The sequence below is a fragment of the Coregonus clupeaformis genome, unplaced genomic scaffold (genome assembly GCF_020615455.1).
Source record: "Coregonus clupeaformis isolate EN_2021a unplaced genomic scaffold, ASM2061545v1 scaf0297, whole genome shotgun sequence".
Lineage (NCBI taxonomy): Eukaryota > Metazoa > Chordata > Actinopteri > Salmoniformes > Salmonidae > Coregonus > Coregonus clupeaformis.
In genome coordinates this window covers 33,583-105,671 of record NW_025533752.1, presented here as the reverse complement: position 1 = coordinate 105,671, position 72,089 = coordinate 33,583, and the positions used below count along the sequence as shown (strand labels likewise).

At 41.3% G+C, this 72,089-nt stretch overlaps 1 long non-coding RNA gene and 1 pseudogene across 1 annotated transcript; both read left to right on the top strand.

Moving 5' to 3' along the window:
• The first annotated feature begins 4,514 nt into the window (after positions 1–4,514).
• LOC123484384 lies at positions 4,515–27,710 on the top strand. Its single transcript, XR_006658513.1, has 3 exons — positions 4,515–4,557; positions 4,717–4,804; positions 27,678–27,710. It is a non-coding gene; the product is annotated as an uncharacterized LOC123484384 (long non-coding RNA).
• A 7,790-nt stretch (positions 27,711–35,500) lies between these two features.
• Positions 35,501–57,500, top strand: LOC123484387 (annotated as a pseudogene).
• Positions 57,501–72,089: the final 14,589 nt, after the last annotated feature.

Below are 72,089 nucleotides of genomic sequence, written 5' to 3'. Positions count from 1 at the left end.
GGGTATAATACATGACCCTGGGTTAGATGGGGTATAATACATGACCCTGGGTTAGAGGGGTATAATACATGACCCTGGGTTAGATGGGGGTATAATACATGACCCTGGGTTAGAGGGGGTATAATACATGACCCTGGGTTAGAGGGGGTATAATACATGACCCTGGGTTAGAGGGGGTATAATACATGACCCTGGGTTAGAGGGGGTACAATACTGACCCTGGGTTAGAGGGGGTATAATACCTGACCCTGGGTTAGAAGGGGTATAATACATGACCCTGGGTTAGAGGGGGTATAATACATGACCCTGGGTTAGAGGGGGTATAATACATGACCCTGGGTTAGAGGGGGTATAATACATGACCCTGGGTTAGAGTGGGTATAATACATGACCCTGGGTTAGAGGGGGGTACAATACTGACCCTGGGTTAGAGGGGGTATAATACATGGCCCTGGGTTAGAGGGGGTATAATACATGACCCTGGGTTAGATGGGGTATAATACATGACCCTGGGTTAGAGGGGGTATAATACATGACCCTGGGTTATAGGGGGTATAATACATGACCCTGGGTTGAGGGGGTATAATACATGACCCTGGGTTAGAGGGGGTATAATACATGACCCTGGGTTAGAGGGGTATAATACATGTTTTTAATCAGCTGCTCAGCCATCCTTCTGGCCTCTTTGATGACCATAACAATAATTCACCCATTTCAAATAACGACAACATTTCATTGCATTTTTGCATTTTATTTTTGCGTACATTTTTATGTATTACGTATCCATACAATTTAGGTTGTAAAGACATATCTAGGATGATCAATGGAAACAGGATGCACATGAGCTCAATTTCGAGTCTCAAAGCAAAGGGTCTGAATACATCTGTAAATATGGCATTTCAGTTGTTATTTTTTTATACATTTGCAAACATTTCTAAAAACCTGTTTTCGCTTCATCATTATGGGGTATTGTGTGTAGATTGATGAGGATTTTTTTTTTTTTTTTAATAAGGCTGTAACGTAAAAAAATTTGGAAAAAGGGAAGGGGTCTGAATACTTTCCGAAGGCACTGTATATGGGGAAATGCCATTTGGAAGATATATTCTTGTTTTACTGAACCCTCACAATAATAAATATAATGTTAGATCACACATTTTGGACATACTTGGACATTGTCCCAGGTCATTGAGAACGTTCCGTACATCACAGTTTCCTCCTGTGAATAGGCCAGTCTCCTCTTAAATATCTTAATCTGGAATTAACATTGAGATTACTGACATACACATAATAACCACTCATTGTACTCATAAATAAGGTAGCCTGTGTAATCACCTTGAAATAACAGAATTATGAAATAGGCTGAATCAGATTGTGTTTACATATGTTTAAGACTCACACTTACCTCAGCCTGTTTCTTCCACTTCATGATCTGTGTATCATTGCCGACCCTCAACCTGTTAACATGTCCTCTAGTGGCATCAGAACATAGGCAGATGGCCATGGAGTTCAGAGTGAATAATATCTTCTCCCAGCATCCTCCCCTCCACAGCTCCATCTCCAGGCATGTTGGTACAAACGTCATTTTATTTTGCCTGCTGGTGAACAAGGCCATTGACAGCACCATCCATGTCCCTCTGTCAAGGAGGTCCTGCTTCTTACATTGAAAGTCGTCTCTGAAAAGAGGAGACATTAGAAGGTTTCTTCTCTTAGTTTTCTCTTTGTCTCGGACAAGGCTTACATGTCAGAGGCGTACTTACTTTACTAATTTACTTGTAGAAACGGGTACAACTATATACAACATGTCAATTGTGAACTGATTGATATTGGACATCTAGTGTGAACATGATATTGGGTTAATCCTCACATTGTGGTGATTTCTCTACCTTTGATGACGTCTACTTTGAGGTTTCTGGCCTGGGGAAGGGTTGCCCTCTAACAGGTGGTCATCAAAGGTGCCTTCTCCTCTGCCCACGCCAGTCTCACTCCAGGAAAAGGTCTGAAAGACCTCTGTCTCCACCAGTTGGGACAAGGGACCATCTTTTTCCTGCACTAACTCCTTTCTCTGAAAGTACATAGAAATCACACAAACCTATGATCCTACATTGTAGAGATATGCTATGGCATATCAACTGAATTATAATCTCAAATCTAAAAAACAATCACTCTTATCACATACTTCTACTACCTTACCTCTTGATGATGACGTCTTTGTACTTCTTCACGTGTGACCTCATAAACAAAGCATGGAGGTATTGATGGCAATCCAGGTAATATCTGGCCCTGGCAAGGGGACCAGACCCATAGACTGGAGGTGTCCTCTTCACCTCGGGGACAGGGGACTTTGTTGGTCTTCCAGACAAGCTCACCTTCTTCACCTTAGCTGGTGTAACAGCCAATCTCACCTTCTTCACCTTAGCTGGTGTAACAGCCAATCTCACCTTCTTCTCCTTAGCTGGTGTAACAGACAATCTCACCTTCTCCTCCTTAGCTGGTGTAACAGCCAATCTCACCTTCTTCACCTTAGCTGGTGTAACAGCCAATCTCACCTTCTTCTCCTTAGCTGGTGTAACAGACAATCTCACATTCTCCTCCTTAGCTGGTGTGACAGCCAATCTCACCTTCTTCACCTTAGCTGGTGTTCAAGCCAATGTCACCTTCTTCTCCTTAGCTGGTGTAACAGACAATCTCACCTTCTTCTCCTTAGCTGGTGTAACAGCCAATCTCACCTTCTTCTCCTTAGCTGGTGTAACAGCCAATCTCACCTTCTTCTCCTTAGCTGGTGTTCAAGCCAAGCTCACCTTCTTCACCTTAGCTGGTGTAACAGACAATCTCACCTTCTTCTCCTTAGCTGGTGTTCAAGCCAAGCTCACCTTCTTCACCTTAGCTGGTGTTCCAGCCAATCTCACCTTCTCCTCCTTAGCTGGTGTAACAGCCAAGCTCACCTTCTTCACCGTAGCTGGTGTACCAGCCAATCTCACCTTCTTCACCTTAGCTGGTGTAACAGCCAATCTCACCTTCTTCACCTTAGCTGTGTGTGTGTGTGTGTGTGTGTGTGTGTGTGTGTGTCTATATAGTAAAGGCTATATATATATATATATATATATATATATATTATATATGGTTATATATTGATCATTATATATTATATTTATATAAATGAAGGTAGTGTGTATATATATATAAAAATATAATGTAAAACTAGCAGTGTGAATGTTAAAACAATAAATGTTATAGAATAAGAGTTTACTGAAAATGATATAAGTAATTAAGTGAATAATTTAACAAATGTAGTGAATATGTCTGTTTGTAAATGAAACCTAGGCTATACAATTATTGTAATATGTAAATAAACATATATTTTTATGATGTATCTTTCCTGGTTGTTATTTCTCAGTATCTCTAAACAGAAAATGTGCCAATCAATAAAGTTTTCTTTGGTTGATGCACCATCTGTAGATTGCGTGATTTGATTGGACAACGAGCATTTTAAGAAAGACACGCAACTACAGAGGACAAACATTTTATGATTCATTATTTTTTGAAGTATTGACCTTGGGAGAATACCTTTTTAGTGTTTCTCAAAATTGTTATTACACGACAAGTTCAAGCCAATTTTGTCTACATTTTCAAATGATATATACTTATGTCTTATGCCTTAATTGTAGTAGCTTAACTGTGTTGTGAGATCTTAACTAGAACAATAAGAAACTATTACTGGATATAGTCAATGGGATAGTTGTTGTCATGGTAGACTTTTAAAACTAATTATGTGGCTGGCCACCCCTTTACAACTCGGAAGGCATGGTTTTGCAGATAAATGAGTAAAAGTGAACTACACTCTTAAAAGAAAAGCTTCCTGTAGGATCCTTTAGGATAATATAAGGTAAAAAATATACCTTAAGATTAATTTCCAAGCCTATACTCTGCCATCAGCTCGTTGTTGAACCGTTGTAGACTTCAGGGGTTCTTTGAAGAAGCCTTTTCAAAAGAGGGGTTCGTTTTGGAACCAGCAGCGCCCTCGTGAGTAAAGGGCGCTCGAGCGTAGAATTGAAATTGAGACCGTTGGTCAAAAGACAACTGAAGCGGGAAGCGCGGATGGTTGGAGAGACGCGACCAATAAGAGATGACTTGCAACTGATTGACGTGAAAGGTGAGTGAACCTTAGCTATTCGCTAGCTAAGATAATAATTCATCAAACTACTATCAAATAACTAAAAAACAATACATCATGTAATGTACTCTTGGTTTTTCATTAGCTAGCCAAGCTACATAGCCTGTAATGTTAGCTGGTAATTGTTGTATAATTGTTGGTACGTTTTAGCTAACGTTAGCTACAGTAGCTAGCTAGTTAAAGTTACTGTAACGTTAGCTAACTTTAGCTAGCTAGACTCAATATTGAGAAATTGTAGTCATTTAAACCCATGATATACTTTCTCACCATCTCCTTCCATCCTCCTCCCTTTAGTACCTGGCTTATCCTGCCCCTGTCCAGTTAAGTGGTGGAGAGTTTGGGAGCTGTGAGCTCTGATAGAGAAATGTATCAACCACCACGAACAGGTAACACACACACACACACACACACAGATGACCCAATGTAGATTATGTTCGACTTGACAAAAAGAAGAATACATAAAGCAGATCAGATTAGTTAGATGCATTTGATATTGAATACTCATGTTGTTTATGTTGTGTTTGTGTCTAATTGATGTCTTTCAGGTTGGTGTATTGGGGCGGATTGTTCTGTCCTCTGTATTTCAGACCAAAGCAAGACAATGTTTAAAGCTCACTATGGATCTACTAACAGGTTAGCCTCTAGAAAGTCTTTGGATGTATTTGAAGTGTGATTATAGTGTGTTCTGTGTTACTACTTTGTCAATCCAATACTAACTGAATGGTGAATGAATGTATTTACAGTGAATCAATCAATCAATACAGTTTGATTATAGTGTGTTCTGTGTAATTCCTTTGTCTTTTCCAACACTAACTGAATGGTGAATGAATATATTTGCAGTCAATCAATCAATCAATACAGTGTTTGAACAAAATTCAACTCCAGTTGAAGAACTGGGACAAGCTACAAATCTCATTGTGGGGTAGGCCACATGTTATGAAGATGGTTAAAGCTCCTAAACTGAATTACATCATCAGCATGTTTCCATTGTCCATACCTGCCTACACCTTTAACACCATAGACAAAATGATTCATTTGGACTATTAAAAGGGCCAGGATGAACCAAGCTAGATTACAGGTAAAGATTTAGAAGGGAGGATTAAAGCTCCCTAACATGTAATTATAGCAAGACGCCTTTATAACTGCCCAAATAGACTCTTTATTGAGAACTCTAATAGGCCAATTTGGGTTGACATGGAAGAAGAACTTAATGCCCCATTTGGAGCATCATATTATCTGAGTCAACACTTAAATGTGGGACTGCAGAATCCCATAATGTCCCATAATAAGAAATATGGCGTCAGATAAATAAGAGACAGACATCTTCACCTTTCCTGACAAGCTCTGCTTCTTTATGGAACAACCATAAATACAAATTAGGAGGAAAGGTGGTTGTCTGGAAAGAGTGGGATAGGTTTTGTTTTAGCCTCAACACTAATACATTTCACTTTTGCGCTATGTGTCAACTTTAATTTGAGTGTGGCTGTGGAAGACTGGTCCCTTGATGATGTCTGCAAGTGGCTGAGGACCAATGATCTCCATGATTCCATCCCATCATTCCAAGGTTCACAATCGACGATCTCATGGACTTGCTTAACAACTCTGCAGTATTTGAGGAATGCATTAGATGCATAAGCTCTGAGTGGATGCTGGAGCATTACCGTGTGAAATAATTGGGCATGGTCCGGCCAATTGAAGTACCACTGAGCAACAAAGAAGGTTATAAAACAAGGTGATTTCAATACAGCTACATGGTCCCCAGGGTATTTGAATATAAAGAGACATGAGACAAAACAATGGACCTGTAGAATGGAATAAGTTATAAGACTTCTATGTTTCATTTCATTTGTCAGTTCTTCCAGCTAATGTGAGATGTTTAGATGACATAACATTTGAGGACACATACTGTAATTTAGCTGGCCATCTTTTCCCCTCCCTTCCCTTCTAAGTTCAAGTTGGTTTATTTGTCATATACATGGAGTTAACAGTGCAATGAAATGCTGACTAGCAGGTTAACCTCTTGACAACAACAATAGAACAAGTCAGTAGCTAAGTTAATATAAAGAGTAATACAATAGTAATAAACCCTGCATTCATAACTATCCTTAACATACCTTGGGTGTTTCTGGGATAGAGGGTTGATATAAAAGTCAATATAATCAGCAATACAGGAAGATTCTGAGACACAATCACTTACTATTGGTCAGCCGTAGGGAACCGCCAACGTCTCAGGAGATATGTATTTTAGGCAGTAAGTAAAACTGCCTAGGCCTTGGAGAATCTGCCCCAAAAAGATAGACCATCTGTTTATCTGTAATGTACATATCCTCATATAGTGTACTCACTATCTCCTGGATTAATCTTTGTGTTTTCCGGTTGTGTTGAGTGGGACAATGGAACATAGTGTTTACCATTATCCTATTGTCTATTGGCTTCAAGAAGATATGCACTTTATCCATTGCAACAATCTGAGCCCCCTTATCTGCTGGTTTAATCACTATATTCTGATTGCTGTTCAATGTTTCTAGAGCTTGATTTTTTGAAAAATGTGTACGGTTAAGCTGATATACAGGTCTGGTTCTGAATTGTGAAAAGGAAGCCACATCCCTACGTATAACAGTCTGTATAGTTTCTGACACTGACTCCAACTGAGGTTCCCAATGTGAGGGGTTTGGAAATAGAATATGAGGAAAATCTGTTTCATAATCAAAATGATCTTATAACTACAATCTTCTATGATGGAAGTGTAGATCCCTCCGGAGCTCCCCGCAGTCCACCTGTTTAGGAGTTGGTATGAAAGTCAGTCCTCTTTCTAGAACCTCACTCTCGGCTTGGTTGAGCCCAATGGGACATTGCTGGTCAACACCTCAAATCGGTTGTGAAGTAGTATGGACATATTGATGGAACAAGGTCACTAAACTGGTGGTTAGACAGGGTAGATCCAAGAACAGGCCTCTGCTGTCATCTAGAGGGCGTTTCTCTGTACTGCTTGACGCATGGAGACTCAATGGAGGCACAGTGCAAAGTGCTCAAAGTAAGGCCCAAACAATTGTTTGTCAGGCTGGGATCTATAAAGCAGTATGTTTTTCAATTAGATGCCAATGGACCTGTAGAATGGAATAAGTTATAAGACTTCTATGTTTCATTTCATTTGTCAGTTCTTCCAGCTAATGTTATGGTAGTATTGTATGTATCATTATGGCACATGTAGGGAGATGCCAAAGGTAAAATGTAATAAACATGGTTGATATTGTATAATTAAGAAACATGCTTAAATAAGAAATATAGACATTAAGTGTATGCTATGTTTTAAATGAATGCATGTGTTCTTTCACAGAGGCTCTCAACAGTGTGCATTACATTAGTTCTTTTTTAAGAAGGGGCCTAAGCCACGCAGCCAATAGAATGATAGAATGAGAGGCTTCATATAGAAAAAAGCATTCATGACCTTTTGGAGTGGACATTGTGTGACAGTTGGATGTTGAAAAAGAAGGGTGGTGCAGAACTAAAATAAGTTAGGAATTTGCCATAAGGGGGTAACTGAATATGCCATGGAGGTATGTTTGTGCATTTGTGTATGTGTATAAAAGGGAGCTCTAAGCCAAAGAGAGACCGCCGTTTCATGGAACTGCTCGGCTTTTGTTATTAGATAATAAAAGTCTAAATTCTTAAATTCACAGGCTCTGATGTCTTGAGAGATATTTTTGAGTTGATTATCTAGTCAAATGTTTCTACAACATAATTGGCACCCCAGATGGGACTTGATAGGGATCAGTGACGGTATACATTTGCAGTTGTGAAACGGCTTGGACGGACCATACAAACAAAAGCGGCCGCTTTTAAAAGGTAAGCCAAGTTCTTACTAATATAGTATAAACGTTTGTGTGGTCCGATCCGGGGCTCGGCAACATCTAAAGAAATACCAAGTAGGTCTCTACAAATTTAAGAACCAGAAAGTTAGACACTAGGAGCTTTTGAATTTAAGAATACATGTTGCTGTTGTTTGTCTGAACCGTCTGTTCAAGTGATTTGATTCATTTGATTCATTTGATTCATTTGATTCATTTGATTCATTTGATTCATTTGATTCATTTGATTCAGTTGATTCATCTTGCTGATCGCTTTGTCTGGGTCATTTCGACACGGGTGGTTGTACGGCTGGTTGAGCGATCAGACAATAACATGTTAAGTCCTGCAGATACCGCTTTTAGACGTGTTGGGGGAGTGAATCGTCTTGAGGACTGCTTAGGTAGGCAGAAATCCTGGGTAATGCCGCTTCTTTTTCTGTGTTGAGGAAGTGTAACAGAAAAAATAGGGCAGAATTGACAGGTCGCTTAGGAAAGCGTAGTAGAAGTCCAGGTATGTTGAGGAAGTGTAATACCTAGGGGGCTAAATAAATAGAGATCTTGTGGATACCGCTTTGGAGAGCTAAATTTAGCATTCCACTGGACTGAACGGACAAGTGGCTACTTACGGATACCGCTCTGATGAGAAATTATTTGTTGGAGGTCTGCACAGGTAGGTAGGGAATCATCCTGGGTTGTGATGATGCCAAAAAATTAGGTAGGGTCTATCAGGTAAAAAAGTTAGGTCATCCTGAGTAGGTGAACGGGTTAAATAGCTACAAGGGCTTCAAAATATAGAGAAAGTGTTAAATAAGAGTAGGTCTGCTCATCTTGTATGGTGAATGGTTTGCTTGTGCGGCTGTGAGTCATTCAACTGTCTGATTCATTTGGGCACAAGTGGCTGCTCATCTGTGTGAGTGAGAATAATAAGAAACCCTCTAAGTAAATAGCCTTTCTGTAAGGAAAGGAAATCTATTTGAGGTTGTTTGAAGCTTCTGTCTGATGGAGAAAGGGTGTGCCCAATCTCACATTAGGAAAGAGAAGAATAAATGGTGCGTGGATATTCATTGACCAACTGAGTGTAGAAAATTCACGTTACCAGGAGGGGTAGAATAAATCCTGTTGGAGGAACAGGTCACGTGTATCAGTGTGGTCATATGACGTCTATGCATTGTATTTTGATAAATCTGTTAGGGTATGTTTCTGACGATATATTTAGAAACTTTAGAGGTAATGCAGTATTATGATAAATTGACTACGTAAAATAATAACTAGGATAGGGTTAACATTCCAAATTTGGGCCCTTTGATAGAATAAAATATTCCTGTAGGTTATACAGAGTAATTAAGGGCGTTTAAGAACAACATAAATATGGAATAAGAGTGGTATAATGATGTAAATTAGTCACACTCTGAAGTTTGAATGATGAGATATAGAGGTGTGTTTGATAATTATATATACATTGAAATAATAAGCTTTTCTTGTAAATTATATCTTGGAGTTTCGTACAACAATGCCTGTCATAGAATTTTGTAAGATCAGGGAATAGTGACCAGCATATATGATTCTAGGAGGATTCTATGACTGAGGGAAAGGATTTGGGTAATTTGTTGTTTGTTCCGCTGAGACTAGATGGTGATTAACTGATTTGTGGCAATAAAGAATAATTAGAAACATGAATGGTTTGGTAGATATGAATAAATTGGAATATAATGAATTTTATGTGAGTGTGGTAAATACGAGGGATTGGATAAAATTATAGGTGTTGACTTGCTCAAACAGGTAGACAGATGTGGAAATGGGAGAGAGTACATAGGACATGTGGTAGAATTAAGCATTGTAATAAACTATCTATTATTTCAGAAGCAGATATATAATTCATTTGGTTAGGTTGTTAGATCTGTTTCCAAATCAATGAATGTGGGGTTTGACTTGTTGACTGCTAAGTTGATTACGTTGCGCGTGTGAGATCTGTGTCCTTCAAAGCTATTTTCTGATAAAGTGAGGTATGTGCCAGATACTAAAACTACTGACCATTATCATTGGAATAAAGGAGGATTAACTTGTCATTTCGATAAAGCATAGATTCTGCATCGCTGAACAGAGTCTAGGTTTTCTAAGTATATTTTAGCTATAGTTGTGGGTTGTTTAGATTGAAGGAATAGTCAGGATAAGATTGGAAGAAGATCTAGTAGCCTGCGTCTTTTCGGACTGAAGGACTCACTTATTCAACGGGAAAGGAGGAGTGTCTATAGTCTAAATCAGAAAGGACAGTTACATTTGAATAGCGGACTGGCAATTTGGATAAGAGATTTGGCCATAATTTGAATTGTTTAGGTAGACTGGAATGAAAGTAAGGTATTTTAATATTATGAATATACATATATTATTAGTTATTGTTGGGATGTGAATAGACTTTACTAATGCCATGAACTAGTTTCCGGTTAAAAGAGAGTCATACTTGTTTGACTGTATCAAGCTGAAATAGTTATTTAAAGAAAGTTTGAATAGTTGAATGGAAAACATTTATTTGACAAAATTCTAATTGTTATTACTTTATTCTATGGTTTGCGTGACATCAGTAATGTATGCGAATAGTTGAATTCTAGAATGATAATGTATTCTCGTTACGTGAATTAGGGGATGCAAGAAGCTTCTAGATTTGTTGAATAAACAAACTTATATTTTAAACTAAAGTAATGCAATAGGCTACAATTATAACATTATCAGAAAAAGGCACTATACGCTCATCTGTGGTCCGCTGTAGCTCAGTTGGTAGAGCACGGTGCTTGCAACGCCAGGGTTGGGTGTTCGATTCCCAAGGGGGCTAGTATAAGTATAGAAATGTATGAGCTCACGAATTGAGTGTCGCTTTGGAAAAAGAGCATCTGCTAAAATGTTAACGGGTATGGAGAGGAGAGTACGTGGTAGTCATTGAATAAGGTTTTGCTAGATTAAACAAATGACAATAGTGGAATATGTCTATAGATAAATTGGATTGTGATAAATTGATTATTTAAATATATGATGGTGAACTACAGCAAGTGTTTGGTGTTACTTGTAGCTTACTTAGCAAGGATAGTAATTCATTCTGTAATGGCAGGGTGATGGTTTAATTGTGTGGCTATGATTTTAGTTGATTACTAGAAATAGGATATAGTTTACGACGCATGGAGAAGTGAATGTCTTATATGGTAATAGATCAATTGAACCGAACATGACGTTACTACGGCAATTTAGGATTGTTAATGTTGTTAAGTTCGGGTTTTAAACCCTATGATAGAGGTAAATGCAGAACGCTGTTTAAAGGTGGTTTATTAGGTCTTCTAGGAAAAATTGAATAATTTCCATTTTTGTCTGTGGATGTTGGACATTGGAGCTTGCTGAAACGTGAGAGCGCTATAAGGGACATTATGGGTTACGTTAGGTGTACAAGGATCGCGTATTTTGTAGGAAGTCAGAGGAGGTTGAATATTATGACTGTAAGTCGCTTTGGATAAAAGCGTCTGCTAAATGGCTTATTATTATTATTATTATTATTATTATTATTATTATTATTATTATCGGCAGGAGATTGCTAGCTAGTTAGTGGTGAGAGCTAGTGTGGTTTTCGTTGGGTGACGTCACTTGCTCTATGAACTGGAAGTAGATGCTTTGTGTGGCACTGGTGGAGCGACGGGTAACAGTGCTTCGATGGTGAATGTTGTCAATGTGTGTAGAGGGTCCCTGGTTCGAATCCAGTGAGGGACAGAAAGCAAATCTTTTACATTGATGTTATTGATGTGAATTACTGGTTTCATTGATAACATTATAGGGAAGATGTCCTACCAATCTATGTCGAATAGGATAACATAGTAATTCTAAATGGGAGTTTTCTTTTAAGGATTGATGGGAGTCTCCTATAACATTAGGTTAGGGGTAAAGTGGGACGACGTATCAAACAATTTAAAAATCGATGCTGGGGTTAATGATTGTTGATGAGATAGGACTGGGGATATATGTATGATGTTTTTTGTGTAATTACTGTTTTTTGTGTAATTACTATCTTTGGATTGTTGATTATATGTTAACGACATGTATACTTTCTCTTCCAGGAACATGGGGATTTCTTTATTGGGAGGTTGAAAAAGTCTGTCAGCTAGGGTGGAACTAGTTAGTAAGTTTTGTTTTTAGGTTGTCATAGGGAGCTACCAAAATAAATAAGGTCTGGCCATTTTTGTTTGTTTATTGTTTTACTATATGGTGTTCAAATAACCACAGACAAACTACTTAGTATGAAATGTTAGTTGTATAGGATTTTTATTTCTATTTGAGGTTTTTTGACAGGATGGAAGTGAAATATCTTAAAGGGGCATACACATGTAATTTGGGTTTTATTTACTGAGGGATAAGTAAATATGTGTGATTTATTTTGAAAAGAGCTGTACTAAGGAATTACAACATTTATGAAAGGTTTTGATGGTTGTTAGAAGTAGTATACTATAGGATGAAACAATTCATTGAATGATTTCAATGACCTCTGAAATCTGTCCTGGCTTTATAGTGTGACCTGATCACCCGCACTATGAATTCTAGAGGCATGCTGAATTAAGGGGTTAGATAAAATAAGGATAATTGTGAAGAAGTTTACAAATTGGAAAAATCCTATATATAAATTAGTCTAAACAGGACAAGGATGTAGTAAGAGAGTTAGTCCTGAAGGAGAAGTATTCCTTGAATAGTGTTATGGAATACAGTTAAGTAAAGATATGCTCAAGGGTTGTCATTTTAAGGTTAGTTATTATGTTAGGTTTGATAGGCAATATTGTTTTTTTTTTGTTTTTTTTTGTACACATGAATCACGAGGTGATGTATGTGTCCAAGGGGGAAGTTGGGATTACAGAGGTTTTAATGGTTTATTATGGTTTTGTGGGGAAATATGCAAGGTGTATTAAGGATGTGAGCAGTAGTAATAATGTGTTATGGGTTAGGTTAAATCATTTTTGTTTTTGTGATAGGAGGCATGGTGTAGAGGTGGTCTGTCTATGAGATAAGTGGACTACAACAAGCTGGAAGTGGGTGTGCTTCATAATCTCAAGGCTTCTTTTGACGGATGAGAGGACATGAGTAGCATACTGTGTCTCACCTAACATAACAATGTTCTTAAGATTTTCTTTTCATGGGTGAAGATAACTATGCCCAACTGAGTAGGATAATCTGAGTATTTTCTGTGCCCTGGAGACTATGTGATGGCAAAAGACTACAGAAGAAAGAGCTGGAAAGACCCTATGTGGAGGGGCCTGTACCAGGGGTTGTTGGCTACCTTAATGATGGTAAAACTGGTGGAGACAGATACTAAGATTCATGTTTCCCACTATAGGAGTGTTCCAACCTCAGCCATGGGGTAGCATTGTTGTTTTTTTGTGTGTGTCTGTGCTTGTGTCTTTGCAGCAGTAACTCTGAGCTTCCCTATGGGAAGGCTGATAGAAGGACACTTTTCACAGACCGATGTCGATAGATTGAGAGGGATTTTGGTTGATCCGGAGACCCTAGTGACGGGGGAAGGTTAACAACAGAAGTGACCTACATATCGTTGTCCAGGTTATACCAACGATGGTACTGATAGAGGGGAGTATCGGGTATCATCTTAACCATTGTACCAGAGTGAGAGAACTGATGATTGAGAGATTCCAGACCTCCAAGATGCACCAGATATCCTTATCATTGATTTCTATGTACTTGACTAGTTACCTGAGAATAAGGGGAATGGAGTACTGATAATAATAATAATAAAGAGCAGAAGAACAAGACATAGAAGGGATATAGGCAGGAGTAGAATGTAGATTCTTGCACAGGCAGGAACCATAACTAAAAATACAGGAAGGGATCACTATTAAAATACAAGGGTTAAAATAGTATTGGTGTGTGAGAAACCAGCACAAAGAGTATGGGGAAGTCACATGGGGTAGTGTGACCTTAAGGTAATGAAAGAAAGAGACAGGTGAATCATAGACATAAGGAAAACAGTCCAAGACTTAGATAAACAATTTGATGTAGTATTTGGTGTTAGATTTCCAGGGGAAAGTGTTATTAGAAGAGAGAAGTGTAAGCAATTGTTAGAATAGGAACAAGGAAAGGGAAACACCAGAGTAATGTCAAATAGAGTATGAGCAAAAAATATAGGAACGTTACAATAAAACAATTGGGTTATATAATTTGGAAGAATTCAAGGGAGAATGTGAAACATAATGATTTGTCATGTAGACAATGTTAATAGGGATGTTTTGGATTGGAAATTAACTCAACTGAACTGTTATGATCTGTCCTTTCCTGAGGTTACAACGGATGGTGTCGTAATGCATTGCAGAGATCAATTGGCCCAGAACGGTGTAAACCTCAATAAAAAACAAAAATCCTTTACTCGGCTGAAGAGGAACAACAAAGGCGTTGAAGAGGTTCCTGTCTGACCCACCTCTGCCCTGAATCCAGCATCAAATCAAAGCAATCAAATGCCTTCTCTTTTGTGCTTTTTCATTCAAGAATGTGAGGAAAGAGGTCTATGCAAATGCAACGTTCTTCCTAGTTTGGGTATACTGGTTTGCACATGGACAAAACAGGATGATGGTGGAGGTGTGGTGGTTCAGGTGTGACATTGAAATTGGGACATTGCTATGGGTAATCCAAGATGAACTATGAAGAACATAATGAAGAACATAATGAAGACGCCAGAAGATTGAGTGCCGGTAGAGGAAGGGAGTGTTAGTTGAGGTAGTATGTTGATTAAGGAGGTATTATACACTACTAAATTTATAGTAATTTGGACAATGCATTAGGGTACTGATCTGATGTAATTCTTGTTATGAGGAAGTTAATGCTAGAATTATTATAACATACATGTACAATCGGCCAGTATCGATATGTGCCAAGGTGAGAGTTTTAACTTTGAATGATGGAACAAAGGTGACTAATTAAGAATTGTCATTCTAAAGTTGTTTTGGGTAACTAATTTGATTATGATTATAAATTATAAGTGGACTGACTGATCTGAATAACTTATTAATATTAATGCTTAGTGATGTTGACATGGCAATTACTTGATTAGATATGGATATTGATTATTTTGATTGTTATAATACTTGGGATATGAGTGATTAATCTTTGTATTGATGGGACATTGATGGAATGTCCCATAGGGGGGATTTATGGTAGTATTGTATGTATCATTATGGCACATGTAGGGAGATGCCAAAGGTAAAATGTAATAAACATGGTTGATATTGTATAATTAAGAAACATGCTTAAATAAGAAATATAGACATTAAGTGTATGCTATGTTTTAAATGAATGCATGTGTTCTTTCACAGAGGCTCTCAACAGTGTGCATTACATTAGTTCTTTTTTAAGAAGGGGCCTAAGCCACGCAGCCAATAGAATGATAGAATGAGAAGCTTCATATAGAAAAAAGCATTCATGACCTTTTGGAGTGGGCATTGTGTGACAGCTGGATGTTGAAAAAGAAGGGTGGTGCAGAACTAAAATAAGTTAGGAATTTGCCATAAGGGGGTAACTGAATATGCCATGGAGGTATGTTTGTGCATTTGTGTATGTGTATAAAAGGGAGCTCTAAGCCAAAGAGAGACAGCCGTTTCATGGAACTGCTCGGCTTTTGTTATTAGATAATAAAAGTCTAAATTCTTAAATTCACAGGCTCTGATGTCTTGAGAGATATTTTTGAGTTGATTATCTAGTCAAATGTTTCTACAACAATGTGAGATGTTTATATGACATAACATTTGAGGACACATACTGTAATTTAGCTGGCCATCTTTTCCCCTCCCTTCCCTTCTAAGTTCAAGTTGGTTTATTTGTCATATACATGGAGTTAACAGTGCAATGAAATGCTGACTAGCAGGTTAACCTCTTGACAACAACAATAGAACAAGTCAGTAGCTAAGTTAATATAAAGAGTAATACAATAGTAATAAACCCTGCATTCATAACTATCCTTAACATACCTGGGGTGTTTCTGGGATAGAGGGTTAATATAAAAGTCAATATAATCAGCAATACAGGAAGATTCTGAGACACAATCACTTACTATTGGTCAGCCGTAGGAACCGCCAACGTCTCAGGAGATATGTATTTTAGGCAGTAAGTAAAACTGCCTAGGCCTTGGAGAATCTGCCCCAAAAAGATAGACCATCTGTTCATCTGTAATGTACATATCCTCATATAGTGTACTCACTATCTCCTGGATTAATCTTTGTGTTTTCCGGTTGTGTTGAGTGGGACAATGGAACATAGTGTTTACCATTATCCTATTGTCTATTGGCTTCAAGAAGATATTCACTTTATCCATTGCAACAATCTGAGCCCCCTTATCTGCTGGTTTAATCACTATATTCTGATGTTCAATGTTTCTAGAGCTTGATTTTTAAAAAAAATGTGTAAGGTTAAGCTGATATACAGGTCTGGTTCTGAATTGTGAAAAGGAAGCCACATCCCTACGTATAACAGTCTGTATAGTTTCTGACATTGACTCCAACTGAGGTTCCCAATGTGAGGGGTTTGGAAATAGTATATGAGGAAAATCTGTTTCATAATCAAAATGATCTAATAACTTAAATCTTCTATGATAGAAGTTTAGATCCCTCCGGAGCTCCCTGCAGTCCACCTGTTTAGGAGTTGGTATGAAAGTCAGTCCTCTTTCTAGAACCTCACTCTCGGCTTGGTTGAGCCCAATGGGACATTGCAGGTCAACACCTCAAATCGGTCGTGAAGTAGTATGGACATATTGATGGAACAAGGTCACTAAACTGGTGGTTAGACAGGGTAGATCCAAGAGCAGGCCTCTGCTCTCATCTAGAGGGCGTTTCTCTGTACTGCTTGACACATGGAGACCCAATGGAGGCACAGTGCAAAGTGCTCAAAGTAAGGCCCAAACAATTGTTTGTCAGGCTGGGATCTATAAAGCAGTTTGTTCTTCAATTAGATGCCAACTAATATTCATACAGGGACAATAGGTGGGGCAGGAGGAAGAATGGTGTTCCTGATTTTCAGAAGAATTCCCCTTATTTCTTTAAAGCTTCAGATTGAGATTGTTGTTATTCTCCAATATGTTTTTCTTCAGTGAGCCACTCTGGATTCTCCAAGGGGAATACTTCCTCTATTCTCCACTAGAGAGTTGTAGCTCCATGCTTTTTCTGGGAATTGTCCACTGTTGGTATACATTTATTTGGTCCCCAAAATACCAAAATAAAAAGGTGTATTTGTCTAGTTTTACCTGAGTCCCCAGTTAGCATCCATGTGGCTCATTTAAAATTTTCAAAAAAAATAACGAATACTCCTGACGTTTCACCACAATAGGCTTCTTCAGACAGTGGACAGAAAGTAGCCAAACAAAGCCAAAGGAGAGTGATGAGCAGCAGCAGCATCATCAAACCAGCGAGGCCGCCGGCAAGCCCAACAGTGATGATGCTGCCGAGCTCCAGTTAGCTCCGTGTGCAGAGCCTACCCACCCTTCCACAAGCACCGCCAGGATAATGGCTCCACAGCCCCCTCCACCTCCGACTGTTCCTGACTATCTTGGAACAGAGGTGCCAGCCCAGATTAGCCTAGAATCCTACCGTAGCCGCAGGTTTTCTGTCCAAAAAACCTTAATTTAATAGCAACTGGTTCATAAGAAGAGAGTGTCTGGAATACTCGCTTACTGAAGATGCTGCATTGCTGAAAGTTCTGCGTGGGGTCCATCTATTGGGAGATGGCTAACTAGTCTGTATTTTCCACTGATTCATATGGATGCCAGTGCTCACATTGGCTGTAAAAGTGGGTAAAAACAGAAAAGCATATAACTGTAGATTTGTGGTCTTTACTCGGGTGTGTTTCAACAGGGTGAGGTCAGAGAGATGCTTCCAAGTCAGTATTTTTCTGAACTCATAAAATCCTTTACACAATCTGATGGGATGAATGTTCAACCCCATTAAAATGACCATAAAGTATATATAGTACCTTTAAGTTAAGACCTCACATATCTGTTCATGGCAAAGCAGTTCAATTAATGATATTAATTGATTCTTAAAGAATATAACTTATAAATCATGAGCCTCATCTTGAGGAGTCACCTGTGACAGTATTCATAAAGAGTAGGAGTACTGATCTGGGACCAGTTTTTTCTTTTAGATCATGATGAATAAGATTAAATGGACAGGGGGGACCTGATCCTAGATAAGCAATCCTCCTCTGGGACACTGCATGTATGAAACCGAACACATAGTCGTAGTCTAGTTACAGCAGGTGTTTACTGCCATCTAGTGGAAGATACCAATAAAACACTTTATTATCAGGATGGGGAGACGGCTGAGCTGAAACTGAAAGTACAGGATCCATTTGGAGATGATGGAGCAGAAAACACTATATGGAGAGAACTGAAAAATAAAGTAAGTATTTCTGAACAATAATCTGAACAATAGTCTATTCTAATGGACAGAGTAAGAGAATGAATACCTGGAATGAGATATTACTAGTTAGTAGAACTGCTACTTGAGCTTAGTTGCTGACAGACAGCAGTTTTCAAATTGGAAACTAATCAATAGGCCTTAGTGTTATAAGGTAGGCTATTATCATTGTCATTATGGAGACACCTATTTTACAACCCTTATTCCATGGAACATATTAACGCTGTAGAACTGATGCGCATCAAGAAATAAGGTGACAAATCACAGGAAAACTACTTTAGGCTCTCTATTCTTTAGGCTATACATTCTGTCGGAGGTGGTTTAAACTGCATTCTAATGTCGACTTTGCTCATGGAAAACCATATCATGCGAAGGTTTTTACACATGCTCTGTTCTTGGGTTTCATTCTTGGGATTTGTTATCAGCAAAATGTCTGGTGAAGATGGTGGAGGGGCTTTTCAATGATATGGTTTGATGTTTATCTCAGGGTTTCTCAATCCTTTTGTTCTTGCCCAGGACTTACACACCTGATTCAACTTATCATCAAATATTTTAATACAGTTTAATTGAGGAATGTTAACAATTATTATAGGCCTACAGTAAATAATTTTTTTGGAGAGAAAAAAACACTTAAATATACCTGGTTTCTAGTAAATTATAAGTTTAGCTAAAATAATATAAGAGATGTCTTGAAGAGGACTATAAAAAAAAAAAAAGGAAGCAAGATTTGGCACAATGTCAGGGAGTTACTGCAATCACATGCAACTGACTGTTAGCGCCACCCACTGGTTACTATTGGTATATAAAGGGGTGAGGCCATGACTGCAGTTGAAACTGAAAATAACAAAGTATCTGTACAGGGGCCATTTTGAGATGACAGAGCAGCTCATAGTTTAATCTCTAAACTGCAACGCAGTTTGAAAGTAAATTGAGTATTTCAGGTTAATAATCTAGAATAAAGGGAACATTTGGAATACACCAAACTAGTGTTGGAGAGCTGCTGGGCCATTCCTACCATGCAGAGCCTTTTCTGGCCCCAGGAAATATCACTTCTTATTTAGTGGAAAATGTGGATTCCAAAAGGCTTTTAAATATAAAGTCAGGTGTCCTTTCCCTTAAACTGGAGGGGGAAAGAAACGCACACCTGTTTAGGAGAGGTGCTGGGTAGCAGAGTAGATCACCTGTTTAGGAGAGGTGCTGGGTAACAGAGTAGAACACCTGTTTAGGAGAGGTGCTGGCTAACAGAGGAGAACACCTGTTTAGGAGAGGTGCTGGCTAGCAGAGGAGAACACCTGTTTAGGAGAGGTGCTGGGTAACAGAGGAGAACACCTGTTTAGGAGAGGTGCTGGCTAACAGAGGAGAACACCTGTTTAGGAGAGGTGCTGGCTAACAGAGTAGAACACCTGTTTAGGAGAGGTGCTGGCTAACAGAGTAGAACACCTGTTTAGAAGAGGTGCTGGCTAACAGAGTAGAACACCTGTTTAGGAGAGGTGCTGGCTAACAGAGTAGAACACCTGTTTAGGAGAGGTGCTGGCTAACAGAGTAGAACAGCTGTTTAGGAGAGGTGCTGGCTAACAGAGTAGAACACCTGTTTAGGAGAGGTCCTGGGTAACAGAGGAGAACACCTGTTTAGGAGAGGTGCTGGGTAACAGAGTAGAACACCTGTTTAGGAGAGGTCCTGGCTAACAGAGGAGAACACTAGTAAAAGAAAAGGAGAGGTTATTATTTAGGAGAGGTGCTGGCTAACAGAGTAGAACACCTGTTTAGAGAGGTGCTGGCTAACAGAGTAGAACACCTGTTTAGGAGAGGTGCTGGCTAACAGAGTAGAACACCTGTTTAGGAGAGGTGCTGGCTAACAGAGTAGAACAGCTGTTTAGGAGAGGTGCTGGCTAACAGAGTAGAACACCTGTTTAGGAGAGGTCCTGGCTAACAGAGGAGAACACCTGTTTAGAGAGGTGCTGGGTAACAGAGTAGAACACCTGTTTAGGAGAGGTCCTGGCTAACAGAGGAGAACACTAGTAAAAGAAAAGGAGAGTCTCACTCTATGAGCTCAGATGAAATAATGTAATAACCTGATGACCAACGTTTCGATAGACAGCAGTCTTCATCATTTACCTTAAAAATACCAAAATATGGATCCTGAAAGGGAATTTGATGCATTTTCATATGGGTTAAATGGAATAGTAACTGAAATCTGGACACTGACTGTAGGCCTGTAACCTAATATAATATGAACTCCTGCAGAATTATGGATTTCTGGCATTTAAATGATACAACAAATGTTAATGTTGTCTGGGGAACAGGGGTGGATACATGTTATTCATTTCAGTATCTCTTGAGATAATGTGAATGAGACTGTAAGGTGTTATTTTTGACACTATTATGCAAACAGTATTTTCAACCTTATCAACCTTATTAAACCGATCAAACCGATGACATTTGGACATTTTGCACAGGATCTGGCTGACTGGATGAAACTGCACAGGTGGCCTACTTTTTGAAGTGATTTGTTTGACAATCAGATGAAACATAATCACATATGATATGTGAAACTGAGCCTGAGCAGACCTCAGAAACATCTGTAACAGGGATAAGATGTGTACATGCATCAACTCAAAAACAGAATACTGAAGTATCCTGAATAATAACGGGATATTGGTGTGCATGTAAACGTGGTGGCTGGTACAGCAGGGGTTTACTGCCCTCTAGTGGAAGATACCAATAAAACACTTGATTATCAGGGTGGGGAGGCAGCTGAGATGAAACAGAAAGTAAATGTGTTATTTTCTACAGGATCCATTTGGAGATGACAGAGCAGAAAACACTATATGGAGAGAACTGAAAAATAAAGTAAGTATTTCTGAAAATAATCTGAACAATAGTCTATTCTAATGGACAGAGTAAGAGAATGAATACCTGGAATGAGATATTGCTAGTTAGTAGAACTGCTACTTGAGCTTAGTTGCAGACAGACCGCAGTTTTCAAAGTGGAAACTAATCAGTAGGTCTATGTGTTATCAGGTAGACTATTATCATTGTCATTATGGAGACACCTATTTTACAACCCTTATTACATGAAACATATTAACGCTGTAGAACTGATGCACATCAAGAAATAAGATGACAAATCACAGGAAAACTACTTTAGGCGCTCTAGAGCACGTTAGATACATTCTGTCGGAGGTGGTTTAAACTGCATTCTAATGTCGACTTTGCTTATGGAAAACCATATCATGGGAAGGTTTTTACACATGCTCAGGTCTTGGGTTTCATTCTTGGGTTTTGTTATCAGCAAAACGTCTGGTGAAGATGGTGCAGGAGCTTTGCAATGATATGGTTTGATGTTTATCTCAGGGTTTCTCAATCCTTTTGTTCTTGCCCAGGACTTACACACCTGATTCAACTAATCATCAAATATTTTAAGACAGTTTATTTGAGGACTGTTAACAATTATTATAGGCCTACAGTAAATCGTTTTTTGGAGAGAAAAAAACACAACTAAACCTGGTTTCGAGTAAATTATAAGTTTAGCTAAAATAATATAAGAGATGTCTTGAAGAAGCACTATAAAAAAATTTTTTAGCAAGATTTGGCACAATGTCAGGAGTTACTACAATCACATGCAACTGACTGTTAGCGCCACCCACTGGTTACTATTGGTATATAAATGGGTGAGGCCATGACTGCAGTTGAAACTGAAAATAACAAAGTATCTGTACAGGGGCCATTATGAGATGACAGAGCAGCTCATAGTTTAATCTCTAAACTGCAACGCAGTTTGAAAGTAAAGTGAGTATTTCAGGTTAATAATCTAGAATAAAGGGAACATTTGGAATTCACCAAACTAGTGTTGGAGTGCTGCTGGGCCATTCCTACCATGCAGAGCCTTTTCTGGCCGCATGAAATATCAGTTCTTCTTTAGTGTAAAATGTTGATTCCAAAAGGCTTTAAATATAAAGTCAGGTGTCCTTTACCTTAAACTGGAGGCAAAAGAAATGCACACCTGTTTAGGAGAGGTGCTGGGTAGCAGAGTAGAACACCTGTTTAGGAGAGGTGCTGGCTAACAGAGTAGAACACCTGTTTAGGAGAGGTGCTTGGTAGCAGAGTAGAACACCTGTTTAGGAGAGGTGCTGGCTAACAGAGGAGAACACCTGTTTAGGAGAGGTGCTGGCTACCAGAGTAGAACACCTGGTTAGGAGAGGTGCTGGGTAGCAGAGTAGAACACCTGTTTAGGAGAGGTGCTGGCTAACAGAGGAGAACACCTGTTTAGGAGAGGTCCTGGGTAACAGAGTAGAACACCTGTTTAGGAGAGGTGCTGGCTAACAGAGGAGAACACCTGTTTAGGAGAGGTCCTGGGTAACAGAGGAGAACACCTGTTTAGGAGAGGTGCTGGCTAGCAGAGTAGAACACCTGTTTAGGAGAGGTGCTGGCTAACAGAGGAGAACACTTGTAAAAGAAAAGGAGAGTCTCACACTATGAGCTCAGATGAAATAATGTATTAACCTGATGACCAACGTTTCAATAGACAGCGGTCTTCATCATTTACCTTAAAAATACCAAAATATGGATCCTGAAAGGGAATTTGATGCATTTTCATATCGTTAAATGGAATAGTAACTGAAATCTGGACACTGACTGTGGGCCTGTAACCTAATATAATATGAACTCCTGCAGAATTATGGATTTCTTGCATTTAAATGATACAACAAATGTTCATTTTGTCTGGGGAACAGGGGTGGATAAATGTTATTCATTTCAGTATCTCTTGAGATAATGTGAATGAGACTGTAAGGTGCTATCTTTGACACTATTATACAAACAGTATTTTCAACCTTATCAACCTTATTAAACCGTTCTAACTGATGACAGCAGGCCTTAGTGTTATAAGGTAGGCTATTATCATTGTCATTATGGAGACACCTATTTTACAACCCCTTATTCCATGAAACATATTAACGCTGTAGAACTGATGCACATCAAGAAATAAGGTGACAAAGCACAGGAAAACTACTTTAGGCTCTCTAGAGCACGTTAGATACATTCTGCCGGAGGTGGTTTAAACTGCATTCTAATGTCGACTTTGCTTATGGAAAACCATATCATGCCAAGGTTTTTACACATGCTCAGTTCTTGGGTTTCGTGAGTGTTAATTTTGAAAATGGAAGTTATGGAACTCCATCATGTGCTTCTGTTATGAGAAAAACTCCACAATGAAACTGACATTAAATGTGGAAAATGATAGATCTGTTGGCCATCAAGTAGCCTATTCATTGTTATGCCTGTCTAGGCTACTGTAGCCTGCCATTTTATACTATAAATATGTTGAAATGACTGGAGTCGTTGCAAATCATTTTGTGCCACTTGTGTAGCCAACCTGGAGCTGGCAAACAGATGTAATAAATAGCCTTTAACTTCAGTTTATTGTTGTTGGAGCCTTGTGTTATTATGTAATTATTAATGGCCGTGTTTAGTTCATTCAATTGGAAGTTATCAAGTGTCACCATGGTCACAGTTCTATCTCAATTGCTGATCAGATGTTAGAATGCATTAGATTGAAGGTAGCAGTCAGCCAGATTAGGCTACAGGTAAAAAAATAACCTGGCTGTTGTTGACAAGCATGGACCTATTCAGTTCATATCCATGTTATTAATATTTAATACAGATTGAAATTACGACCCCATCCTCAGTAGCCTATTCCAGCAGGCTACTGGGCAACAGAAGCACTTCCTACCTCAATATCGCCTTGCTGTTCATGTTAAATAAATTAATCTGTCAATTTGAACTAAGCAAGCTGCTAAATCATTCAGCTTACATCTTGCCTACATCTTGGCCAGGCTACTGGAGGCTATCTGAAATAAGATGTAGGCATATCAGGGTCTATGTTTTGGCCTAGTTTTCAGGGGTTGTGGGTGGGTTTTGAGGAGTCATTTGGCTAGAAAAAGCAATTGCATTAAATAACCTGACTGTTTGGATGTGTCTGTTAGTAAATGTTTTATTTCTGAGAGATAATGAATAAAAGAGAACAATGGACATTCTAGAATGAGTTGTCACTGTGTTCACCACAACCAACATGCTGCATCTCTGTTTAGGGGTCAGTGCTCTAAAATGAGTCTCTCTGGGGAGAGAGAGGAAGGGGGCCCTGCCTCTAAAATGAGTCTCTCTGGGGAGAGAGAGGAGGGGGGCCCTGCCTCTAAAATGAGTCTCTCTGGGGAGAGAGAGGAGGGGGGCCCTGCCTCTAAAATGAGTCTCTCTGAGGGACATGACACCAAAACTAAGAGGTGAGCTGACAATATTGTTTAAGAATTTATATTCCAAAACGCTATATGCAACAACAAAAAAATACATTTGTGTTTTTTCATCAGAAATGATTACTAATGGGTACCTTCAATATAACTGTTCTAGATTTTAGATGTGTATGAAAATGAGATTTTTTCCAAACACTATATATCCATTGTTTAGCTGGAATGTAATGTTCGTATCCTGTATATTTGACTGTGATATGTGGTTGTCGCACCTAGCTATTTTAAGATGAATGCTCTTACAGATGCCATATCTTAATTTGACCCAGTTTCTCACAGCAGGAAAATAATCCTGCAGCAACAGCAAATGTGAATTTTTATGTGGATTATAATTAAGGGGCATTTTTTGTAAGGGCTGATCCATTTTTCATTAGGGAAAATCAAGTCCGAAACTTTAAGTGGAAATTACCCACTTTAGAAGCCTTTATAAAGCCTTGTAGTGGTTTAATAATTTCTTTAAACAATAAAATCTAATTTACGAACATTTCTGAAAAAGGATATATAGCATTTTGGAATGAAACTCTTCTCATGTTTCCCCAACTGAGCTCAGAGTAGATGAGAGATGTATCAATCAATCAATCAATTTTATTTTATATAGCCCTTCTTACATCAGCTAATATCTCGAAGTGCTGTACAGAAACCCAGCCTAAAACCCCAAACAGCTAGTAATGCAGGTGTAGAAGCACGGTGGCTAGGAAAAACTCCCTAGAAAGGCGAAAGCCTAGGAAGAAACCTAGAGAGGAACCAGGCTATGAGGGGTGGCCAGTCCTCTTCTGGACTGTAATGTTTGTCTCTGTTGTGTTGAAGTCCAATCAAGCAGGAGAGACCAGCCTCCCCTGTACCCAGCTGTGTGTCTATGAAGAGTGACTGGTCTATGGAACTTCCTATGTACTTCAGAGAGGGAGACTTTTCTAGTGAACAAAGGTAAGAAGAACTCATGGGTCATGGTCAGTGAGTTAAACAACACTGTCTCTAGTAATTTCTCCTCTCCCATTTTCCCATTTATTTTTGTTGTTTTCATAATCCATAGGCTAATCCTTTTTTCCATTTTCATAGTCCTAAAACAATATTAAACTAACACAACATTCCCTCCCTGTGTGTGAGTGTGTGTGAGTGTGTGTGTGTGTGTGTGTGTGTGTGTGCACTCCCTGGATGAGGAGATGTAATCTCTATCCTGATTGCCTAGTTACTTTCACCCCTACCTACATGTACATATTACCTCAATTACCTCAACTACCTGGTACCCCTGCAAAACATTTATTTTATTTTATTTCACCTTTATTTAACCAGTTAAGCCAGTTGAGAACAAGTTCTCATTTACAACTGCGACCTGGCCAAGATAAAGCAAAGCAGTGTGATAAAAACAACAACACAGAGTTACACATGGGATAAACAAAAACGTACAGTCAATAACACAATAGAAAATCTATATACAGTGTGTGCAAATGTAGTAAGTTATGGAGGTAAGGCAATAAATAGGCCATAGTGCAAAATAATTACAATTTAGTATTAACACTGGAGTGATAGATGTGCAGAAGATGATGTGCAAATAGAGATACTGGGGTGCAAATGAGCAAAATAAATAACAATATGGGGATGAGGTAGTTGGGTGGGCTAATTTCAGATGGGCTGTGTATAGGTGCAGTGATCGGTAAGCTGCTCTGACAACTGATGCTTAAAGTTAGTGAGGGAGATAAGAGTCTCCAGCTTACTGGAGAACTGGAAGGAATGGCGGCCAAAGGAGGTGTTGGCTTTGGGGATGACCAGTGAGATATACCTGCTGGAGCGCATACTACGGGTGGGTGTTGCTATGGTGACCAACTTAAGTATTTTTACTTAAGTGCTTTACACCACTGCATTAGAAGACGGATAAATGTGTTGATTTTGAAAGAAAGACGGGCAGATTCTGCTAGGTAGGCTACGAACTATTATAAAGTTAGGTCGTCATCACAGTAGGTTTGAGCTACAGTATGATGACTTACCAACCTGATGGTCTCCGTTGGAAATGTTATGGAAAATGTTGTACACTCAGTGTATTAAAATATGTAACATAAACAACAAATGATATGCTCAGATACACAAAATACATCTGGTTTCAGATCTAGAAGATTCTCCTCTTCAATAGTAATATCATCAATTCTGACCAGTAACTTACCTGGGGTCAAAGGTCCCTGATTTATCACTAAAATGTATAGGATGATCCATAGAGATGTCACTCTTCATGGACAGATGACTTGGTACTGGAGAGACTGATCTCAGAGTTTGGTTGGAGATTCTGGAAAACATAATAAATGACCATGAAACTAAATTTTAAACTATATCAAAATTATATTTCAATAGATAAAATACATGACATAAAGCATTAAAATATATGCCATTACATAAATCAACAAACATGCAGCTCTAGCAGGGCAGGAATTTGACGAACTGACTTGTTGGAAAGGTGGCATCCTATGACGGTGCCACGTTGAAAGTCACATATGCATCGTTTTTCAAAACATAGTGAACCTGGAGGCAAAAAGCGAACCCCACATTCTAACTAAATGTTGTTTATTAGCACTCAAATCTATCAAGGGCATTTTCGGCACAATTTGGTGAAAGCCCCAAAGCGTTCAGAAAGCCTCTGATTCCCACCACTAGTGGACACCCCATGAGTGTCTTTCAGAACCCCTCCTAAAACCACCTGTTTCGTTTTGGTTGTTGTTAGTGACTCTTTGTTAGTTCCTTCTTCTGTTTGAGAGACAATGTTTTATTTATTGTTGAGGAACGTAACAATGTTCATGTGATTAAATTAAATCACCCGACTGTTTGGATGTGTCTGTTAGTAAATGTTTTATTTCTAAGAGATCATGAATAAAAGAGAACAATTGACATTCTAGAATGAGTTTTACTGTGTTCACCACAACCAACATGCTGCATCTCTGTTTAGGGGTCAGTGGTCTAAAATGAGTCTCTCTGGGGATAGAGAGGAGGGGGCCCCTGCCTCTAAAATGAGTCTCTCTGGGGGAGAGAGAGGAGGGGGGCCCTGCCTCTAAAATGAGTCTCTCTGGAGAGAGAGAGGAGGGGGTCCCTGCCTCTAAAATGAGTCTCTCTGGGGAGAGAGAGGAGGGGGGCCCTGCCTCTAAAATGAGTCTCTCTGGGGAGAGAGAGGAGGGGGGCCCTGCCTCTAAAATGAGTCTCTCTGGGGAGAGAGAGGAGGGGGGCCCTGCCTCTAAAATGCGTCTCTCTGAGGAACATGACACCAAAGCTAAGAGGTGAGATGACAATTTTATGAAGAATGTATTAATTTTATTTACAAAATAAATAGCTATCTTAAGATGAATGTACTTACTGTAAATCGCTCTGGATAAGAGCATCTGCTAAATCAGGAGTTCTCAATCCGGGGTCAGTGGAGGTACTGCAGGGGTTCTGCAGCACCCTGACTGGACTTGTTGCAATGGAAGACATTTGATAGAATTTTTATACGACACGACCACTTTGCCTACTCTTCATTATTGCCTAATATAATGGAATGCATATTTCTTTAACCAATTCTGATGGTTGTTACAAGCGGAATTTTGCCAATATTACCCTTATACCAACACACTCTTCACACCCGTTTAACAACTCTAAATAGCTTTGACATCGTAGGCATCAAGTCCCTTGCCAATAATGTTGCCTACAACTTTGCATACAATGTTCATTTTCATCGAACACATATTTCCCCCTAGATGCCTTCAATTGCCCAATATATAGCCATGGCCAATTTAGGATTATTTTTTAACAACGTGATGTTCCGCTCCAAAGGGATAACTTGAAAAAACATGATGTAGGTAATTAAATAATCAAATGAAAAACGTGTTTATTATACACTTAGAAAAGAAGGTTCCTTATAGAACCAGAAATGCTTCTATCACTTCCTTAATATATGGAACCACTAAAAGTTAGATATATTTTTGGGTTCAGTGAAGAAGAACCTCTAGAGTTCTGATCAACGAAAGGTGATTGTTTTGAGGATGTGAACCCAGCAGCCCTCCAGTGGTCAGATCAAGCCTGCCCGTTTTTTCCAGCGCCCGGCCCGGGATTCGAACCAGTCACCTTTCTGCCATAGGTCCAACTCCTGCCACAGCTCCAACTCCTTAGCCGCTGGGCGAAATCCTGAGTTACTCTTCAGAAATAATCATGAGTTAATATGCCAAAATGAAGACAACATGCTATGCAGACATTAATGGTATCACTTATACATAATTATTATACAGAAATCATTGCCAAAAGCACAAGACATACGGTTGCATGTAGGTCTATATTATTTATGGATTGATCATATAGAAATATATGATCTACTCCAAAGCAATTACATGTGGCGCAGGAACCACTGACTCACTGCATTATTCTATAGTATTATCAAGACACCTGCTGTTAACTCTTAACTGGTTAGGACAGCTCATGAGGTGTCCTAAATATCTGTCGACTAGGTGGGACTAGAGGCTTCATGCATAGCTTTAATTTATACCCATAAGTGTAAAATGTCTTTATTCTCAGCACTTATACCACCAATGTTCTACTCTGAGACACTTTGTGGATATGGGCCCAGATCTCAAAATATTGTTATAAAAAAACGTTGAATGTTTGTTTTACATATAAAAATAAATAAATGAATATTACTAATGTAAGCCAGTATAAAGACTGGGTTATGTATGCACTCACTAACTGTAAGTCGCTCTGGATAAGAGCGTCTGCTAAGTGATTAAAATGTAAATGTATTGTGTGGCTCTGCTCATGTCCGCGTTCTGGAACTGTCCGCGTCCACGCCCAGAACTGTCCGCGTCCACGTACGGTTTGGCGCCAAGCATATTGTCCAGTTACGCGCTGAGTGGACTGAGGTGATGTTGGGGAACAACGACAGAGTTCGTTACAGTGTTGAGACGCCGAAGTTTATTGTTCAATTAGCTTTTTTGCGTAATGGTCAGTGACAGTATGAGTGTAGCCAGATCCTTTTCACTCGTAGCCAGATCCTTTTCACTCGCTATCCTTGTTTCATCTTGTGGTTCACCGGATTCGTCATCATCCTCGAGGGACAGACGAACGACCTGCTAGCTAGCCAAGCTAGTCGGTACAGCTAGCTAAACTAGCTACCACTACATCATCACCGGCTGCCTGCTTTTCTTGTGGACCGATGGAGCTCCCGGGTTGTTTCTTCCACCTGTTAAATACGGTGGAGGGCTTCTCCCTCTCTCGTTGACGGATGCTGGCTACCTACCATCCCTCTGTCCGGTTCTCCTCTTCACTAGATGGACGGTAACTTTAGTGTTCAACCCCTCTGTGTCCAAGGACTGAACTTTTTGAATATTCTTTTCGGGGCGCCTCAAGTTACATTTTTTACCAAGTTTATTTCTGATAAAATTAGTTCATTGCATCCGCCATGGAGCCCAGTTACATAATATTACCTCCTGTCCCTGGTTATGAAGTAATCGCGAAAAAACAGGCCTTATGTTTGGGCATTTTTCACCCTGCCAGCTCCTATTAGTTCTACTGTAGGTTTACCTCAGGTAACTTATTATTAACAAGGTTACGGCTACTTGGTGAGCGCTAACCCTGTAGGTTTACCTCAGGTAACAAGGTTACGGTTACTTGGTGAGCGCGCTCAATGTTAACCTGAGTACATGTTGTGGTGAGCCACAGTCTAAGAGGTGTTGTCTGGCGCAAAGCCATCAAACGTTAAACATTTTCTGGTCATGGTTAAACATATTTGTTTTAAGAAAAAAGTGTACAATCTAAACAAAACGCATGTCCCTGTCCTCTTTTTCAAGATGTGGCAGATTTAAACAGCCAGAATACATTTTTTTATTAAGAAATAACAATTTTTCTGATGACTTGTTGTTTTAAATGGCTGCTGGGTAATTTGATATGCATCGAAATCTTCGTTCATAGGCATCAAATTGAGCGAATGCTGAGCAGGTTCACTGAGTTGCAAACCAAATGGGTATAATGGGGTGATTGTTGTCTAATTGGGTGGTCTAGCTAATGGATTTGTAGATCTGACACAGTTGCTACCTCAGATTATGAGCCTAGCAAGTGTCATATAGCTCAGTTGGTACAGCATGGCGCTTGCAACGCCAGGGTTGTGTGTTCGTTTTCCCACGGGGGCCAGTATGAAAATGTATGCACTCACTAACTGTAAGTTGCTCTGGATAAGAGCGTCTGCTAAATATGTAAAATGTAAATGTAAAAAATGTAATGAATGAGTTATGTAGTACCCACAGATGGCCAAAGGGGAGGCGCAAGAGTGCTATAAACCCATACAGTTTTTTGCCATAAAAACCCTAAATCTAACAATCAATCAAATGTATTTATAAAGCCCTTTTACACCAGCAGATGTCACAAAGTGCTATACAGAAACTCTTACCCTACTTATAACCTATTTTAGCCATAACCCTAACCCCTAATTCTAGGGTAGGGTAGCCTAGAACACTTTTAGAAACTATTTTAGTAATAATATTATCTTAATAAATACAATTATAGTATTAAATAGTGTTTTAATTATTTGGTTGTTATTTTATTATATGTATAATAGCAAGACAGAGCACTTGATTAATAAGACACATTTGTTTTATTTTTCAAATGTGGTTTGAATTGGGTGACCTAATAAACTCTGTGTGAAAGTCCAGCAATTGGCGTGGGGCAGGATTGAGACTGATCTAATACACTTTATTTCTCAGCTGCCTCACCAACGTCTGTACGTGAATTAATAACTTTTAATAGCTAAATATTTCCAATAGATGGCAGCATAAGACCACGAAGCATCAGTTATAGGCTACAAGCAGCAATATGATTGACATAAAATAGCATGCAACCAAATACTATGTGTCCCATGATTTTCTAAAATGGTCACTCATTACTTTAGTTAGCTATATATCTCGTATTAGGCCTGTGTTGCTTTTGGAAGAGCAATTAAATAGTGACTATAGCATGTGTTGAACCCCTGGTAAATAATCACTAGTCAGATGCTCCAACCTCAACCCTAGTATACATGCATTTTTAAATATCTAATATTGCGATTAAACAACCTCGGAATAGATAAGACAAGAGTGCGTCTTCCAGCCCACCAATAAATTACATCATGCAACCCTTGCGGTTAGCAAATGTACCTCAACATGCCCCTCGCTTGTGCTAGAAGACAGAGTGCTTGCTGCTGGTTGATGAATCTGACAATGAATGTACTAGGAAAATACGTTTTTCTCGACCAGAGGTGACTAAATTAATGTTCAGGCTTATTGATAATCATTATAGTAATGAAGTATGATTTCAAAACATGAGTATAAAAACAGGTAATAATAAACATGAATCATCATTATATTATTTCACAGTAATCTGTTAAATGCTTTTTCAGTCGTTCCTCTTGCATTAGCAGTGTGGAAAGGGACAGTAAAAAGTGTGTGCAGGAGTTTTCCTGTGAGGGGGAGTGGTGGTGTATCCAGGGAGAAAACTAAACTAACCTTCTGAAATGTCATTCGTGGTCTTATGCTGCCATCTATTAGAATTATTTAGCAACTGCAGTAGTACTGAATAAAGTGTATATCCTTATTAAAGTAATTTTTATCATAGGTACACTTCAACTGTGAGAGACGGAATCTAAAACAAAAATCCAGAAAATCACATTGTATGATTTTTAAGTAATTAATTTGCATTTTATTGCATGACATAAGTATTTGATACATCAGAAAAGCAGAACTTAATATTTGGTACAGAAACCTTTGTTTGCAATTACAGAGATCATACGTTTCCTGTAGTTCTTGACCAGGTTTGCACACACTGCAGCAGGGATTTTGGCCCACTCCTCCATACAGACCTTCTCCAGATCATTCAGGTTTTGGGGCTGTTGCTGGGCAATATGGACTTTCAGCTCCCTCCAAAGATTTTCTATTGGGTTCAGGTCTCACAGTTGAAGTGTACCTATGATAAAAATGACAGACCTCTACATGCAAAATCGGCAGTGTATCAAATACTTGTTCTCCCCACTGTACCTAGCAGTACTACTTATTTCTCTGAGTGAGGCAGATATATATTATTACTGTGTAAAACCTAGTAGTACTACTTATTTCTCTGAGAGTGAGGCATATATATTATTACTGTGTAAAACCTAGCAGTACTACTTATTTCTCTGAGAGTGAGGCAGATATATATATATATATATATATATATATGTATTATTACTGTGTAAAACCTAGCAGTACTACTTATTTCTCTTGAGAGTGAGGCAGATATATATTATTACTGTGTAAAACCTAGCAGTACCACTTATTTCTCTGAGAGTTAGGCAGATATATTATTACTGAGTAAAACCTAGCAGTACTACTTATTTCTCTGTGAGTGAGGCAGATATGTTGCATTTTGCAAAAAGACATGATTATTTGTCTCTCTGAAATGAAACCGTCAAGTGATAGATTTTAAACAAATCGCATACCATGATTAGCTAGTGAAAAAACACACCAATCTCTTTCACAATTTCTTTAAACAATAAAAGCTAATTGACCAACATTTCTGAAAATGGATATATAGCGTTTTGGAATGAAACTCTTGTTTCCCCATCTGTACTCAGAGTAGATGAGAGATGTAATGTTTGTCTCTGTTGTGTTGAAGTCCAATCAAGCAGGAGAGACCAGCCTCCCCTGTACCCAGCTGTGTGTCCATGAAGAGTGACTGGTCTATGAATCATCCTATAGAGTTTAGAGAGGGAGACTTTTCTAGTGAACAAAGGTAAGAAGAACTCATGGGTCATGGTCAGTGAGTTAAACAACACTGTCTCTAGTCATTTCTCCTCTCCCATTTTCCCATTTCTTTTTGTTGTTTTCATAATCCATAGGCCAATCCTTTTTTTCATTTTCATAGTCCTGAAACTATATTAAACTAACACAACATTCCCTCCCTGTGTGTGTGTGTGTGTGTGTGTGTGTGTGTGTATGTGTGTGTGTGTGTGTGTGTGTGTGTGTGTGTGTGTGTGTGTGTGTGTGTGTGTGTGTGTGTGTGTGTGTGTGTGTGTGTGTGTGTGTGTGTGTTGTGTACTCCCTGGATGAGGAGATGTAATCTCATGTTTTGTCCACAGAAACCAACAGGAGAGATCAGAGTCAGAGATTCTCAGTGGTCAGTCTTCCCAGAGTCATCAAACAGACCTGGCCTCCATATTCAGTGTATGTGGTCCTGCTATGTACATTTGTTTTTGTTTACCTCAAGTAAAGTTGATCTGTCAATCATTCATTCATGTGTTAATGAGAAAGCATTTAGTCTCTTGCTTAACTTATTTACTTGATTTATTTCAGTTGCTTGAAGAGAATATTATAACATTTGTGAAGAACGAGCTGAAGATGTTCAAGAGGATTCTTAGTCCAGAACTCCCAGAAGGCTTTGAGAGTCAGAAGCAGGATAAGGAAGTGGTGGATGCTGAAGATGAGAAGCAGGAGAGCAGTGCCAGAGAGGGGGCTCTGAAGATCACACTGCACGTCCTTAGGAAAATGAACCAGAAGGAGCTTGCTTACACACTGGAGAAAAGTAAGAGCTGTCTGCCTCATGTTGAATGCTGTTTTAGAACATTTAAAAGCTGTAGCTAATGTACAGCTAAAGTAGCTGTGTAACTCAATGATATTGTAGCAGCCTTAACACAACACCTAGTGACCTCATCAAGTAGCAGCAGGGATGTGTTGTGTTGTGTTAGAGAGAGAGAGAGAGAGAGAGAGAGAGAGAGAGAGAGAGAGAGAGAGATAGAGAGAGAGAGAGAGAGAGAGAGAGAGAGAGAGAGAGAGAGAGAGACAATAATAATATAATCAGTCACACCAGTGTGTAATGCCTTATGAAAACATTTACACATTTATACAGTCAGTTAAGCCAAGAAATGATTATAATTAAAAATGTTATAACAGTCCTAGAATACTGTAGGCTTTAAAACATACGTAATATTAATATTCTCTGTGTTATTTCTAAATTCAGATGAGCTTGCTGTGATTTGCCAACGTGAACTCAAATCTAATCTAAAGAAGAAGTTTCAATGTGTATTTGAGGGGATCGATAAACAAGGAAACCCAACACTTCTCAATAAGATCTACACAGAGCTCTACATCACAGAGGGTGGAACAGGAGAGGTCAATAATGAACATGAGCTGAGACAGATTGAGACAACAACCAGGAAACAAGCAAGACCAGAGACTGCAATCAAATGTAACGACATCTTCAAACCCTTAACTGGACAAGACAAACTTATCAGAACTGTGCTGACAAAGGGAGTCGCTGGCATTGGAAAAACAGTCTCTGTGCAGAAGTTCATTCTGGACTGGGCCGAAGGAAAAGCAAATCAGGATGTCCAATTTGTATTTTCATTCCCTTTTCTGGAGCTGAATTTGATGAAGAGGGAAAAACACACTTTCATTGAACTTCTCAATCACTTCTCAAAGGAAACCACAGAATCAAGAATCTCCAACTACGACAAGTACAAAGTTCTGTTCATCTTTGATGGTCTGGATGAGTGCCGACTGCCCCTAGACTTCCAGAAGAACAAGATCTGTTGTGACGTCACAAAGTCAACCTCAGTGGATGTTCTGCTGACAAATCTCATCAAGGGAAATCTGCTTCCCTCGGCTCTCCCTCTGGATAACCACCCGACCTGCAGCAGCCAATAAGATCCCTTCAGGGTGTGTTGACCAGGTGACAGAGGTACGAGGGTTCAATGACCCACAGAAGGAGGAGTACTTCAGGAAGAGATTCAGTGATGAGGACCTGGCCAGCAGAATCATCTCACACATAAAGACATCAAGGAGCCTCCACATCATGTGCCACATTCCAGTCTTCTGTGTCACGATCGCCAATAAAGTAGGACCAAAGCGCAGCGTTGGGAGTGAACATGATGACTTTAATGTTGAAATAACGACAAAACAAAACACGATCCGTAACGTCCCTCAGTACATCGACTGAACATAGAACAAAAACCCACAAACCAACAGCGAAACACAACAGTATATATATGGCTCCCAATCAGAGATAACGAGCCGACAGCTGACACTCGTTACCTCCGATTGGGAGTCATTGACCAATTACCAAAACACAAACAAATGAAACTCACCATACCCAACACCACCAAAAGAAATACAACCCTGGCTCTAAAATAAAAGTCCATAGAGCCAGAGTGTCACAGTACCCCCTAAAGGTGCGAACTCCGGGCGTACCAGCATACAGTCTAGGGGGAGGGTCTGGGTGAGGGCGTCTGTCCACGGTGGCGGTTCTGCCCCTGGTCGTGCTCCCCATCCCACCTTAGTCACCACCCGCTTCCCTAGCCTCCTCCACATTACCACCCCCCAACTACACCCCACTGGGTTAATGGGCGGCACTGGACTAAGTGGCATCACCGGACTCAGGGGCAGCACCGGACTAAGGGCAGCACCGGCTAAGGGGCAGCACCGGGCTAAGGGGCAGCACCGGGCTAAGGGCAGCACCGGGCTAAGGGGCAGCACCGGGCTAAGGGGCAGCACCGGACTGAATGGCGGATCCTGGCTGGCTGGCTCTGGCGGATCCTGGCTGGCTGGCGGATCCGGGCTGGACGGCTCTGGCGGATCCTGGCTGGACGGCTCTGGCGGATCCTGGCTGGACGGCTCATGGCTGGCTGACGGATCTGGCTGCTCATGGATGGCTGACGGATCTGGCTGCTCATGGCTGGCTGACGGATCTGGCTGCTCATGGCTGGCGGAAGGATCTGGCTGCTCATGGCTGGCGGAAGGATCTGGCTGCTCATGGCTGGCGGAAGGATCTGGCTGCTCATGGCTGGCGGAAGGCTCTGGCTGATCCTGTCTGGCGGACGGCTCTGGCTGGACAGGGCTGACGACGCACCCCGTAGGCTCGGTGCGTTGAGCAGGGACAGGCCGGGCTGGGCTGGCGAAACGCACCACAGACTTGGTGCGGGGCGCAGGAACAGACAGAACCGCACTGGGGACACACACCCCTGGCCCTACACGGGGATCAGGAACGGGCCGGACCGGACTGGAAACACCCCCCAGTACCTCTCGCCGTGCCTCCACACTTTCCATCCCCTTCGTAACCAGTGGCCCCCTTAAACTGGCGGCCATCTCTGCCAACCTCTTGCACTCCTCCAGGCCGTACACCTTCTGCCCCGACGTCGTGAGCCCCCCCCTAAAAATTTTCTGGGGGTCTCTCCTCTCGGTGGACCAGGCCTCCATAGTCCTCTCCCAACCTTCGCTCTTCTGGCTGCACCACTCGTATTCCAACTGCTGCTTGGTCTCGTTGTGGTGGGTTTTTCTGTCACGATCGCCAATAAAGTAGGACCAAAGCGCAGCGTTGGGAGTGAACATGATGACTTTAATGTTGAAATAACGACAAAACAAAACACGATCCGTAACGTCCTCAGTACATCGACTGAACATAGAACAAAAACCCACAAACCAACAGTGAAACACAACAGTATATATATGGCTCCCAATCAGAGATAACGAGCCGACAGCTGACACTCGTTACCTCCGATTGGGAGTCATTGACCAATTACCAAAACACAAACAAATGAAACTCACCCATACCCAACACCACCAAAAGAAATACAACCCTGGCTCTAAAATAAAAGTCCATAGAGCCAGAGTGTCACATTCTGTTGGATTTCTGCAACAGTCCTTGAACACATGTTGAGTACAGACCAGAGAGAAGAGATGCCCAAGACTCTGACTGAGATGTACTCACACCTTGTGGAGTTTCATACCAAACAGAAGAATGAAAAGTATCTTGGGAAAGAAGAGACACGTCCACACTGGAATAAAGAGAGCATTCTGTCACTGGGAAAACTGGCTTTTCAACAGCTTGTTGAGGGCAATCTGATTTTCTATGAAAAAGACCTGAAAGAGGCTGGCATTGATGTCAATGAAGCATCAGTGTACTCAGGATTGTGCACACAGATCTTTAAAGAGGAATGTGGGCTGTACCAGGACAAGGTGTACTGCTTCGTGCATCTGAGCATTCAGGAGTTTCTGGCTGCTGTATATGTGTTCCTCTCATTCATCAACAACAATGAGAATCTAATGGCCAAACCTCAATCAACCAGTAACTTTTTTGCGCTGTTCAGAGACAAGCCTGAAGTTACTTTCTACAAGAGTGCTGTGGATAAAGCCTTACAAAGTGAGACAGGAAACCTGGACCTTTTCCTCCGCTTCCTTCTGGGCCTCTCACTGGAGTCCAATCAGAAGCACTTACGAGCTCTACTGACAAAGACAAGAAGCAGCTCACAGAGCCATGAAGAAACAGTCAAGTACATCAAGGAGAAGATCAGGGAGAATCCCTCTCCAGAGAGGTGCATCAATCTGTTCCACTGTCTGAATGAACTGAATGACCATTCTCTAGTGGAGGAGATCCAAAGCTACCTGAGATCAGGAAGTCTCTCAGAAGAAGAACTGTCACCTGCACAGTGGTCAGCTCTGGTCTTTGTGTTGCTGACTTCAGAAAAAGAGCTGGATGTGTTTGACCTGAAGAAATACTCCAGATCAGAGGAAGGTCTTCTGAGGCTGCTGCCAGTGGTCAAAGCCTCCAGAGCTGCTCTGTGAGTACATAAAATGACATTTAAGTACTAATCATCAGGAAGAAATATTCAGTTTAGAGACATATGAATTATTGAATAACATATTGAATCAATGCATTGATGTTCACATTAGTCTAACAATATGACCATACAATTCTAGGAGACGGAAGATGAATCTATAAGTTGTTTAAGAGAATAAACCAAATGCATTTGCCATTGTCCTTCTACACTACTGGTGTTAAATTAACAGTTTGTGAAATCATGATGATCTCTTTGCAGGCTGTCAGGCTGTGGAGTCACAGAGGAAGGCTGTGCTTCTCTGGTCTCAGCTCTGAAGTCAAACCCCTCACACCTGAGAGAGCTGGATCTGAGTAACAATGACCTGAAGGATTCAGGAGTGAAGCTGCTCTCTGCTGTCCTGGGGAATCCCCACTGTAAACTGGAGACTCTGAGGTCAGTATTCCTGTAGTTGGTCAACAAGTGATAACTGTTCACCAGATCCACATGTGTTTACCAGGCACACATAGTCCACACCATATGTGTTTGGACAGTGAAGCTTACAGTTTTAAATTTGGTTTTTAGATACAATGTTTCATATTATGCAACAGTACAGAATGTCTCCTTTTATTTAAAGATTTTCATACATATACAGTGAGGGAAAAAAGTATTTGATCCCCTGCTGATTTTGTACATTTGCCCACTGACAAAGAAATGATCAGTCTATAATTTTAATGGTAGGTTTATTTGAACAGTGAGAGACAGAATAACAACAAAAAAATCCAGAAAAACGCATGTCAAAAATGTTATAAATTGATTAGCATTTTAATGAGGGAAATAAGTATTTGACCCCCTCTCAATCAGAAAGATTTCTGGCTTCCATGTGTCTTTTATACAGGTAACGAGCTGAGATTAGGAGCACACTCTTAAAGGGAGTTCTCCTAATCTCAGCTTGTTACCTGTATAAAAGACACCAGTCCACAGAAGCAATCAATCAATCAGATTCCAAACTCTCCACCATGGCCAAGACCAAAGAGCTCTCCAACGATGTCAGGGACAAGATTGTAGACCTACACAAGGCTGGAATGGGCTACAAGACCATCGCCAAGCAGCTTGGTGAGAAGGTGACAACAGTTGGTGCGATTATTCGCAAAATGGAAGAAACACAAAAGAACTGTCAATCTCCCTTGGCCTGGGGCTCCATGCAAGGTCTCACCTCGTGGAGTTGCAATGATCATGAGAACGGTGAGGAATCAGCCCAGAACTACACGGAAGGATCTTGTCAATGATCTCAAGGCAGCTGGGACCATAGTCACCAAGAAAACAATTGGTAACACACTACGGCGTGAAGGACTGAAATCCTGCAGTGCCCGCAAGGTCCCCCTGCTCAAGAAAGCACATATACATGCCCGTCTGAAGTTTGCCAATGAACATCTGAATGATTCAGAGGAGAACTGGGTGAAAGTGTTGTGGTCAGATGAGACCAAAATCGAGCTCTTTGGCATCAACTCAACTCGCCGTGTTTGGAGGAGGAGGAATACTGCATATGACCCCAAGAACACCATCCCCACCGTCAAACATGGAGGTGGGAAACATTATGCTTTGGGGGTGTTTTTCTGCTAAGGGGACAGGACAACTTCACCGCATCAAAGGGATGATGGACGGGGCCATGTACCATCAAATCTTGAGTGAGAACCTTCTTCCCTCAGCCAGGGCATTGAAAATGGGTCATGGATGGGTATTCCAGCATGACAATGACCCAAAACTCACGGCCAAGGCAACAAAGGAGTGGCTCAAGAAGAAGCCCATTAAGGTCCTGTAGTGGCCTAGCCAGTCTCCAGACCTTAATCCCATAGAAAATCTGTGGAGGGAGCTGAAGGTTCGAGTTGCCAAACTTCAGCCTCGAAACATTAATGACTTGGAGAAGATCTGCAAAGAGGAGTGGGACAAAATCCCTCCTGAGATGTGTGCAAACCTGGTGGCCAACTACAAGAAACGTCTGACCTCTGTGATTGCCAACAAGGGTTTTGCCACCAAATACTAAGTCATGTTTTGCAGAGGGGGTCCAATACTTATTTCCCTCATTAAAATGCAAATCAATTTATAACATTTTTGACATGCGTTTTTCTGGATTTTTTTGTTGTTATTCTGTCTCTCACTGTTCAAATAAACCTACCATTAAAATTATAGACTGATCATGTCTTTGTCAGTGGGCAAACGTACAAAATCAGCAGGGGATCAAATACTTTTTTCCCTTACTGTATATTTTACCGTTTAGAAATGAAAGTACTTTATTATGTAGTTCTCCCATTTTAAAAAGTCATAATTATTTAGACAAATTAATTTAGTCAAAAGTTTAGTATTTGGTCCCATATTCCTTACCTGCAGTGATTACATCAAGCTTGTGATTCTACAAACTTGTTGAATACATTTGCAGTTTGACTTGGTTGTGTTTTAGATTATGTTTTTCCCAATGGAAACTGAATGGTGAATAATGTCCTGTCATTTTGGAGTCACTTCACTTGTATTGTCAGTAAGAATAGAAGATGTTTCTGAACACTTCTACATTCATGTGGATGCTACCATGATTATGAATAATCATGAATGAATCGTGAATGATGATGAATGAGAAAGTTACAGAGGAACAAGGATCATAACCCCTCTGTTATTGGTAATGGTGAGAGGTTAGCATGTTTTGTTGTAGCCTCTGTAACTTTCTCACTCATTATTATTCATGATTCATTCATGATTATTCTTAATCAACGCATCATCAGGATTAATTTAGTAATGTTTAGAAACATGTTATCTACTCACTTAGACAGACAATTACTCCAGTCATCATCCACCATTCAGTTACTATCGGGCAAAACATAACCCAAAACACAACCAAAACAAACTGCAAATGCAACCAACGAGTTTGGGACCAAATACTAAACTTTTGACTACTTTAATACACTATGAGTGAATTTATCAAAAATACTTATGACTTCTTCAAAAGTGGGGGACTAGACACATAAAGTGCTTTCATTTCTAAATGGTGAAACAGATATGTATTCAAATACCCTCAAATAAAAGGTGACATTATATACTGTCACCTCATATGAAACATTTGATCTCAAATCCAAAATGCTGGAGTATAGAGACACATTTAAAATGTTAGTTTCACTGTCAAAATAGATATGGTGTGGACTGTATACTCAATACAATCTAAATCTGATACCTCACTGTCTGTCTTTTGACTGATACTGCTTTTTAAACTGCTCTGGTCAGTCTACTCAAATATTCGTACTATACATTTTTCTCTCTACAAGCAAGATTATGATCATTTCTAATAATGATACATTCATTTATGAATGGATATGGCAGGTTTCAGGACACTGATATATCTGAATATGTTGTAAAAATATACTGCCACTATTTTCACCACCAAAGAATAGCAGTGTGGTTTTAATATGATTTGACTCTTTGCAGGCTGTCAGGCTGTCTAGTCACAGAGGAAGGCTGTTCTTCTCTGGTCTCAGCTCTGAAGTCAAACCCCTCACACCTGAGAGAGCTGGATCTGAGTAACAATGACCTGAAGGATTCAGGAGTGAAGCTGCACTCTGCTGGACTGGGGAATCCCCACTGTAAACTGGAGACTCTGAGGTCAGTATTCCTGTATCACACAATGAACACACACACACTGGACACACATACAGGACACAAACACACTGGACACACACACACACACACAATGGACACACACACACACACACTGGACACACAGACACACACACATAAGGATTAATTTAGTAGTGTTTAGAAACATGCTATCTACTGTTAATAATGATGCATTCATTCATGTATATACAGTACCAGTCAAAAGTTTGGACACACCTACTCATTCAAGGGTTTTTCTTTATTTTTACTATTTTTTACTTTGTAGAATAATAGTGAAGACATCAAAACTATGAAATAACACATCTGGAATCATGTAGTAACCAAGAAAGTGTTAAACGAAATTCTTCAATTAACCACACTTTGCCTTGATGACAGCTTTGCACACTCTTGGCATTCTCTCAACCAGCTTCACCTGGAATGCTTTGCCAACAGTCTTGAAAGAGTTCCCACATATGCTGAGCACTTGTTGGCTGCTTTTCCTTCACTCTGCCGTCCGACTCATCCCAAACCATTTCAATTGGGTTGAGGTCGGGTGATTGTGGAGGCCAGGTCATCTGGTGCAGCAATCCTTCACTCTCCTTCTTGGTAGAATAGCCCTTACACAGCGTGGAGGTGTGTTGGGTCATTGTCCTGTTGAAAAACAAATGATAGTCCCACTAAGCCCAATCCAGATGGGATGGCGTATCGCTGCAGAATGCTGTGGTAGCCATGCTGGTTATGTGTGCCTTGAATTCTAAATAAATCACAGACAGTGTCACCAGCAAAGCACCCCCACACCATAACACCTCCTCCTCCATGCTTTACGGTAGGAAATACACATGCGGATATCATCTGTTCACCCACACCGCGTCTCACAAATACACGGCGGTTGGAACCAAAAATCCAGACCAAAGGACAAATGTCCACAGGTCTAATGTCCATTGCTCGTGTTTCTTGGCCCAAGCAAGTCTCTTCTTCTTATTGGTGTCCTTTAGTAGTGGTTTCTTTGCAGCAATTCGACCATGAAAGCCTGATTCACACAGTCTCCTCTGAACAGTTGATGTTGAGATGTGTCTGTGACTTGAACTCTGTGAAGCATTTATTTGGGCTGCAATTTCTGAGGCTGGTAACTCTAATGAACTTATCCTCTGCAGCAGAGGTAACTCTGGGTCTTCCATTCCTGTGGCGGTCCTCATGAGAGCCAGTTTCATCATAGCGCTTGATGGTTTTTGTGACTGCACTTGAAGTAACTTTAAAAGTTCTTGAAATGTTCCTTATTGAATGACCATCATGTCTTAAAGTAATGATGGACTGTTGTTTCTCTTTGCTTATTTGAGCTGTTCTTGCCATAATATGGACTTGGTCTTTTACAAAAAAGGGCTATCTTCTGAATACCCCCCTACCTTGTCACAACACAACTGATTGGCTCAAACGCATTACGAAGGAAATAAATTCCACAAATTACCTTTTAAGAAGGCACACCTGTTAATTGAAATGCATTCCAGGTGACTACCTCATGAAGCTGGTTGAGAGAATGCCAAGAGTGTGCAAAGCTGTCATCAAGGCAAAGGGTGGCTATTTGAAGAATCTCAAATATAACATATATTTTAATTTGTTTAACACTTCTTTGGTTACTACATGATTCCATATGTGTTATTTCATAGTTTTGATGTCTTCACTATTATTCTACAATGTAAAAATTAGTTTTTTCTTCTTTTTTTTTTTACAAATTTGAATGAGTAGGTGTGTTCAAACTTTTGACTGATAGTGTATATATACATATATGAATAGATATGGCAGGTTTCAGGACTCTGATGTATCTGAAAAAGTTTAAAAAATATATTTTCACCACCAAAGAATAGCAGTGTGGTTTTAATATGATTTGACTCTTGCAGGCTGTCAGGCTGTCTAGTCACAGAGGAAGGCTTTGACTACATACTGTTGACTATTTTTCATATTAGGCAACAGTATGTAATGTCACCTTTTATTTGAGGTTTTTCATACATATCTGTTTTAGTGTTTAGATACGAAAGCACTTTATGTGTCTAGTTCCCCATTTGAAGAAGTCGTAATTATTTGGACACATTCACTTATATTGTATTAAAGTAGTCATACGTTTAGTATTTGGTCCCATATTCCTTACCCACAGATATAAATTGAATGGTTAATAATGTCCTGTCATTTTGGAGGACACACACACACACACACACTGGACACACACACACGCTGGACACACACACTGTACACACACACACTGGACACAGGCACACACTGGGCACACAATGACCTGAAGGATTCAGGAGTGAAGCTGCTCTCTGCTGGACTGGGGAATCCCCACTGTAAACTGGAGACTCTGAGGTCAGTATTCCTGTAGTTGGTCAACAAGTGATAACTGCTCACCAGATCCACATGTGTTTACCAGGCACACATAGTCCACACCATATGTGTTTGGACAGTGAAGCTTACAGTTTTACATTTGGTGCTATGCTCCATCATTTTGGATTTGAGATATAATGTTTCATATTAGGCAACAGTACAGAATGTCACCTTTTATTTGAGGGTATTCATACATATATGTGTTACTGTTTGGAAATGAAAGCACTTTATGTGTCTAGTTCTCCCATTTGAAAAAGTCGTAATAATTTGGACATAGTCACTTATATTGTATTAAAGTAGTCATAAGTTTAGTATTTGGTCCCATATTCCTTACCTGCAGTGATTACATCAAGCTTGTGATTCTACAAACTTGTTGAATACATTTGCAGTTTGACTTGGTTGTGTTTTGGATTATGTTTTTCCCAATAGAAACTGAATGGTGAATAATTGTCACGGTTTCGGCCGAGGCGGCTCCTCCTCCTTGTTCGGGCAGGTTTCGCCGGTCGTCGTCTCCGGAGTTCTAGCTGCCACCGCTCGATGTTTCTTGTTTGTTTGGTTTTGTCTGTTAGTCACACCTGTTTTGTGTTAGGTCTCAATTAGCACCCTATTTAGTTTCCGTGTTGTTAGGTTTGTGTTGTGTGTGATTGTTCGTGTCGTGGTTGCGCTACCCGTTTCGGTACGCTTATTTTCATTAGCTTCCTCCTTGTTGTGTGAGGAGAATTTACGCACCTGTGTGTGCGCTTGTTTATACGCCTGTGTGCGTCTTTTGCCTCCGGGCTGTTTTGGATTACTTTTCGTGCTCAGTAAAGTCTTGTTGGATTTACCCTCTGCTGCCTGCGCCTGATTCCACACCACACCCATTCACAGCACCGTGACAGAATCACACACCCTTAGATGGAATCAGCAGGAGCACCCGTCGACCCCATGGAGGAGCGTCTCCTTGGACACGAGCACCGGATCAACCGTATCGGCCACGCCTTGGAGGGCGTCATGGACACCCTTCGTCGATGGGAGACCAGCGGGGTTCCCATAGCCCCACCTATCGCACCATCACCTTCACCACCGGATTACCAGCCCGTCCATCGACCGGAACCCAGTGGGATTCGGCTCTCGCTCCCGAGGGCGTACGACGGCACCGCTGCCGGGTGTCAGGGTTTCCTCCTACAAGTGGAGCTCTACATTGCCACCATACACCCGGCGCCCTCGGGATACGAGAGCGTTTCCGCCCTCATCTCCTGTCTCACCGGCAAGGCGTTGGAGTGGGCCAACGCTGAGTGGAGGGGAATAGACGCCGCCACCGTCACCTATGCGGAGTTCTCCCGTCGCTTCCGTGCGGTCTTCGACCATCCACCAGAGGGGAGAGACGGCGGGGGAACGTCTATTCCACCTCCGACAGGAGATGAGGAGCGCTCAGGCATCCGCGCTGGAGTTCCGGACTCTAGCGGCTGATGCGGGGTGGAATGAGAGGGCCCTCATAGACCACTTTCGATGTAGCCTTCGGGAGGACGTCCGCAGGGAGTTGGCCTGCAGGGACAGTACACTAACATTTGACCAGCTGGTGGACATGGCCATTCGACTGGACAACCTGCTGGCGACCCGCGGACGTCCCAGGTGGGGGCCTCCCGTTCCACCCTCCAGTGCCTCCGAGCAGTGTCCGATGGAGCTTGGAGGTGCTGGCGCTAGAGGGAGAAGAGGTAGGAGCCCGAGGGGGGCAGTCTCCTGCACCAAGTGTGGGCGCGGAGGGCACACCGCGGCTAGGTGCTGGGGAGGGTCCCCTGGTGAGGGAGAGAGCAGGTCATACAGTGGGGAGCCCACCCAGGTGAGTAGGCGCCCTACTTACCCAGAGCTTTCTGTCGTTCACATTACCTTACCTGTTTGTTTCCCACAGGTTGCACCTCAGTCCCAGCATAAGGCGCTAGTCGATTCAGGCGCAGCTGGGAATTTTGTAGACCGGAGATTCTGTGTTAAGTTAGGGATTCCCCTTCTTCCAGTCGAAAAACCCTTTCCTGTACATGCCCTAGATAGTCGTCCGTTAGGATCTGGGTTGATTGGGGAGGTCACAGCGCCACTTAGGATGAGGACGCAGGGGGGTCATGAGGAGACGATACAACTCTATCTTATCGACTCTCCTGCGTATCCGGTGGTACTGGGGCTTCCCTGGTTGATGACCCATGATCCTACTATTTCGTGGCGAGAGAAAGCTCTTAAAGGGTGGTCTGCTCAGTGTGAGGGGGTTATGTCTGGGTGTTTCCTTAGGGGCGACCTCGGTGGAGAGTCCGAACCAGATGCCAGCACTGCACATTCCTCCTGAGTATGAGGATTTGGCGCTCGTGTTCAGTAAGACCAGAGCGGCACAGTTGCCACCTCATAGACAGGGGGATTGTGCGATAGACCCTCCAGACAGGAGCAGCGCTTCTGCGGAGCCATGTTATCCTTTGTCACAGGAGGAGAAAAGGGCAATGGAGACTTACATTGCCGAGTCTCTGGGACAGGGATACATACGGGCCTCCACTTCTCCCGCGTCCTCGAGCTTCTTTTTTGTGAAGAAAAAGGATGGAGGTTTGCGTCCGTGTATTGATTACCGCGGTCTCAATCAGGTGACGGTGAAGTACAGCTATCCACTTCCTCTGATTGGGACCATGACGGAGTCCTTACACGGGGCAAGGTTCTTCACAAAATTGGATCTCAGGAGCGCATATAACTTGGTGCGCATTAGGGAGGGCGATGAGTGGAAGACAGCATTTAGTACTACATCCGGCCATTACGAGTATCTCGTCATGCCATATGGGTTAATGAATGCTCCATCAGTCTTCCAATCGCTTTGTAGACGAACTTTTCCGGGACATGCAGGCGCAGGGAGTAGTGGTGTACATAGATGATATTCTTGTGTACAGTGCTACTCGGGCCGAGGCATGTAGCCCTGGTGCGCAGGGTATTGAGGAGACTGTTGGAGCATGACCTGTATGTCAAAGCTGAGAAATGTCTGTTCTTCCAGGAGTCAGTTTCCTTTTTGGGTTACCAGTTGTCTGCGTCAGGGGTGAGAATGGAGGTGGACCGAGTGTCCGCCGTGCGTAATTGGCAAACCCCAACTACGGTTAAAGAGGTGCAGCGGTTCTTGGGTTTTGCGAATTACTACCGGAGGTTTATCCGGGGTTTTGGACAGGTGGCAGCTCCCATAACGTCCCTTCTGAAGGGGGGTCCGGTGCGCTTGCAGTGGTCAGCTGAGGCGGACAGGGCCTTTGGGAGACTGAAGGACCTGTTTACCTCGGCCCCGGTGTTGGCGCACCCGGATCCCACTTTAGCCTTCCAAGTTGAGGTGGACGCGTCTGAGGCCGGTATCGGGGCAGTTCTTTCTCAACGATCCGGTACACCATCTAAGCTCCGCCCCTGTGCTTTTTATTCTAAGAAGCTCAGTCCGGCGGAGCGGAATTATGACGTAGGGGACAGGGAGCTGTTAGCCGTAGTACAGGCCCTAAAGGTGTGGAGGCATTGGCTTGAGGGGCTCAGCACCCTTTCCTCATTCTGACCGACCATCGTATCCTGGAGTACATTCGGGCAGCTAGGAGACTGAATCCTCGCCAGGCTCGATGGACTATGTTTCTCGCCCGGTTTGTGTTCAAGATCACTTACATCCCTGGGTCCCAGAACGGGAAGGCAGATGCTCTGTCCCGTCGGTATGACACGGAGGAGAGGTGCGTGGAGTCCATTCCCATACTACCGGAGTCCTGTCTGGTGGCACCGGTGGTGTGGGAGGTCGATGCGGAGATCGAGCGGGCGTTACGCACCGAGCCTAGTCCTCCACAGTGTCCGGTGGGTCGGGTGTACGTCCCGCTCGAGGTCCGGGATCGGCTGATTTATTGGGCTCACACGTCCCCCTCCTCTGGACATCCGGGTATTGGCCGGACGGTGCACTACCTTAGTACGAAGTACTGGTGGCCAACGTTAGCCAGGGATGTGAGGGTTTATGTCTCCTCCTGCTCAGTATGTGCCCAGTGTAAGGCGCCCAGACACTTGCCCAGGGGTAAATTACAGCCCCTGCCCGTTCCACAACGACCCTGGTCTCACCTCTCGGTGGATTTTGTTACCGATCTTCCCTCCTTCCAGGGGAATACCACCATCCTGGTCGTTGTGGATCGGTTCTCGAAGGCCTGTCGTCTCCTTCCCATGCCGGGTCTTCCTACGGCCCTACAGACCGCTGAGGCTCTATTTACTCACGTCTTCCGGCATTACGGGGTGCCCGAGGATATAGTGTCCGATCGAGGCCCCCAGTTTACCTCTAGAGTCTGGAGAGCATTTATGGAACGTTTGGGGGTCTCGGTGAGCCTTACCTCGGGTTACCACCCGGAGAGTAATGGGCAGGTTGAACGAGTCAACCAGGATGTGGGTAGGTTTCTGAGGTCATATTGTGAGGGCCGGCCGGAGGAGTGGGCGAGATATGTGCCCTGGGCCGAGATGGCACAGAACTCTCTCCGCCACTCCTCCACCCAACTAACCCCTTTTCAGTGTGTATTAGGGTACCAGCCGGTTCTGGCACCATGGCATGAGAGCCAGATCGAGGCCCCGCTGTGGATGAGTGGGTGCGGTGCTCGGAGGAGACGTGGGGACGCTGCACACGTCCATCTGCAGCGTGCCATACGTCGACAGAAGACGAGCGCCGACCTACATCGCAGTGAGGGGCCAGTGTACGCACCTGGAGATCGAGTCTGGCTCTCAACCAGAAACCTGCCCCTCCGCCTGCCCTGCCGGAAGCTGGGTCGGCGGTTTGTGGGGCCTTTTAAAGTCCTGAGGAGATTGAACGAGGTGAGTTACAGGTTAGAACTACCTATTGATTACAAGAAGATTAACCCCTCGTTCCATGTGTCTCTCCTCAGGCCGGTGGTAGCTGGTCCACTCCAGGACTTTGAGATTGAGGAGACTCCTCCGCCCCCGTTGGACATCGAGTGGGGATTCCCCATCGAGTGGGGTCTCCAATATCTCGTGGAGTGGGAGGGGTACGGTCCGGAGGAGCGGTGCTGGGTGCCAAGGGAGGGACATTCTGGATCCGTCCCTGATGACCGAATTCCATCGTGGTCATCCTGCACGCCCTGCGCCGCGCCCCCTGGTCGTCCCCGAGGCCGGAGGCGGCGCGCGGCTGAGCCGCGCGCCAAGGGGGTACTGTCACGGTTTCGCCGAGGCGGCTCCTCCTCCTTGTTCGGGCAGGTTTCGCCGGTCGTCGTCTCCGGAGTTCTAGCTGCCACCGCTCGATGTTTCTTGTTTGTTTGGTTTTGTCTGTTAGTCACACCTGTTTTGTGTTAGGTCTCAATTAGCACCCTATTTAGTTTCCGTGTTGTTAGGTTTGTGTTGTGTGTGATTGTTCGTAGTCGTGGTTGCGCTACCCGTTTGCACGCTTATTTTCATTAGCTTCCTCCTTGTTGTGTGAGGAGAATTTACGCACCTGTGTGTGCGCTTGTTTATACGCCTGTGTGCGTCTTTTGCCTCCGGGCTGTTTTGGATTACTTTTCGTGCTCAGTAAAGTCTTGTTGGATTTACCCTCTGCTGCCTGCGCCTGATTCCACACCACACCCATTCACAGCACCGTGACAATAATGTCCTGTCATTTTGGAGTCACTTCACTTGTATTGTCAGTAAGAATAGAAGATGTTTCTGAACACTTCTACATTCATGTGGATGCTACCATGATTATGAATAATCATGAATGAATCGTGAATAATGATGAATGAGAAAGTTACAGAGGAACAAGGATCATACCCCCTCTGTTATTGGTAATGGTGAGAGGTTAGCATGTTTTGTTGTAGCCTCTGGAACTTTCTCACTCATTATTATTCATGATTCATTCATGATTTTTATTAATCATTTCATCATCAGGATTAATTTAGTAGTGTTTAGAAACATGTTATCTACTCACTTAGACAGAAAATTACTCCAGTCATCATCCACCATTCAGTTACTATTGGACAAAACATAACCCAAAACACAACCAAAACAAACTGCAAATGCAACCAACGAGTTTGAGACCAAATACTCAACTTTTGACTACTTTAATACACTATAAGTGAATTGGTCAGACTACTTATGACTTCTTCAAATAGGGGGACTAGATACATAAAGTCCTTTCATTTCTAAACGGTGAAACAGATATGTATTAAAATACCCTCAAATAAAAGGTGACATTATATACTGTCACCTCATATGAAACATTTGATCTCAAATCCAAAATGCTGGAGTATAGAGCCACATTTAAAATGTTAGCTTCACTGTCAAAATATATATGGTGTGGACTGTATACTCAATACAATCTAAATCTGATACCTCACTGTCTGTCTTTTGACTGATACTGCTTTTTAAAGTGCTCTGGTCAGTCTACTCAAATATTTATACTTTTATATTTATCTCTCTACAAGCAATACTTTGATAATTTGTCATTTCTCATAATGATACATTAATTTATGAATAGATATGGCAGGTTTCAGGACACTGATATATCTGAATATGTTGAAAAAATATACTGCCAGTGTGATTTTAATATGATTTGACTCTTTGCAGGCTGTCACGCTGTCTAGTCACAGAGGAAGGCTGTGCTTCTCTGGTCTCAGCTCTGAAGTCAAACCCCTCAAACCTGAGAGAGCTGGATCTGAGTAACAATGACCTGAAGGATTCAGGAGTGAAGCTGCTCTCTGCTGGACTGGAGAATCCCCACTGTAAACTGGAGACTCTGAGGTCAGTATTCCTGTAGTTGGTCAACCAGTGATAACTGCTCACCAGATCCACATGTGTTTACCAGGCACATATAGTCCACACCATATGTGTTTGGACAGTGAAGCTTACAGTTTTACATTTGGTGCTATGCTCCATCATTTTGGATTTGAGATATAATGTTTCATATTAGGCAACAGTACAGAATGTCACCTTTTATTTGAGGGTATTCATACATATCTGTGTTACTGTTTGGAAATGAAAGGACTTTATGTGTCTAGTTCTCCCATTTGAAAAAGTCGTAATAATTTGGACATAGTCACTTATATTGTATTAAAGTAGTCATAAGTTTAGTATTTGGTCCCATATTCCTTACCTGCAGTGATTACATCAAGCCTGTGATTCTACAAACTTGTTGAATACATTTGCAGTTTGTCTTGGTTGTGTTTTAGATGATGTTTTTCCTAATAGAAACTGAATGGTGAATAATGTCCTGTCATTTTGGAGTCACTTCACTTGTATTGTCAGTAAGAATAGAAGATGTTTCTGAACACTTCTACATTCATGTGGATGCTACCATGATTATGAATAATCATGAATGAATCGTGAATGATGATGAATGAGAAAGTTACAGAGGAACAAGGATCATACCCCCTCTGTTATTGGTAATGGTGAGAGGTTAGCATATTTTGTTGTAGCCTCTGTAACTTTCTCACTCATTATTATTCATGATTCATTCATGATTTTTCTAAATCATGGCATCATCAGGATTCAGTTAGTAGTGTTTAGAAACATGTTATCTACTCACTTAGACAGAAAATTACTCCAGTCATCATCCACCATTCAGTTACTATTGGACAAAACATAACCCAAAACACAACCAAAACAAACTGCAAATGCAACCAACGAGTTTGAGACCAAATACTCAACTTTTGACTACTTTAATACACTATAAGTGAATTGGTCAGACTACTTATGACTTCTTCAAATAGGGGGACTAGATACATAAAGTGCTTTCATTTCTAAATGGTGAAACAGATATGTATTAAAATACCCTCAAATAAAAGGTGACATTATATACTGTCACCTCATATGAAACATTTGATCTCAAATCCAAAATGCTGGAGTATAGAGCCACATTTAAAATGTTAGCTTCACTGTCAAAATAGATATGGTGTGGACTGTATACTCAATACAATCTACCGTAATTTTCGGACTATAAGCCGCGCCTTTTTTCCAATTTTTCGACCCCTGCGGCTTATATAACGGTGCGGCTAATGTATGGATTTTTACAGCTAACGGCCACTAGAAGACCTCCTAAATCTATGGATTTTACAGGTTACAGTCCACCAACTTTAACTCTATGGGCTCTATGACCGTCCGGTCGCCCCCACCTTTAGCGGCGGGCTCCAGCAGGAAAAGCTGGAGGCCGGAAAAGAGTGAGACGGGTAGCGCGCAAAAGTAAAAGTGGAACCGAGAGTGGTACGAGAGACAGAACGAGAGCAAGACAGACAGACATTACGAGAGCGAGACAGTTTGTGCAAAGGAAGTTTTCATGCACAAACCCTCATTATGGAAAACAAACGTAGAAATGCATATGATGCAGCTTTTAAGTTAAAGGCAGTCAATCTGGCTGTAAAAGAAGGAAATAGAGCTGCTGCACGTAGCCTTGGCTTCAATGAGTCAATGGTGAGACGTTGGAGACGCCAGCGGGAAGAACTGTCTCAATGCAAAAAGTCAAAAAAAGCTTTCAGATGTAATAAAAGCAGATGGCCCGAACTTGAAGACTTTCTTGAAGATTGGGTGAACACACAGAGAGCAGACGGCCGAGGTGTTTCCACCGTGCAGATCCGACTAAAAGCTGAAACAGTCGCCACCGAAATGAAAATAGAAAATATTGAATGGCATCTCGTTTAAAGTCAACAAGAAAGGGTGGATGATGGAAAGCGTAATGAATGAGTGGCTGAATGAGTGCTACGTCAAGCGCCCTGGAGGATTATTTCGCCCAAAAAAAGCTTTGCTCGTTTTGGACAGCATGAGGGCCCATATAACGGATTATGTGAAAGCAGCCATCAAGAGCACAAACTCCATTCCAGCTGTGATTCCTGGGGGCACAACGAAGCATCTGCAGCCACTCGACATCAGTGTCAATCGTGCTTCAAAGTGGCACTCACGCGTTCAGTGGGAGGCGTGGATGACTAGCGGCGATAAATCATTCACCAAAACTGGTCGCATGCGAAAAGCAACTTTCGCTCAAGTTTGCGAAGTGGATCCTGATAGCGTGGAGGAGTGTCAAAACATCCACGATCATTAACGGGTTCCGAAAGGCTGGACTGCTGCGTGATGAAGAGGAGGACGCCGCCACAGCTGAGGCCCTTCAGAGGCTGTTCGATTCCGACAGTGACGAAGAGGAGTTCTTTGGTTTTGAGAGCGTCAACGAAGGAGAGAGGAGAGTGGCTGACAAAGCCACCCTGAGCCTGTTAGTTTCCGACACTGAAGATGAGGACTTTGGTGGTTTTAGTATGCAGGAAGAAGACGGAGATGAGGATTAATGACTTGACTTTTCTGGTTACAGCCGTGTACTGCACCTTAGCCTAAAAGATGAAGACGAGGATTAATGACTTTTCTGGTAGGCTGATTACCGTATATTTTAAGCAGCCGTGTTGCTGCAACTTTAGGTTTACGCGCTTTACTGTCGTGGTTACAGGCACTTTATTTTGCACTTAAAAAAAAACACATTTAATTTAGCCATTGATATTGCCTCGTCAAGCGCTGTAAGCTTTGTTTTTTGTTCTGGTACTACTGTTGGCTATAATGTAGATAAATATTCAAAGATGTGCACACTTTTTCAAGGTTTTTCAAAAATAACCAAAGTTAAGTGGTTAAATAATTGTGACGCTATTAACTAATTTTGCTGGAATACGTTATGCAAATATGCAACTTGTATTGTTGAAATGTTAATAAATGGGAGCTTCCTCAAGCAGCCATCTCTTTCCCGACAATCCCCTCTGTGCACGAACCCTTACATATGGTAATTAAACATTAAAACACCTGCGGCTTATAGTCCAGTGCAGCTTATATATGTACACATCATTCAATTTAGCTGCTGCGGCTTATACTCCGGTGCGCCTTATAGTGCGGAAAATACGGTACATCTGATACCTCACTGTCTGTCTTTTGACTGATACTGCTTTTTAAACTGGTCTGGTCAGTCAACTCAAATATTCGTACTATACATGTTTCTCTCTACAAGCAATATTATGATCATTTCTAATAATGATACATTCATTTATGAATGGATATGGCAGGTTTCAGGACACTGATATATCTGAATATGTTGTAAAAATATACTGCCACAATTTTCACCACCAAAGAATAGCAGTGTGGTTTTAATATGATTTGACTCTTTGCAGGCTGTCAGGCTGTCTAGTCACAGAGGAAGGCTGTGCTTCTCTGGTCTCAGCTCTGAAGTCAAACCCCTCACACCTGAGAGCTGGATCTGAGTAACAATGACCTGAAGGATTCAGGAGTGAAGCTGCTCTCTGCTGGACTGGGGAATCCCCACTGTAAACTGGAGACTCTGAGGTCAGTATTCCCGTAGTTGGTCAACAAGTGATAACTGTTCACCAGATCCATGTGTTTACCAGGCACACATAGTCCACACCATATGTGTTTGGACAGTGAAGCTTACAGTTTTACATTTGGTGCTATGCTCCAGCATTTTGGATTTGAGATAGAAAGTTTCATATTAGGCAACAGTACAGAATGTCACCTTTTATTTGAGGATATTTTCATACATATCTGTGTTACTGTTTAGAAATGAAAGCACTTTATGTATCTAGTCCCCCATTTGAAAAAGTCGTAATAATTTGGACACATTCTCTTATATTGTATTAAAGTAGTCATACGTTTAGTATTTGGTCCCATATTCCTTACCTGCAGTGATTACATCAAGCTTGTGATTCTACAAACTTGTTGAATACATTTGCAGTTTGTTTGGTTGTGTTTTTGATGATGTTTTCCCCAATAGAAACTGAATGGAGAAAAATGTCCTGTCATTTTATAGTCACTTCACTTGTATTGTCAGTAAGAATAGAAAATGTTTCTGAACACTTCTACATTCATGTGGATGCTACTATGATTATGAATAATCATGAATGAATGGTGAATGATGATGAATGAGAAAGTTACAGAGGCACAAGGATCATACCCCCTCTGTTATTGGTAATGGTGAGAGGTTAGCATGTTTTGTTGTAGCCTCTGTAACTTTCTCACTCATTATTATTCATGATTCATTCATGATTTTTCTTCATGTCATCATCAGGATTCATTTAATAGTGTTTAGAAACATGTTATCTACTCACTTAGACAGAAAATTACTCCAGTCATCATCCACCATTTAGTTACTATTGGGCAAAACATAACCCAAAACAAACTGCAAATGCAACCAACGAGTTTGGATCAAAATACTAAACTTTTGACTACTTTAATACACTATAAGTGAATTGGTCAGAATACTTATGACTTCTTCAAATAGGGGGACTAGATACATAAAGTGCTTTCATTTCTAAACGGTGAAACAGATATGTATTAAAATATCCTCAAATAAAAGGTGACATTATATACTGTCACCTCATATGAAACATTTGATCTGAAATCCAAAATGCTGGAGTACAGAGCCACATTTAAAATGTTAGCTTCACTGTCAAAATATATATGGTGTGGACTGTATACTCAATACAATCTAAATCTGATACCTCACTGTCTGTCTTTTGACTGATACTGCTTTTTAAACTGCTCTGGTCAGTCTACTCAAATATTTGTACTATACATGTTTCTATCTACAAGCAATACTTTGATAATTTCTAATAATGATACATTAATTTATGAATAGATATGGCAGATTTCAGGACACTGATGTATCTGAACATTTTGAAAAAAATATACTGCCACTATTTTGACCACCAACGAATTGCAGTGTGGTTTTAATATGATTTGACTCTTTGCAGGCTGTCAGGCTGTCTAGTCACAGAGGAAGGCTGTGCTTCTCTGGTCTCAGCTCTGAAGTCAAACCCCTCACACCTGAGAGAGCTGGACCTGAGCTACAATCACCCAGGAGACTCAGGAGTCAGACTGCTCTCTGCTGGACTGGAGAATCCACACTGCAGACTGGAGAAACTCAAGTATGTAGAGGGTTTATGTCAATGTTCATATCAGACATGTTGGAGTTATCAGGCTAGTTAAGACAAACATTCTGACCACCACTTGGACTAAGTTATATAAAGACTGTGTGTGTCTGTGTGTGTGTGTGTGTGTGTGTGGTGTGTGTGTGTGTGTGTGTGTGTGTGTGTGTGTGTGTGTGTGTGTGTGTGAGTTCACGTGTATCCCTCAATGACTGTCTGTTCTTCTGCTTACCGCTACAGTGTGGAACATGGTGGAGAGAACACAATGAAACCTGGACTTAGAAAATGTGAGTGTTGACTGCTCTGAAGAATATGACTAAGAATAAGTCTTAATTCAAGTGAAGTCAAAGTCAAAGACCACCATCATTACTTATTTGGTCATATTAAATATCAGCTGTAGTTCTACAGAAGCAGCAATCAGGGACACCAAAGTTTACAAAGAGTTGCTTTGACAATGTGTGTGTCTTTTTGTGGCGTGTTCCTGTTACATTAGAAATGTGTGTGTGTGTGTGTGTGTGTGTATTCAGTGTGTGTGTGTGTGTGTATTCAGTGTGTGTGTGTGTGTGTGTGTGTGCAGGATGTGTGTGTGTGTTCAGGATATGTGTGTGTTCAGGATGTGTGTGTGTGTGTTCAGGATGTGTGTGTGTGTGTGTAATTAATGGGAATAAGTGTGTTTTATATTACCATACAGTATAACATATGTTCATTCAACAAATCTCAAGTTACCTTAACTTCTCCTTTTGATACCTAGAAACATCTACATTAAATGAATTAGTGAAAAGTGAGTTAACATTCTAATGTGAATGATGATGATTTCTAATATTGTGTCTGGTTTCATCCATCAGATGTCTGTGATCTCACACTGGACCCAAACACAGTAGACAGATTCCTCTCTCTGTCTGAGGAGAACAGAAAGGTGACATGGAGGAGAGAGAAGCAGCCGTATCCTGATCACCCAGAGAGATTTGAGGACTGTGGACAGGTGCTGTGTAGAGAGGGTCTGACTGGGCGCTGTTACTGGGAGGCAGAGTGGAGTGGGGGAGGGGCTGATATAGGAGTGGCATATAAAGGAATCAGCAGGAAAGGAGGGGGTTGTGACTGTGGGATTGGATACAATGACAAGTCCTGGAGTCTGTTCTGCTCTGGCAACAGTTACTATGCCTGGCACAATAGTAAGTCCACTACCATAGACGTCCCCTCCTCCAGCTCCCACAGAGTAGGAGTGTATCTGGACTGGCCAGCCGGCACTCTGTCCTTCTACAGAGTCTCCTCTGACACACTGACCCACCTGAACACATTCCACTCCACATTCACTGAGCCCCTCTATCCAGGGTTTAGGGTTTGGTATGACTCCTCAGTGTCCCTGTAAATAATAACCATGGTAACACTGACACACACACACACACACTGGACACACACACACACACACTGACACACTGGACACACACACTGGACACACACACACACTGGACACACACACACACACTGGACACACACACACACACTGACACACACACACACACACTGGACACACACACACACTGAACAAACACACTGAACACACACACACCGGACAAACACACACTGGACACACACACACACACACACAGGACACACATACATTGATCACACACACACTGGACACACACTGGACAAACACACCCACACACTGGACACTGGATACACACACACTCTGGACACACACACACACTGAACACACACACACACACACTGAACACACACACACTGAACACACACACACTGGACACACACACACTGGACACACACACACACACACAGAGGACACACAACTCACACAGGACACACACACTGGACACACACACTGGACACACACACACACACTGGACACACACACACACACTGGACACACACACACTGGACACACACTCACACACACACAGGAAACACACACAGGACACACACACACACTGGACACACACACACACACACAGAACACACTCACAAACTGGACACACACACACATACTCACACACACTGGACGGACACACACACAGGACACAAACACACTGGACACACACAAACACACACACACACTGGACACACACACTGGACACACACACATACGCTGGACACACACACACACACACACTCACACTGGACCCACACACATACACACTGGACACACACACACTGGACACACACACACACAAACACAGGACACACACACACACACACACACACACTGGACACACATACACCTGACACACAGGACACACACACACACACACTGGACACACACACTCACACACACTGGACACACACACTGGACACACACAGACACTGGACACACACACATACACACTTACACACACACTCACACACACTGGACACACACACATACGCTGGACACACACACACTGGACACACACACACACACACACTGGACACACACACACATACACACAGGACACACACACTGGACACACACACACACTGGACACACACACACACTGGACACACACACACACACACTGGACACACACACACACATACACACTGGACACACACACCTGACACACACACACACAGGACACACACACACACACACACACACACACACTGGACACACACACACACACACACACTGGACACACACACACTGGACACACACACACACACTGGACACACACTCACACACACACAGGAAACACACACAGGACACACACACACACTGGACACACACACACACACACAGAACACACTCACAAACTGGACACACACACACTCACACACACTGGACGGACACACACACAGGACACAAACACACTGGACACACACAAACACACACACACACTGGACACACACACTGGACACACACACATACGCTGGACACACACACACACACACACTCACACTGGACCCACACACATACACACTGGACACACACACACTGGACACACACACACACACACACAGGACACACACACACACACACACACACTGAACACACACACACCTGACACACAGGACACACACACACACACACTGGACACACACACTCACACACACTGGACACACACACTGGACACACACACAGACACTGACACACACACACTTACACACACATCACACACACTGACACACACACTACGCTGACACACACACACTGACACACACACACACACACACACACTGGACACACACACACATACACACAGGACACACACACTGGACACACACACACACTGGACACACACACACACACACACACTGGACACACACACACACACATACACACTGGACACACACACACCTGACACACACACACACAGGACACACACACTGGACACACACACACACACACACACTGGACACATACACACACACACACACTGGACACACACACACTGGACACACACACACTGGACACACACACACTGTACACACACACACACACACACACACACACTGGACAGACACACACTGGACACACACACACACACACACACACACACTGGAAACACACACACTCACACACTGAACACACACACACACTGACACTGAACACACACACATACTGGACACACACACATTGAACACACACACACACAGGACACACTCACTCACACACACACACTGGACAAACACACACTGGACACACACACACACACACTGGACACACATACATACACTGGACACACACACACACACTGAACACAACCAGCCCTGCCATTTCTACCTGTCCTGATCTAGTGTTTCACCCCTGACCTCCTCACACCGTCTCACTGTCCATGTCTGCTTTCAGCTTCCACCTCTACTTCACTGTGTTATAATGGACCTTATGCTTGTTATGTCACCTCTGTAACCAGTTATCAAACATACTGACCTTTCTGACCCTATCCCATGGCCTTACTTTCTAGAAATGAACATTTATATTCCTCTATGAGTTTTGTGTCCATTTACTTATGTATTTGTTGTATATTGGGGTTGTGCCGCAGAGCATCATGGGGGTTTGTATGTGTTGAGATGATCACGTTCCAGATAAATGGTTGAACTGATTCCTGTCTCCTGTCTCATCATTATTGAATTGTTATACAGACGTGGTTATGAAACCCACGACACATAACAACAGATTGGTGATGAGTTAGTCTGAATCTACAGGAACTATTCTGTCTGGAAGAAGTGGGTTTTTACAACTGTTTAAAACTGTTATTTTCTGTGGTCCAGTCTAGGCTAATGTTAGCACAGTGTATTGCTAGCAGAGGCAAGTGCATAGTCCAGCTAGCTAAGAAAGAGAGTTAACCAGTGGTGGAAAGTACTTAAGTAAAAATACTTTAAAGTACTACTTAAGTAGTTTTTTGGGGTATCTGTACTTGACATTACTATTTATATTTTTGACAACTTTTACTTTTACTTCACTACATTCCTAAAGAAAATAATGTACTTTTTACTCCATACATTTTCCCTGACACCCAAAAGTACTTGTTACATTTTGAATGCTTAGCAGGACAGAAAATGGTCCAATTCACACACTCATCAAGAGAACATCCCTACTGCCTCTGATCTGGGGGACTCACTAAACACAAATGCTTTGTTTGTAAATTGTCTGAGTGTTGGAGTTTGCCTCTGGCTGAACGTACATTTTAAAAACAAGAAAATCGTCTGGTTTGCTTTATGTAAGGAATTTGAAATGATTTATACTTGTACTTTTACTTTTGATACTTTAGTATATTATAGCAATTACATTTACTTTTGATACTTAAGTGTATTTAAAACCAAATACTTTTAGACTTTTACTCAAGTAGTATTTTACTTCACTTTTAGTTGAGTCATTTTCTGTTAAGGTATCTTTACTTTTACTCAAGTATGACAATTGGGTACTTTTTCCACCACTGGAGTTAACATCGTCATGGACGGCAGAAAAGGACTGGAGACGGACATCGCATAACTTAGTCCAAGTGGTGGTCAGAATGTTTGTCTTAACTAGCCTGATAACTCCAACATGTCTGATATGAACATTGACATAAACCCTCTACATACTTGAGTTTCTCCAGTCTGCAGTGTGGATCCTCCAGTCCAGCAGAGAGCAGTCTGACTCCTGAGTCTCCTGGGTGATTGTAGCTCAGATCCAGCTCTCTCAGGTGTGAGGGGTTTGACCTCAGAGCTGAGATCAGAGAAGCACAGCCTTCCTCTGTGACTAGACAGCCTGACAGCCTGCAAAGAGTCAAATCATATTAAAACCACACTGCTATTCTTTGGTGGTGAAAATAGTGGCAGTATATTTTTTCAACATTTTTAGTTAAATCAGTGTCCTGAAACCTGCTCTATCTATTCATAAATGGATGTATCATTATTAGAAATGACAAATTATCAAAGTATTGCTTGTAGAGATAAAAATGTATAGTCCAAATATTTGAGTAGACTGACCAGAGCAGTTTAAAAAGCAGTATCAGTCCAAGACAGACAGTGAGGTATCAGATTTAGATTGTATTGAGTATACAGTCCACACCATATCTACAGTGCATTCAAAAAGTATTCAGACCCCTTGACTTTTTCCACATTTTGTTAAGTTACAGCCTTATTCTAAAATAGATTAAATTAGTTATTTTTCCCCATCAATTTACACACAATACCCCATAATGACAAAGTGAAAACAGGTTTTCAGACATGTTTGCAAATATATAGAAATACCTTATTTACAGAAGTTTTCAGACCCTTTGCTATGAGATTCGGAAATTGAGCTCATGTGCATCCTGTTTCCGTTGATCATCCCTGAGATGTTTCTACAACTTGATTGGATTCCACCTGTGGTAAATTCAATTGATTGGACATGATTTGGAAAGGCACACACCTGTCTATATAAGGTCCCACAGTTGACAGTGCATGTCAGAGCAAAAACCAAGCCATGAGGTCGAAGGAATTGTCCGTAGAGCTCCGAGACAGGATTGTGCCGAGGGGAAGGGTACCAAAAATGTCTGCAGCATTGAAGGTCCCAAGAACATAGTGGCCTCCATCATTCTTAAATGGAATAAGTTTGGAACCACCAAGATTCTTCCTAAGAGCTTGCCGCCCGGCCAAACTGAGCAATCGGGGAGAAGGGCCTTGGTCAGGAGGTGACCAAGATCCCGATGGTCACTTGACAGAGCTCCAGAGTTCCTCTGTGATATGGGAGAACCTTCCAGAAGGACATCTCTGCAGCACTCCACCAATCAGGTCTTTATTGTAGAGTGGCCAGACGGAAGCCACCCTCAGTAAAAGGCACATGACAGCCCGCTTGGAGTTTGCCAAAAGGCACCTAGAAGACTCTCAGACCATGAGAAACAAGATTCTCTGGTCTGATGAAACTAAGATTGATCTCTTTGGCCTGAATGCCAGCGTCACGTCTGGAGAAAACCTGGCACCATCACTACGGTGAAACATGGTGGTGGCAGCATGCTGTGTGGATGTTTTTAGTGGCAGGGACTGGGAGACTAGTCAGGATCGAGGAAAGATGAACAGAGCAAAGTACAGAGAGATCCTTGATGAAAACCTGCTCCAGAGCGCTCTGGACCTCAGACTGGGGTGAAGGTTCACCTTCCAACAGGACAATGAGCCTAAGCACACAACCAAGACAACACAGGAGTTCTAAAAACCCATAACTTTGTCATTATTTGATGTTGTGTGTAGATTGATGAGGGAAAAAAACTGTTTAATCTATTTTAGAATAAGGCTTTAACGTAACAAAATGTGGAAAAAGTCAAGGGGTCTGAATACTTTCCGAAAGCACTGTGTAACTATACACTATATATACAGCAGTATGTGGACACCCTTTCAAATTAGTGGATTTGGATATTTCAGCCACACCGGTTGCTGACAGGTGTATGAAATCGAGCACACAGCCATGCAATCTCCATAGACACTAAGCCGGTCCCGTTCTGTGAGCTTGTGTGGCCTACACTTCACGGCTGAGCCTTTGTTGCTCCTAGACGTTTCCACTTCACAATAAAAGCACTTACAGTTGACCGGGGCAGCTCTAGCAGGGCAGAAATGTGACTTGTTGGAAAGGTGGCATTCTATGACGGTGCCATGTTGAAAGTCAATGAGCACTTCAGTAAGGCCATTCTACTGCCAATGTTTGTCTATGGAGATTGCATGGCTGTGTGCTCGATTTCATACACCTGTCAGCAACGGGTTTGGCTGAAATAGCCGAAACCACTAATTTGAAGGGTTGTCCACATACTTTTGTATATATAGTGTATTTCCCTGGTATATTACTCATGTCTCACCCGTCCAGTTATGCTGCTCTGGCGCCATCCTGTGGACAGCTGGGAACACAACTTCAACTCCATTACATTCAATGTATCCCACAAAGTGCCACTTGGCTGGACAAAGCAGTCTGAATGGAAATCAGGTACATATATGAAATCAAGCAGACACACAGCCTTACATGTCATATCACTGAGTCTCAGTTTAAATCACGGTTTAAACATAACAAGTCATTGCAAGTGAAACCATTTCTCAATTAGGTTTTAGGTTTTATTTATTCACACCAAAGAAAAGAAGTGAAAGACAAAACACTGCAGATTGTCACACCCTGGCTCTGGGGACTCTATATGTTGAGCCAGGGTGTGTATATTCTATGTGTTTATGTTTTAGGTTGTAGATTCTAGTTGTTCTATTTCTATGTTGGCCAGTGTGGTTCTCAATCAGAGGCAACGAGTGTCAGCTGTGGCTGGTTGTCTCTGATTGGGAACCACATTTAGACAGGCTGTTTTCCCACAGTAGTTGTGGGATCTTGTTCCGTGTTGGTTGTGTTTAGACCTAGGACGTCACGTTATCGTTTATTGTTTTGTTTATCGTGTGATACTTAATAAAGTATAGTATGTTCGCTCTTCACGCTGCGCCTTGGTCCTCCTCCTTAGACGATCGTGACACAGATAAATAAACAGGTAAAAATAGTATTCAGGTGAGGATGGGAAGCTCAAAAGGGCTGATATGAAAACCACACCACAAATAAAAGTAAAAAAAGAAAAAAGTTTGTTCAATCAGTTAAACAAAACATATTAATTTTAATTATAAATGTATATATAGTGGTTTGCGAAAGTATTCACTCCCTTGGCATTTTTCCTATTTTGTTGCCTTACAACCTGGAATTAAAATTGATTTTTTTGGGGGTTTGTATCAATTGATTTACACAACATGCCTACCACTTTGAAGATGAAAATATTTTTATTGTGAAACAAACAAGAAATAAGACAAAGAAACTGAAAACTTGAGCGTGCATAACTATTCACCCCCCAAAGTCAATACTTTGTAGAGCCACCTTTTGCAGCAATTACAGCTGCAAGTCTCTTGGGGTATGTCTCTATAAGCTTGGCACATCTAGCCACTGGGATTTTTGACCATTCTTCAACGCAAAACTGCTCCAGCTCCTTCAAGTTGGATGGGTTCCGCTGGTGTACAGCAATCTTTAACTCATACCACAGATTCACAATTGGATTGAGGTCTGGGCTTTGACTAGGCCATTCCAAGATATTTAAATGTTTCCCCTTAACCACTCAAGTGTTGCTTTAGCAGTATGCTTAGGGTCATTGACCTGCTGGAAGGTGAACCTCCGTCCCAGTCTCAAATCTCTGGAAGACTGAAACGGGTTTCCCTCAAGAATTTCCCCTGTGTTTTGCGCCATCCATCTTTCCTTCAATTCCCGACCAGTAAGAGCTGATATATCATGTAGATTAAACACAGTGGAGAAACATTGGAGAACCACTCAGAGAGGTATTCATCTACAGGACGGAGACACTATAAAACCACTCAGAGAGGTATTCATCTACAGGACGGAGACACTGTAATATCACTCAGAGAGGTATTCATCTACAGGACTGAGACACTGTAAAACCACTCAGAGAGGTATTCATCTACAGGACTGGGACACTGTAGAACCACTCAGAGAGGTATTCATCTACAGGACTGGGACACTGTAGAACCACTCAGAGAGGTATTCATCTACAGGACTGGGACACTGTAAAACCACTCAGAGAGGTATTCATCTACAGGACTCGGACACTGTAAAACCACTCAGAGAGGTATTCATCTACAGGACTGAGACACTGTAAAACCACTCAGAGAGGTATTCATCTACAGGACTGAGACACTGTAGAACCACTCAGAGAGGTATTCATCTACAGGACTGAGACACTGTAAACCACTCAGAGAGGTATTCATCTACATGACTGGGACACTGTAAAACCACTCAGAGAGGTATTCATCTACAGGACTGGGACACTGTAGAACCACTCAGAGAGGTATTCATCTACAGGACTGGGACACTGTAAAACCACTCAGAGAGGTATTCATCTACAGGACTGAGACACTGTAAAACCACTCAGAGAGGTATTCATCTACAGGACTGGGACACTGTAAAACCACTCAGAGAGGTATTAATCTACAGGACTGGGACACTGTAAAACCACTCAGAGAGGTATTCATCTACAGGACTGGGACACTGTAAAACCACTCAGAGAGGTATTCATCTACAGGACTGAGACACTGTAAAACCACTCAGAGAGGTATTCATCTACAGGACTGAGACACTGTAAAACCACTCAGAGAGGTATTCATCTACAGGACTGAGACACTGTAAAACCACTCAGAGAGGTATTCATCTACAGGACTGGGTGGGTATTATTAGTCTTTTCTGAGTAGAAATGGATATAAACAGTGATTAAAACATAAAAACAGCGAAGTTTAGTGCCCAGATTCTGACACTTATCTCCAAGAAGATAATTCCCATTTATAGTTATTTTGATACTACACGCAAAGGGGGTTCTTCGTTTGTCCCCATAGGAAAACCCTTTTTGTTTCAGGTAGAAGCCTTGGGTGGTGAAAAAGGTTCTACTTAGAACCTTTTAGTGGTGAAAGGGGTTCCACTTGTAACAAAAAAATGTATGAAATACTGTGGGGTTTAATAATGATCCAGGGTGATTTCTGATACTACTGATCATCATTACTGTATGAAATACTATGGGGTTTAATAATGATCCAGGGTGATTTCTGATACTACTGATCATCATTACTGTATGAAATACTATGGGGTTTAATAATGATCCAGGGTGATTTCTGATACTACTGATCAACATTACTGTATGAAATACTATGGGGTTTAATAATGATCCAGGGTGATTTCTGATACTACTGATCATCATTACTGTATGAAATACTATGGGGTTTAATAATGATCCAGGGTGATTTCTGATACTACTGATCATCATTACTGTATGAAATACTATGGGGTTTAATAATGATCCAGGGTGATTTCTGATACTACTGATCATCATTACTGTATGAAATACTATGGGGTTTAATAATGATCCAGGGTGATTTCTAATACTACTGATCATCATTACTGTATGAAATACTATGGGGGTTTAATAATGATCCAGGGTGATTTCTAATACTACTGATCATCATTACTGTATGAAATACTATGGGGTTTAATAATGATCCAGGGTGATTTCTGATACTACTGATCATCATTACTGTATGAAATACTATGGGGGTTTAATAATGATCCAGGGTGATTTCTCATACTACTGATCATCATTACTGTATGAAATACTATGGGGTTTAATAATGATCCAGGGTGATTTCTGATACTACTGATCATCATTACTGTATGAAATACTATGGGGTTTAATAATGATCCAGGATGATTTCTCATACTACTGATCATCATTACTGTATGAAATACTATGGGGTTTAATAATGATCCAGGGTGATTTCTGATACTACTGATAATCATTACTGTATGAAATACTATGGGGTTTAATAATGATCCAGGGTGATTTCTGATACTACTGATCATCATTACTGTATGAAATACTATGGGGTTTAATAATGATCCAGGGTGATTTCTGATACTACTGATCATCATTACTGTATGAAATACTATGGGGTTTAATAATGATCCAGGGTGATTTCTGATACTACTGATCATCATTACTGTATGAAATACTATGGGGTTTAATAATGATCCAGGGTGATTTCTCATACTACTGATCATCATTACTGTATGAAATACTATGGGGTTTAATAATGATCCAGGGTGATTTCTGATACTACTGATCATCATTACTGTATGAAATACTATGGGGTTTAATAATGATCCAGGGTGATTTATGATACTACTGATCATCATTACTGTATGAAATACTATGGGGTTTAATAATGATCCAGGGTGATTTCTGATACTACTGATCATCATTACTGTATGAAATACTATGGGGTTTAATAATGATCCAGGGTGATTTCTGATACTACTGATCATCATTACTGTATGAAATACTATGGGGTTTAATAATGATGCAGGGTGATTTCTGATACTACTGATCATCATTACTGTATGAAATACTATGGGGTTTAATAATGATCCAGGGTGATTTCTGATACTACTGATCATCATTACTGTATGAAATACTATGGGGTTTAATAATGATCCAGGGTGATTGCTAATACTACTGATCAACATTACTGTATGAAATACTATGGGGTTTAATAATGATCCAGGGTGATTTCTCATACTACTGATCATCATTACTGTATGAAATACTATGGGGTTTAATAATGATCCAGGGTGATTTCTGATACTACTGATCAACATTACTGTATGAAATACTATGGGGTTTAATAATGATCCAGGGTGATTTCTGATACTACTGATCATCATTACTGTATGAAATACTATGGGGTTTAATAATGATCCAGGGTGATTTCTGATACTACTGATCATCATTACTGTATGAAATACTATGGGGTTTAATAATGATCCAGGGTGATTTCTGATACTACTGATCATCATTACTGTATGAAATACTATGGGGTTTAATAATGATCCAGGGTCATTTCTGATACTACTGATCATCATTACTGTATGAAATACTATGGGGTTTAATAATGATCCAGGGTGATTTCTGATACTACTGATCATCATTACTGTATGAAATACTATGGGGTTTAATAATGATCCAGGGTGATTTCTGATACTACTGATCATCATTACTGTATGAAATACTATGGGGTTTAATAATGATCCAGGGTGATTTCTAATACTACTGATCAACATTACTGTATGAAATACTATGGGGTTTAATAATGATCCAGGGTGATTTCTCATACTACTGATCATCATTACTGTATGAAATACTATGGGGTTTAATAATGATCCAGGGTGATTTCTGATACTACTGATCAACATTACTGTATGAAATACTATGGGGTTTAATAATGATCCAGGGTGATTTCTGATACTACTGATCATCATTACTGTATGAAATACTATGGGGGTTTAATAATGATCCAGGGTGATTTCTGATACTACTGATCATCATTACTGTATGAAATACTATGGGGTTTAATAATGATCCAGGGTGATTTCTGATACTACTGATCATCATTACTGTATGAAATACTATGGGGTTTTAATAATGATCCAGGGTGATTTCTAATACTACTGATCATCATTACTGTATGAAATACTATGGGGTTTAATAATGATCCAGGGTGATTTCTGATACTACTGATCAACATTACTGTATGAAATACTATGGGGTTTAATAATGATCCAGGGTGATTTCTAATACTACTGATCATCATTACTGTATGAAATACTATAGGGTTTAATAATGATCCAGGGTGATTTCTGATACTACTGATCATCATTACTGTATGAAATACTATGGGGTTTAATAATGATCCAGGGTGATTTCTGATACTACTCATCATCATTACTGTATGAAATACTATGGGGTTTAATAATGATCCAGGGTGATTTCTGATACTACTGATCAACATTACTGTATGAAATACTATGGGGTTTAATAATGATCCAGGGTGATTTCTGATACTACTCATCATCATTACTGTATGAAATACTATGGGGTTTAATAATGATCCAGGGTGATTTCTGATACTACTGATCATCATTACTGTATGAAATACTATGGGGTTTAATAATGATCCAGGGTGATTTCTGATACTATTGATCATCATTACTGTATGAAATACTATGGGGTTTAATAATGATCCAGGGTGATTTCTGATACTACTGATCAACATTACTGTATGAAATACTATGGGGTTTAATAATGATCCAGGGTGATTTCTGATACTACTGATCATCATTACTGTATGAAATACTATGGGGTTTTAATAATGATCCAGGGTGATTTCTGATACTACTGATCATCATTACTGTATGAAATACTATGGGGTTTAATAATGATCCAGGGTGATTTCTAATACTACTGATCATCATTACTGTATGAAATACTATGGGGTTTAATAATGATCCAGGGTGATTTCTGATACTACTGATCATCATTACTGTATGAAATACTATGGGGTTTAATAATGATCCAGGGTGATTTCTGATACTACTGATCATCATTACTGTATGAAATACTATGGGGGTTTAATAATGATCCAGGGTGATTTCTGATACTACTGATCAACATTACCGTATGAAATACTATGGGGTTTAATAATGATCCAGGGTGATTTCTAATACTACTGATCATCATTACTGTATGAAATACTATGGGGTTTAATAATGATCCAGGGTGATTTCTGATACTACTGATCATCATTACTGTATGAAATACTATGGGGTTTAATAATGATCCAGGGTGATTTCTGATACTACTCATCATCATTACTGTATGAAATACTATGGGGTTTAATAATGATCCAGGGTGATTTCTGATACTACTGATCATCATTACTGTATGAAATACTATGGGGTTTAATAATGATCCAGGGTGATTTCTAATACTACTGATCATCATTACTGTATGAAATACTATGGGGTTTAATAATGATCCAGGGTGATTTCTGATACTACTGATCATCATTACTGTATGAAATACTATGGGGTTTAATAATGATCCAGGGTGATTTCTGATACTACTGATCATCATTACTGTATGAAATATTATTTTTTTCTTTAAAAAACTGCATTGTTGGTTAAGGGCTTATAAGTAAGCATTTCACTGTAATGTCTACACCTGTTGTATTCAGCGCATGTGGCAAATAAAATTTGATTTGATTTGAAAATATATTGGGGTTTGTCTGTCAGAGACTCCAACCAGACCCAGAGAGTAGAGTCTCCAGTACCCAGCTGTCAGAGACTCCAACCAGACCCAGAGAGTAGAGTCTCCAGTACCCAGCTGTCAGAGACTCCAACCAGACCCAGAGAGTAGAGTCTCCAGTACCCAGCTGTCAGAGACTCCAACCAGACCCAGAGAGTAGAGTCTCCAGTACCCAGCTGTCAGAGACTCCAACCAGACCCAGAGAGTAGAGTCTCCAGTACCCAGCTGTCAGAGACTCCAACCAGACCCAGAGAGTAGAGTCTCCAGTACACAGCTGTCAGAGACTCCAACCAGACCCAGAGAGTAGAGTCTCCAGTACCCAGCTGTCAGAGACTCCAACCAGACCCAGAGAGTAGAGTCTCCAGTACCCAGCTGTCAGAGACTCCAACCAGACCCAGAGAGTAGAGTCTCCAGTACCCAGCTGTCAGAGACTCCAACCAGACCCAGAGAGTAGAGTCTCCAGTACCCAGCTGTCAGAGACTCCAACCAGACCCAGAGAGTAGAGTCTCCATTACCCAGCTGTCAGAGACTCCAAACCAGACCCAGAGAGTAGAGTCTCCAGTACCCAGCTGTCAGAGTCTCCAACCAGACCCAGAGAGTAGAGTCTCCATTACCCAGCTGTCAGAGACTCCAACCAGACCCAGAGAGTAGAGTCTCCAGTACCCAGCTGTCAGAGACTCCAACCAGACCCAGAGAGTAGAGTCTCCAGTACCCAGCTGTCTCTATGAAGAGTGACTGGTCCATGGACAATCTCCACATTTTATCAGCAGAACTACGCCATTTGATCAAAGGTAATATGAGAGAGACAGCACTTTCAACAGTACCTTTTATTGTTCAGAGGGTTTTGAGTTCACTTCCTGGGTCGGCGAGAAAGGGACAGAACTATATATCAGTACCTGTTGCTTACTCTGCTCTGTTAAAAAGTTCATCATGACATCACATTCATTGAGAAATAGCAGTGAACAATCTCAATGTTTTTATAATGTTCCTTCAGCTCTCTGCCAGAGGATCAGTCCAGGTGTGCAGTGTGTCAGCAGGTGCTGAGGGATCCAGTCTCTATCACCTGTGGACACGGGTTCTGCAGACAGTGCATCACCAGATACTGGGAGAAACCTGCTCCTTCAGGAGACTATGACTGTCCTCAGTGTAGAAAGAGATCCAGAACACGTCCTGTACTACAGCAGCTGAGTCAACCCAGTGATGCAAACCCTCAACCATATTTGTTGATATGACATGGCAGGTGGAGAGGGATCCCCATATATAACTCTGTGGGACACCACTAGGTGGAGTCAGAGTGCCACTGTCACACCACAATTTATTCTCACCACAACTACGAGTTATTGTTTAAATGGAATGGAATAGTCCCAAAGGTGCAAAGATCAGTGGAAATCAAGTTCATCTAAAATACAGTACCTAACATTATGAATCCCTTTACCCAAGTCTAGTATGAAGCTATGATTTCAGGATGTTCAGAACATTCCATTTCCAGACAGAAAGGTAGAACTGACCTGAAACAGGATACTGGGCCTCATAGTAGGAGTGCTGATCTAGGATCTGCCCATATAATCTTATTCATTATGATCTAAAAGGCTAAACTGATCCTGGATCAGTACTCCTACTCTGAGATGATTTGAGGATACGGCCCCTGACCTGAAACAGGATACTTTTCTCTTCATTGAAGCTTTTGTGTTAAAATTCTAAATCCCTGTAGCTCATCAAAATGGGTTCCTACTGTAACTATGGCAACCAGGACCAGATATACTGAATTACTGTGTTGATGTGTCTCTACAGCTGATCAACTCTTTCCATAATGGACC